Source organism: Zingiber officinale, chromosome 8B (genome assembly GCF_018446385.1).
Source record: "Zingiber officinale cultivar Zhangliang chromosome 8B, Zo_v1.1, whole genome shotgun sequence".
Lineage (NCBI taxonomy): Eukaryota > Viridiplantae > Streptophyta > Magnoliopsida > Zingiberales > Zingiberaceae > Zingiber > Zingiber officinale.
Genome location: NC_056001.1, coordinates 105,593,290 through 105,665,378, shown reverse-complemented (window position 1 = coordinate 105,665,378; position 72,089 = coordinate 105,593,290). Strand labels below are relative to the sequence as shown.

Genomic DNA, 72,089 nt, shown 5'->3' with positions numbered 1-72,089 from the left:
TCTCTTTTAAATCATGAACATGGTTAAAAAGGAAAGTTTTCTTAAAATTTAAAATCCTCCTTTAAACAACAAATAAGGAAAGATTTCAAATTTTAAACTCTCTTTTAAACATGTAGATGATTTACAAATAAGGAAAGTTTTTACCAAAAATTAAAACCATCCTTTTAAACTACAAATAAGGAAAGAGATTAATCTCTTCTCTTAATCTTGTAGAAAGTTATAAAAGGAAATTTTAATTTTTTAACTTTCTTTTAAAATCATGATATCCACATAAGAAATAATTTTAATAAAAATTCTTTTTAATATTCTAGTGGCCGGCCACCTAAGCTTGGGACCCAAGCTTTGGCCGGCCACCTACATGGCTCATCCACTTGGTCTTGGCCGGCCCTAGCTTGAGTTCCTAGCTAGCTTGGCCGGCCCCATTGGATGGGTAAGAAGGTGGGTATGCGGTGGGTATAAATCTCTATATACTAGAGGCTACGATAGGGACCGAGAGGAGGAATTGGTTTTGGTCTCCCGATGAAATTAAGCATCCCGTGTTCGCCCTGAACACACAACTTAATTTCATCAATAATAATTCATTCCACTAAAGAACTATTATTGAACTACCGCACCAATCCCAAATTACATTTTGGGCTCCTTCTTATTATGAGTGTGTTAGTCTCCTGTGTTTAAGATAACAATGTCCACTAATTAAGTAAGTTCTTGACAACTCACTTAATTAATATCTAGCTCCAAGAGTAGTACCACTCAACTTCATCGTCATGTCGGACTAAGTCCACCTGCAGGGTTTAACATGACAATCCTTATGAGCTCCTCTTGGGGACATTCTCAACCTAGATTACTAGGGCACAGTTTCCTTCTATAATCAACAACACACACTATAAGTGATATCATTTCCCAACTTATCGGGCTTATTGATTTATCGAACTAAATCTCACCCATTGATAAATTAAAGAAATAAATATCAAAAATATGTGCTTGTTATTATATTAGGATTAAGAGCACACACTTCCATAATAACTGAGGTCTTTGTTTCTTTATAAAGTCAGTATAAAAGAAACGACCTCTAATGGTCCTACTCAATACACTCTTAGTGTACTAGTGTAATTATATAGTTAAGATAAACTAACACCTAATTACACTACGACCTTCCAATGGTTTGTTCCTTTCCATCATGGTCGTGAGCTACTGTTTATAATTTATAAGGTACTGATAACATGATCCTCTGTGTGTGACACCACACTCCATGTTATCTACAATATAAATTAATTGAACAACTACATTTATCATAAATGTAGACATTTGACCAATGTGATTCTTATTTCTAGATAAATGTTTATACCAAAAGCTAGGCTTTTAGTATACACTCTAACAATCTCCCACTTATACTAAAAGACTAAGCTGCCATATCTGCTGCCATACATCTGATTCCCATGCCTTTCAAAAAGCTCTTGCCTTAAGGACCTTAGGTTATCATTTGATGCAATCTAGGCGGCAACAACTTCTCCTCGTTATACAATTTCTCGTATTGGATAGTACTTGCGCTCTATTGTGTTTACTTGCTTTATAGACTCATGGTTTCTTCGAGTTTGTTACTGCACAATTATTATTACAATAAATTGTAATAATCTTTGGACAAACTAGAAATCATTTCTAAGTCTATCTTGAGGTAATTAAGTCATTCAGCTTTTATGGCTACCTCAATGGCTTGTCATATACTCAGCTTCTATGGTGGAGTCCATAAAAACACCTATGCTTAAACGGTGTAAGCCTCGGTTGGCCTCTTTCGCTCGGTCGGTCTCCACCTACCGAGCATACTGTGTCTTGTCTGCTGCGGGGCTAAATGCTTCTTCTGCTCGACCGATTGTTCCTGCTCGGCCAGTTCCGGCCGGTCGAACCTAGATACTCGGTCGGTCTTCACCTACCGAGCATACTGTGCCTTGTCTACTGTGGGGATAAATGCTTCTTCTACTTGACCGACTGTTCCTGCTCGGCCTGTCTCGGCTTGCCGAACCTAAATGCTCGATCGGCCTCTTTCGCTCGGTCGGTCTCTACCCACCGCACTTATACAAACATTGCTGCTCGACTCGTTTTCCTTCCTCCTTTACTAGAAAATGGATCCATTCTTCATAGCCCGTATCACTAGCCCTCCCTCCAAGTCTAGTCGAAGGAGGTGTAGCCGACTGACTAGACCTAAGTCTATTTTTGTTTCTTTGCCTATCTTTGGTCATGGCTCTGCCATGGCCATTCCAGTAGTCTCGTGACCTTTTCTATAGTAGTACTCATGACTCCTAGTACAGCAATCCCGTGACCCCAGTATAGTGATCTCGTGACTCTTTTGGCCAGTTAAATAGGGTTGTGATCCTCCCTTCCTTCTTCACTTGCCTTAGTTCTTCTCCATCTTATTCCCCTTCCCCTACTGAGAGTATGGCTTTAGACCCCCCTCTCTGGGAGCAATTCCTGTTGGAAAAGACAATTTATAGATGAAGCCGCTCAAGCTTTAGATCTAGCTAACTCGCAGGCACGAGAGCTGGAGGTACTTTTGTCGGTCACCCAGTTTCAAGCACGGTCGGAAACGGCCTTGAGGAATAAAGTTTATCGAGATCTAGAACTTCAGGCCAAAGAGCTGACTGCTTTGAAGACTCAACAGGCTTCAAAGGTATCCACGTTAACCAGGGAGGTTCACGTAACTAGCCTGTTGGTGTCGCAACAACAGCAAGACCTAGGTCGTCTGCAGGCTAAGGTGGACTCTCTGGAAGCAGAGCTCAAAAGGTTCAAGCAGGAAGTTGATCGTTCCATCATATGTCTGAGGGGGCGTGAACAAGTTTGCACCCCTTTGTCCATGAGACCACTCTTCTTCCTACTTTCTCCTGGGCGTAAAAGAAAGCACTAGCTTTTCTAAATGGGGAGGGGGGCAGTTCAGTTAGATAACAAACTTTTCATCCTACTCTCATACCAGGAAAAATATTCCCACTTCTCCAACCTGGTCAGGTTTAACATTAGTGGGGATGAGGTTTTCTAAGAAGTCTGAGAGCTTATGTTTATAATTTATACTGACATTCCAAGGTTTAATGTTTTGAGAAGAAAATGTAACGCTATGTAATTAATCGTGTCCAAAATGTGAAACCGAGCGGTTTCTTGTATAAGACTGGATGATTTTCTTGGGTTTTTCTGGTTTATAAGAATAAACGGGTTTCCTTATTTATTCAAACACTCCACTTTCACTCATTCCTTCATTTATCATACATAGGAAATTGAATATCTTCTTCAATATTTTCCTTTTTTCTGACCGATTCCCCAATAAGGAGATAATATCAGTAGCGCGATATGTAATGATATCGATGTGAATATGACTTATTCGATTATATCCATTATAAATGCTCTTGTACGGGCTTGTGACACGTGTTCTTCAATCTTCTCTGCTGATGCACCCGGGTACATGCTCCGACGCCGTCGCCCTATTATTTCTCTCTTCTGACAAATCGACGCCTCCCCTTATGGGTGCACTCCATATCCTACAGTGCTGGTTATTAGTCAATATTCATAGAAACCCTAAACCCTTTATGCTATCGTCCCTTCGTCTTCTTCCTCAAGTTGTTTCGGTGGTGCCACGGTTTAACTCTTTTTCGTTCTTTGTCGGTCTCCTTCTTCCGGCCTTTCTTGTCGTCCTCTCCCCAAAAGACCTCAGTAAGTATTTTCCTTTTTACTCCTACATTTCTCCATGACTGAAGAATCATTTTCTGCTTGGTATGCATAAACTCACTCTACCATTCGTGAATCCGATCAGTCTGCTCTCTATTCTCGGTATAAGATTCCCTGGTCTTTTCGCATTATCGTCCCTAACTCTGAATCTCGTCCCCATCTCCCTCCTAAAAATTGTGTAACTTTCTTTAAAGATCAATTAGTAGCTGGTTTGCGCTTTCCCATCCCTCCCTTTTTGGTAGAGATAAGCCAACATTTCAGTATTCCCTTACAATAGTTTGCTCTCAATGCCTTTCGTTACCTTTGTGGTTTGTACATGCTCTTCTGCCTCCATGACATCCCTCCTATTCCTCATAATTTCTTCATGTTTTCCTACCCCAAGAAGTCAGATCCTGGGGTTTTCTTGTTTCAATCTAGACCCAAAATGACTTTTTTCGAAGAAATGCCTTCCTCCATCAAGGCGTGGAAATCGTGTTTCTTTTTCATAGAATTTCTCGAACCCATCCCCTGGTCTTATTCCTGGATATCTTCTTTTCCTAATTTGCCTGATGTGAAGGAGTTGCACAAGCTTCCCTCTTTTGCCACTTATTCCAAGAAGCTATTGGGTCATCGGTTATACATTCACAAATGGCTTCGCGATGACCTCTTATATCTTTTTGGATTGAGTCTTGTCAGGGTGGAGCTCCGTGGCTCCCTTAGTTAGTTGCTATTCACTTATCTAAGTCTCGTTTTTACTAACTAAGATGTTTTTTGTTGGGTGCAGTGGAGGCCTATTATAACTCCATGATTGAGCAACAGTTAAAGGTGCGAGACGAAGTAATCAAAGCAAAGGAGAAAGAACTTCTTGCTGCTCTGAACCAAACCCCCTCAACAGAGGTTCCTACTAGTGCGGGTCAATCTTCTTCCACAGAGGTTCCCACGGGTACAGAGGGTGCTTCTGGTTCTCAAGCTGCAGCCTCGGAGGAGACCCTCAACGATTCCCCTATGATTGTAGAAATCCTCTCTCTAGTGTCCTGGGAGAAATCTCCTGAGAAAGCCCCTATTCGAAAGAGGCGTAAATTGACTCTTGCCCTTTCTCCAAAGAGGGCATCTTCCTCCCTTCCTGAGGATTTCCCCCCTATGGACTGTCCCTACTTCTCCGGGTCTTCCCCTTTCGTCCCTCTATCCGGCTCTTGCCTCTTCATCTTCACTAACCCCTTCCACTACTGTCGGTAGCTCTACAACTACCTTTTTTGTGAATTTCCCTGTTCATACCACTTTAACTACTCAAGACTCGACCTGTCTTATTTTTTCCCCCTTCAGCTCAAACTCATTTATCCTCTACTTCCTTCCTTACTTCCACCCTTCCGATAATGCTGGGAGGGTCCCTTAGCACCCTTTGGGAGGAGGTGCACCAGGTATATGAGGGAACTTCTCGTTCAAAGGCGGCCACTCGGTTTTCTATTGAAGAAACAAGGGTAACAATACTTTTTTATCTGTATTTATCATGCTTTCAGTGATTTTCTAATGTATTTTAATTGTGCAGCGCTGGTTACATAATTTACATCTATCCCACTTGTTGGATTCTTCCCTCCGAGAGATAGAGATGTTAAGGGGGCAAACCCCAAGATTATCCTCAATTCAAGCTGCTGAACAGGTAAATAAATTGTCCGCCGAGCTTCAAGAGGTTCATTCATCACTTCAGGAGTGATGAATTGTCCTCCAAACTGGCAGAACAAGTAATCGAAATCTCTCTATTATCTTCTCAGCTACAGTCTTTGAAGGATAGTCATGCTAAAGAGCTAGTTGATCAGTTATTCCAGCTAAATTTGAAAGATGATGTTTTAAAGGCCGCCGAAAAAGAACTAGCAGATTACAAAGCTAATGAAGATGCTCGGTTCAAGATGCGCCAGAAGGCTTTCTTTAAGTCTCCCACCTTCCTGACCCCCATGTCTGATTTCGTCATCAATGACATTGATTTCATACTTAAGGAGGGGGTGGACCAACTAAAGGACTTGAAGCTAGTGGTCGTTGATCCTCTTCCCAGCTTCCCTGATCACAGAAAAATACTGAAGAATCGCCCTTCTAACTTCTATCCCCAATTTTTATAATTCTTGAAGTGCTATATCTCTTACAATGGTCCTATGGTGGTTTTAAAACTTGGTCGAGTGTATTTTGCTTCCTTTTGGTTGGTTTCATTCTCAAGGCAATGTTCCTTTCACTCGGCACTTCTCTTTGTGAACGTTGATTGAATAATTGTATGTGTGGATTAGGCATCCGCTCAATCCTTCTATCGAGGTGGGATGGATTTATTTGCCCGGCCCCCCTCCTCTTTTCGTTCGAAAAGGCAAGGCAGACCTATAAATTCCTTTCTTCTCGTCCGTTCTATATACCTGGACGGAGTTTTCCCATCCGCTCGAGTTGTCTCACACTCCTCCTGAAATCTCCTGAACTTCCATTTCCCTATCGTGCGGATGTCTATTCTTTCCATACTGATTGGATATCTTGATACACCTTTTTATTGCACTGATCGAATTAACCTTAAGTATTCGCTCGAGCTTACCTCCAGAAGCCTGTCAAAAGGCGGATCTCCATCCTCCTCGGGATCTAATACTTCCTTTGGATTATGGTTCTGGGAAATGGTGCCACATAAGCGCACCTCCTTTTGTATACCCCCTGTTCTACCTATACCTCTAATGGCCTCCCCCCGTCTTCGCACTTCCATCTTGTTGTATGAATCATCTTTCTAAGCTATTGTTTTAGAGGTTTTAGGTAAAAAGGACGGAGAGGAGATTAAGGGTTTTTCTCTTCATCTTCCTCCTCACGTCATTTCCACTATCCCTGTTCAATTAGCAACTCCAGCACCTTTCTCTGATCTTTTGCTTATGATGGCTTCTTCTTCCTTGGCCACTGAATGGTTCGTTAGATGCTCTTCCGACGCCAGTGAGGTAGAGGCTTGTGTGCTTGGCCTAGATTATAGCTTTCCTTCATATATAGCCCTTCCTACTCCCGAGGATCGCCCCCACCTTCCCCCTCCAGGTAGCATCGCCATCTTTTGGGAGCAGGTTTTGGCAGACTTTCGACTTCCTCTACACCCTTTCTTTGTGGATGTAGGCTCCTACTTCGATGTACCCTTGAACCAACTTATTCCTCAATCTTTTTCTATCCTATCGGGCTTCATTGCTATTTCCCATATACTAGGTTTTCCTCCTACTCCTCGATTGTTCAATCAGTTATTTGTTCTCCGTCAGGTAGAAGATAGTGTTTTTAAATTTCAAAGTCGCCCTAAGACCAGTTTATTCTGTCACATTCCCCCTCAAGCAGAATGGAGACAAAAGTTTTTCTTCTTACAACTTCCTTCTCCTTCTCCATATCCTATAGCCTAGCAACGAGTTCTTCCTCCTTCTCCCCCTCCGGAGACAAGGTCCATTGATTTGACATTTAACCCTTCTATGTCAAAGTTAAGAGGGGCCAAGTTTAGTTTGCCTCTGTTGATCGTTGAAGGCTTGATATTTATCTTTGGAATAAGCTCCGTGGACATAGAATTTGAGGCTTCTTTTGGTGAGTTCAATATTTCTACCCATGCTCATTAATCTCCTATTATCTTTACCTCTTCTTCTTAATTCCTATTTTTCTCAGTTGATGTCATTCTTCCCGCTTTCATGTACAAACATCCGGGGCTAACTAAATCAGTTATAGCCAAATTGGGCGAAGAACTATTACGGCGGTGTCGGCTTAATCCTCGTTCCTCTTCTCTTGGATTGCTTCCTCTTCACGAGGCTCCTACTAAGGCTGCTGAATCTTCTGAAGAAGAGAGTCCCTTTATTGTCCGACGCACGCAACATATCACCGCAAAAAACAATCGACCTCCGATTATAATATTTGAATTTACACAAGCCCCGATTACGACCTCCGAGATTTCCTACGAGAAAGGTAAGGGACCAGCGCCCCCTAGTCGCTTTTGTCCTAACTTGGCTCTTAACATGATGTGACCCGATTTACTGATTTCTACAGTTCTCCCAGTTGTCCCCGCTCTTGAGGTAACACCAACAACATTTGAATCTCCTCAGCTTCCCCTTACCTTCTCTTCCCTTCAATCGACGGTGAGGGCTAGAAGAACCCCCTGTAAAAGGTCTTCTCATCTTATTTCTCAAGCTACTACCTCCGAACCACCTTCTGGATTCCTTCCTCTAGCCTTACCTTCCAACGTTCCTAACCCAAGCAGTCCTGTGACTCAACGTTGAGCCCCCACCTTCTTCCTCTGAGTCCTTACCTCCTTCCTCTGCTGGTTCCTCCTCTTCTGCTCCTCCTAGACTTCTATTTCGGCAAGCCCAATGCATGCCCTCTGTGATGAGAAAAAATGTGTCCCCTTTTTCTTACGGAATCCTTCAGTTGCATGATTCGATAGCTTGGGCTTGGCTACACGGCCAAGACTTTCTAAAAGGCAAGAACATTTCCGAACAAGCTGACCTTCACCATCGTCAAGCTTCTACTGTAAGTATTTTGGGTATGTCTCCTTATTTTACAATTACAGTTCTGTAATTCTGTTACTGCCTTTACTTAGTTCATGGCCTCAAGTTTCCACATGGGCGTCCTGGCTGCTGAGTTCGACGGAGAGAATAAAATCTTAAGGGATCAAATAAGGGCTTTGGAAGCAGCCCCCCTTTTCTTTAGTGGAGAAATCACCGGATTGAAGGAAAAGATAGACTCCCGGGCTCAACAGACAACCCTTCTAGAGCAAGATTTGCAAAATCATCAGCGACTGCTAAAGACTAAAGATGAGGAGAAAAGGACTTTGGAGTTACAAATACAGAACCTCTCCTCTCAATTGAGTGTTGAGGTGGCTCTGAAAAATAAAGTCATTTCAGATACCACCCTTAGATCTACCATTTTGACTCGATTTGGAACTTCACGTCCTCGATCCCCTGATTCAGCTCAAGAATTAGTCTCTCAAAATTTTGGGTTGTTGAAACTACAAGAGCAGCTGAAAGCTCAAGTCTCAGAGGTGGATTTTTTATCTAAAGAGTTGGATCGTGTTAAGGCAAAAAGGGATAATTTTAAAGCCAAGTCAAAACATCTCACCTCAGAGCTACAAGACTATAAGACGAATGAGGAAAAATGTTGGGAGAGTCGGCGTCTGGCGTATCTTGCTTCCCCTGAATTTAGAGCTGAGTTTATCAGGCGCATCATCGGGACTATGACTAACTCAGTTGAAGGTATTCTCGAACAACTGCGGGAAGGAGATTTTTTACCCCAAGAACCTCCTCCCCACTTCATAGATTTGCGGCGCCTCAAAGAAGGGCTACCCAAAGACCTGATCAACCGTTTTAGATAAGGGTTGGATGTATATATTGATTATGGGACAAAACTACTGGTGTCCATCCCCTTTTCTCAAAGACTATGTTGATGTGTTTCAGCCCCATTTGTTTACCCATCACTTATCATCTCTCTAAGGTTGTAAAGCAGATTTCCTAAGATATTTTTGTAGCAAGCAAAGTATTGCACGTAAACATGTGAAACAATTGAATAATGTATTTTTTAAATCATGGATGAGCATTCAAACATTAGTGTTCACCTGTTTGATGATTCTCAATGCTTCTTTGTTTTGTGTCTTCAGAACCACCCTTGTCTGAATTCCTTCCCTTGTCCGAAGAGGATTTTTGAGTCAACTGAGATGAATAGAAAAACATGTTCCACCATAGGTGGCTTGAGCGTATATCTGTTTGAAGGATGTAAAACCTTTGTTTTTCTTCGTGGAGATCTAACCGACCACTTTACTGGGTCTTCAATTGGCCATAACAGAGTAGAGGATGCATGCTCGCTCTTTTCTTTGAAGATTTAAAGTTTTCGATTCCTCATAAGAAAACCCGATCGACTATGACAGAGCGAAGGAAGCACACTCGAACTGTTTAAAGGTTTAAAGTCTCCGGTTCCTCCTAAGGAAGCTCAACCGGTCACTCCTCAAGGTCCCCGATTGACTATGACAGAGCGGAGGATGCACGCTCGAACTGTTTAAAGGTTTAAAATCTCCGGTTCCCCCTAAGGAAGCCCGATCGGTCACTCCTCAAGGTCCCCGATCGACTATGACAGAGCGGAGGATGCACGCTCGAATTTTTTAAAGGTTTAAAGTCTCTGGTTCCCCCTAAGGAAGCCCAACCGATCACTCCTCAAGGTCCCCGATCGACTATGACGGTTTAAAGTCTCCGGTTTCCCCTAAGGAAGCCCGACCGGTCACTTCTCAAGGTCTTCGATCGACTATGACAGAGCGGAGGAAGCATGCTCTAACTGTTTAAAGGTTTAAAGTCTCCGGTTCCCCCTAAGGAAGCCCGACCGATCACTCCTCAAGGTCCTTGATCGACTATGACAGAGTGGAGGAAGCACGCTCGAACTGTTTAAAGGTTTAAAGTCTCTGGTTCCCCCTAAGGAAGCCCAACCGGTCATTCCTCAAGGTCCCCGATCGACTATAACAGAGCGGAGGAAGCATGCTCGAACTGTTTAAAGGTTTAAAGTCTCCGATTTCCCCTAAGGAAGCTCGACCGATCACTCCTCAAGGTCCCCGATCGACTATGACAGGGTGGAGGAAGCACGCTTGAACTGTTTAAAGGTTTAAAGTCTCTGGTTCCCCCTAAGGAAGCCCGACCGGTCACTCCTCAAGGTCCCCGATCGACTATGACAGAGTGGAGGATGCACACTCAAACTATTTAAAGGTTTAAAGTCTCCGGTTCCCCCTAAGGAAGCCCGACCAGTCACTCCTCAAGGTCCCCGATCGACTATGATAGAGCGGAGGAAGCACGCTCGATAGTGAGACTAATTTATCCCCATTAGTGTGGGTACAGCTTGCTTATAGAATTAATATCTGCACTTTTTCATTGCTTTTAAATCAGATGAAACGCATGTATGAATTACAAGTATACTTGTTAGGTTCTGTATGGTTGCAAGTGATTAGCGCTCCAAGGTCTATCTAAATTTCTACCTTCTGAATCTTGGAGATAATAAGAACCTGAGGCAAGCTTCTGTATAACCTTGTATGGTCCTCCCCACTGAGGAGCCAATTTACTGACATCTCCCACAGGTTTGATGTGTTTCCATACTAAATCCCCTACTTGAAAGAATCAGGGGATGACCCTTCGGTTATAATTCTGCCTCATGCGTTGTCTCTAGCCTCTTCTATCAAATCTAATTTCATAAGACGCCGACCAGCATTATCTTCTTCATCATATAGCCTTCTTCTGTCTGATTCTACTCCCACTTTAATGGGAACTATTGCTTCTCCACCATATACTAACTGAAAGGGAGTAATCCCTGTGGCTTCTCGAGGAGTAGTGTGGTACGCCCATAGAACACTAGGTAACTCGTCTACCCAACTATCACCAACATGATCTAACTTGGTTTTGAGGCCTCTGATGATCTCCCTGTTAGTTACCTCTGCTTGACCATTACTCTGTGGATACGCCACAGAGGTGAAGGTCTGTATAATGTCGTATCCTGCACACCATTCTTCAATCTTTTTCCCTTGAAACTGTCTACCATTATCAGAGACCAATTTATGAGGGATACCAAATCTGTAAATAATGTTTTGCCATAGAAACTTGATAACTGCGTTTTCAATAATTCTCGCTAGTGGTTTTGTCTCTACCCATTTGGAGAACTAATCCACGGCTACTAATAAAAGCTTTCTCTATGCAATTACCAGAGGGAAGGGTCCTACTATATCCATGCTCCACTGATCAAAAAGGTAAAAAACTATACAGGTTTTCAACAGTTGAGTAGGATGATGTGAAATATTTTAATGCTTCTGACAAGTCATACAAGTTCGCACAAGTCGAGCCGCATCTTCTTGTAAGGTGGGCCAAAAATACCCGGCTAGTAATATTCTACGAGCTAGAGATCTTCCCCCAGCATGACTACCACATGAGCCCTGATAAACTTCTTGTAGAATGTAGGGTATATCGTTTGTTCCAATACATTTAAGTAAGGGACTAGAAAAGGCCCGTTTATATAGATGGTCTCCTACCAGGGTATAACGAGTGACTTTCTTCTTAAAGACTCTGGCCTGCTCTATATCTGTAGGGAGGATACCTTGTTGCAAGAATAATATGATGGGTGCTTCATCTGAGGATTCCTTAAGCACAGGTTTCCGTCCACCTTGATCCATTGGAGCGTGGAAGAATGTTTGGAGATGACGAGTGGGTGAAACAGGAACTGGGGTTATATAAGCAATTTCTTCTTCCTCCATACTTTTGTTTCTCCGTCGATCTGTGGTGGAAATTGCTGGATTCATCGTTACTGGCAACGTACCCCCAGCATTCACTTGTTGCTGTTGTTGTTGCAATGCTCTTTGGACGCTGGAGTTGATGAGTAACTCCAAATCTTCCCGAGTCATAGTGATGGTGTTATATTTTCTAGCGTCCTCCATCATGAAGTCTCGGATTCAGGTGAGAGTTCTCACATACGGCGCCAAATTTGATCCTGTCTGAGATCGGCGAGACGGATAGATGGGGTGATGCCTGATGACGACCCTGGGGAAGATGAGCAGCGAGAGGTCCAACGCAGCAAAGTGCTCCTTTGGTGAATAGGACGTGACAACCTCAGTGGATGAATCTCCACAAATCTGAGAAAACCAAAGCATATTTGAAGAGGAGCCCGAGGAGGAGGATGATGAGGCATAAATCGCAGATCCAAAACTCCGGTGAATAGGACGTGACAACCTCAATGGATGAATCTCCACAGATCTGAGAAAACCAAAGCAGATCTGAAGGGGAGCCCGAGGAGGAGGATGATGAGGCATAAATCGTAGATCCAAAAGATCTAATACTCTGGTGAATAGGACGTGACAACCTCAGTGGATGAATCTCCACAGATCTGAGAAAACCAAAGCAGATCTGAAGAGGAGCCCAAGGAGGAGGATGATGAGGCATAAATCGCAGATCTAAAACTCCGGTGAATAGCTCTGCCTTCCTGCACACCGACCAACCAACAAAGCGTTAGCGACCTAAGACCGAGGTGGGAATCCCTGGTCAGGTCCTCCGACGCACAAGTTAGTTTTCCGAAGAGAATAGAGAGAGAAGACAATAAACAACCGGAAATTCCGTTAGGGTTTGAGTTGTGTAGGAATGATTGCATACCTGGCCAGTGGAGAGGATTCCCCTTTTTATACCACCTCACTTGACCTCCACAGTCATAAGGTGGACCCCGGTTTGTTGGAGTTGGTTATGAGATGACGTAAGCACCACTTGTGAAAATAGTTTAAGGAATCTTTATCGTACCCCAGATGTACCTTCTTTGTTGTTTAGCAAACCTGTATAAGCTTCTAGAAGACATTTCCTGCCAAATTATTTAATCCCTCGTATAATCACAAAGTATTTCCATATGATTTATGTTCCAGAGTTTATGAGAAGTTAAACGGTGTAAGACTCGGTCGACCTCTTTCACTCGGTCGGTCTCCACCTACCGAGCATACTGTGCCTTGTCTGCTGCGGGGCTAAATGCTTCTTCTGCTCGACCGGTTGTTCCTGCTCAGCCTGTCCCGGCCGGCCGAACCTAGATACTCGGTCGGTCTCTTTTGCTCGGTCGGTCTTCACCTGTCGAGCATACTGTGCCTTGTCTGCTGTGGGGCTAAATGCTTCTTCTACTCGACCAACTGTTCCTGCTCGGCCTGTCCCAGCCTACCGAACCTAAACGCTCGATCGACCTCTTTCGCTCGGTCGGTCTCTACCCGCCACACTTATATGAACATTGCTGCTTGACTCGTTTTCCTTCCTCCTTTACTAGAAAATGGATCCATTCTTCATAACCCGTATCAAGTTCCAATCACCCATCTGACCAAATTTTGTGTGATCCAACCCTAAGAGTTTGAACTTGATTATCATATAGAAATCTAAGTCAAATAACTCTAATTTCTAAAATTGAACCCAAGACTATAGAAGAAGTCTTACCTGACCCAGAATGGATAATTACAATGCAAGAGGAACTAGCTCAATTTGAAAGAAATCAAATCTGGAAACTTGTACCTAAACCCTCAAGTAAATCCATAATGGACACTAAGTAGGTATTTAGAAATAAACTAGATGATAATGTTTTCACTAGCTTCGGTCACTCCTCATCGACGAAACTGAGAACAATAGCTCTTACTGCTTCACCGGCAATTGCATGATCTCCCTTTGGTACAAGACTTCCATCCCTTCAACTGGTGTTGTTCCGTAGAAGAATCAGGTCCGAGTGAGGGTTGACCCCAATGCTACAAAATCATTAGTATTTAAAATGTCAAAGAATCCATCATCTTTATGAAATTATTTTGATTATATATTTTCCAAAATTTTTAGCAAAATATGTATGCTTAGTTAAACTTAGTTTTATAAAAGTTATGCGATTCAATTAATTTAAGCAGTATATATAAGTAGGTCATTGAACTTAGTTAAAAAATACATTATCTCACTACAATCATCAACTAGGAATAATGTTTACAAATGATTCTATCGGTACAACTAATTAGTAGGACTACTGGTTGTCATGTTTAATTTGTATTTAAGTTTGTTAATTATATCTAGAAGAATTGGCTAAAAATTATAATTTATTTTAACTTTTATGCCGTACTTTTTACCATTGATGAATTGTCTAAGAGAATGGTGTCGGTCTTCTAAATAGTTTAACTTAGTTTAATGAAAACAACATTATTTGATTGATTATTTACAAAACCCCAATGTTTTATTTGTATATGGCAGGAAATGCAAACCTCTACATCAATAGTTGCAAAAATGTCATATATCGAAAATTAACGGTTGATCTCAGAACTACTTTTTAATCCTTCAGCAGCTATACCCAATAAATAGTACATCTCTCAAATATAATACTAATATTTTTTTAAATTTAGAAAATATATTTATTGTACTGTCTTTTTGATAAAATTTAATTTCAATTTCTTATTTAAACAACTTGGATTATTTTTGTTCTTTTTGAAATGAAATTTTTAATATTTTCTTTAATTCAGTGTTGGTCGGTAATACTTCCTTGGTTGATAAGTTTTATAAATTAAATACCATAACTCCTACAGTTGATGATGTGATTATGTATCGTATAGGTACGAAATATAAATTGGCTAACGAGAATTCATCTATGTTGAGACATAGACGTTTAGGATATATATCCAGACAACACCTAGAAAGGTTAATGTCACATAGAATTCTCGACTCTCTTGACATGTTAGACTTTGATGTCGGCATAGAGTGTGTTAAAGGGAAGACAACTAATAAAAGTAATGAGAGAGCAAGTCATTGTAGTGATGTTTTGGATATGGTACAAATAGACATTATTGGACCATTCTCTAAGGCATCTTAGAATGAACATACATTTTATTAGTCTCATAGATGATTACTCTCGATTTGGCTATTTGGACCTTATTCAAGAGAAGTCACAATCATTAGACATGTTTAAAATTTTCAAAGCTGAAGTTGAAAATCAATTAGGTAAGAAAATTAAAGTTGTCCGATCCAACCATGGAGGTGAATATTACAGTCGATATAATGGATCAGGTGAACAACGTCCAGGACCTTTTGCAAATTACCTTGCCGAGTGTGGGATTGTGCCTTAATATACCATGTTTGGTACTCCCATTCAGAATAGTGTAGCTAAGCAACACAATCATACCCTAAAAGATATGGTGAGAAGTATGATGACCTACACTTTTCTACCAGAGTCTTTGTAAGGTAAGGCACACAAGACTACAATTTACCTACTCAATAGAGTACCTAATACGACAGTAACTAAAACCTCATTCGAGATGTGGACGGATAGATAACCTAACATTAGGCATTTACAACTTTAGGATTGTCCAGCTGAGGCAAGACCTTATAAGCCTAATGAAAAAAACTAAACTCAAGAACAGTTAGCTACAATTTTGTAGGCTAATGGGGTATAAATTTTATGATTCCTCTGAGAGATCCTTCTTCGAAATAGGAAATACAAAATTCTTTGAGGACAGTGGGAGTGACAATCATAGAAGTATTTTTTGAGAAAAGTGTTGGCTATCCTCCTGTGGTCTACTACTAGTGCGATCAGAAGTGGTATAGTTACCATATCATACATTATGGATATTTCATATCCAGTGAGCATAGTGCACTAAGATATTTTCATGACATCTCCAATATAATTGAAGGAGTCTACCACTGAAATTGATACATTATCTCATATTGATTTAAGACAATCCACAAGGGAACGAAGAACCACAACTTCTCATGATTATGTTTATCTTCAAGAGTATGATTTTGACATAGGGTTGAAAGTGATCCTGTATCTTTTTAAGAGGTCAAACAATGCTTTAACTCTAAAAGGTGGATTAACGTCATGCAAGAAGAGTTGAAATCTATGATAGACAATGACTTTAGTAAACTTGTCGAATTGCTTGAAGGTTCGAAACCCATTGGTTGTAAATGGATATTTAAAATCAAGCAGGATTTCAAGGGGTAATGTTGGAAAGTATAAAGCCCATCTTGTTGCCAAGGGATTCACTCAGAAGGAAGACATTGATTACAAGGAAACTTTCTCACCTGGATCAATGAAAGACTCCCTTAGGGTAATCATGAACTTATAACTCATTATGATTTAAAGTTACACCAAATGGACATAAAAACTGTATTCCTTAATGGAAATATTGAGGAGTGTATATATGTGGTGTAACCGGAGAACTTTGAGTTCTCAGACTTAAAACACCCCATATGTAGATTAAATAAGTTCATTTATGGTTTGAAACAGATGTCCCATCAATGGTGCTAAAAATTTGATCAAGTGATCAATTCATTTGGATTTAGAGAAAGCTCTATTGATTAGTGCATATATATCAAATTTAGTGGGAGCAAGTTTGTTATACTTGTTCTGTATATGAATGGCATATTGCTTGCGAGTAATAATATGGGTATGTTGTATGTCGGGGTGATCGCAGATCAGATTGGTTCAGTTATTGGGGTAAAAAATTATCCAACCCTACTAGATCAGATAATACAATATCAGGACCTTACATCCGGCCATATATCCAGTGGTTCTTATGTATCAGATATCCGACGGATTATCAGTTATTTGGATATTCAATCGTATATTCAATTAAATATAAGATATAAATATAAATATAAATATAATAAAAAAATAAAATATTTTAAAATGATAATAGGCATTACTCATTACATGTTGTAGCAGCTACTGCTACTACAACGTGTAGCAGCTTATCGACAGTAGCTGCTACAAGTAGGGGTGATCGCGAATTGAGTTGGTTCGGTTATTGGGGTAAAAAACTATCTAGTCCTACTAGATTAGATAATTCAATATCAGGACCATACATCCAGCCCTATATCCGGCGGGGTTTTTTCGATTCGGTTTGGGTCGGTATGAGCGGGTTGGTCGGTTTGACGGGTTGATTACTCACCCCTAGCTACATGAAATCAATGCATTTCTATCTGGTATTTTTTAAATGAAAGATCTTAGTGAAGCATCCTTTGTTTTAAATATACATATCTTTGGTGATTGTTCAAGAGGCATTCTTGGGCTTTCACAATAGGACTATATTGAAAAGGTATTTATAAGGTATGACATGTAAAACTGTGCACCTGATGATACACCTGTGTCTAAACGTGACAAATTCTGTTTACAATAGTGCCCACGTCTTGAACTTGAAATAAAGAAGATGAAATAATTCCCTTATGCGTTAGGTATGGGAAGTCTCATGTATGCATAGGTTTGTACATGACTAGATATATCATTTATAGTGGGGATATTTGATAGATATGTTAGTAACCCAGGATCTTCACATTGGAAAATAGTAAAAAGAGTGATGTCGTATTTGCAAAGAACTAAAGGACACATACTCACTTATCAGAGGTCAGATCACTTGGAGGTGATTGGATATTTAGACTTCGATTTTGCTAGATAGCAAGAGGTCCACTTCAAGCTATATTTTCATACTTGCTGGAGAGGCTATATTTCAGAAGAGTGTTAAGCAGATGCTAGTAGTCACTTCTAATATAGAGGTAGAGTTAGTAGCATACTATGAAACATTTAATCATGAATTTTAGTTGTGGAACTTCATCATAGCATTGCAAGTCATTGATGACATTGATAGACCATTGAGGATCAACTGTGATTATATAAAATCATAAAATTGTATGCCAAGAATAATCATAGTTTGTCAAAATCCAAACATATTAACATCAAGTTTCTAGTGATTAAAGAAAGAGTCTAGAGTCGTCCGATCATAATAGAGCACATTAGCGAAATAGTCGTCAAGTCATAGGGATGCTTCGGCAAATATGTGTTGAGCACACAACAAGCTAGCAAACAGAACAACTTCCTCTAGCGATCCTAGTATGCTTCACCAACCAAGGACCTTTCAGTTCTCACAGACATATCGTATGAATAGCTACTAGAATTGGAGAAGTCAAGGTAGAAATTTCTAAAACCATTATTTAGGCAAAAGACCTGGTTCAAAGAAAGGAATCAATGGGTGAATCCGAGGCTTTTGCCTAATGGTCTACAACTGCCCTTAGGGTAGTCAATGATGTTCTTGTAGTCTATTTTGAACACCCAAGTGGAGAGGAAAGCGCAAGCTCTGGCAAGTTTGATTTCTAATGAGTCTTCCTGATTAATTTTGATAGTGGGACATGAACTGGTGGCTTGTGGGAAGATGGTGAAGTGATAGGGATTTGGGGCATAATAAGTTAAAACCTTGATGGAACTGAAGTTGTTGTGCTCACGTACATCGTTCAAAATCTCTACCTCATCGTCAATCAAGCTAGTGTTCAAGTTGGAAACCATGGGAAAATTCAGGATCAGGACAGCGGAGAGAAGAAGGGATTTGCCTTTGGCATCGTTGTAGACACCACGGCTGACCATGCAAACTTTACCGGTGGATTCGGACTAGAAGCTATCGGTGAGGTTCTTAAAGGTGGCTTCTTCCACGACTACGTGGGGAAAGCGATGGAAACACCTCCTGTGCTGTCTCTGGTTGGGAAGCACTGAAGAGTTGAGAGCATCATGGCTGCCTGGATCGACTAAAGAGGATGGCTCCGCCGAGAAAGGTGGCACGAGTAGAAGACTAATCGACTAAGCAAGTGTTTACATGAAACTAGTCATTGGAGGAATTGGTTGAAACCCAGTCGGGCCTTCTACACGGGTTCCTCACTCGGTGTGAGAGCCTCTCTAGCCGGGTCATGCAGTAGAGGACCCGCGATTACTGCTTCTTATTGTTACATTAACTTCTCTCAGGTAGTTATAAATAGATCTAAATCTTCCTGTGATAAAGTAACCATGGTGAATCATCCAGTCTCATCCATCTCCTCGTTTCAGATTCAAGCGAAGTTCCCATAGACGATGCCAAATTTAATCTTGTCTTAAATTGGGGGAGATGGCGCGCTGGACAGATGGCTCTAACGTTGACTGGGAGAAGACTCTGAGCTGGAAGATAACGCTAAGTGATCCTCTCTACGCACACCAAAGAAAGAGCAAAGGGAGACGTTAGAATGAGAACCAAGGAGGGGGTCAAGTCAAAACAATATTCGAGCGAAAAGTGGAGAAGAAGATGACTAGTAGCGTAAATGAGTGTGTGTGTGTGTGTGTGTGTGTGTGTGTGTGTGTGTGTGTGTGTGTGTATAGTATAAAAGTTCATAAAGCATACCTTGCCAATACTTTTTTATATCGTCTCTCATAACCTCTGTAATAATGAACAGACAAAGAATGTCTGATGTCAGAATATGTCAGGTAATGAAAGATGTGCAAGCATCCTCCAAGGAAGCTTCTGTTACCTATATATGAAACATCTTTCATAACCTCCGCATTAATGAGGCGATTGAGAATATGTCAAGTAACGTCAAGAAACAGAAGATGTACGACCACCCTCAGAGGAAGGTTCTATTGCATACATATGTTATGGCAGCAGAATATTCCCTGACAAGTATCTATTATTCTTTGACATGTTATTGTGATTATCTAACAATGTTGTCTCCTGGAGGTAATCCGACCGACCCTATAGTCGATCGGCTGTAGGCTGGGAGACTTGCACATATGAAGTGGGGAGCTAGGCCCTGATAGTCCGACCAACTCTTGGGTCGACCAGCTGTATGCTGAGAGTTGTATTGTAGAAGTGGGAACTGAGCCCCATAAGTCCAACTAGCGCTAGGGTCGATCGACTATATGCTGGAAGTTGTATGGTAGAAGTAGGGAGCTGAGCCCCGTAAATCCGACCGGTGTTGGGGTCTACCAACTATATGCTGGGAGTTGTATTGTGAAAGTGGGGAGCTGGGTCCCGTAAGTCCTACCGACTCTTGAGCCAACCTATTGTATTTTGTGTATCTTGTCACTGAGGGACGGAGCGCTAAGTCCCTTAAGTCTGGCCGGCTCTGGGGGTGACCGGCCTTAGGCTGAGAGACTTGTGCTTGAAGAATGGAGAGTTAAGTCCCTTAAGTCCGACCGGCTCTAGGGTCGACCGATTATATGCTGAGAGACTTGTGCTTGAAGAATGTGGAGCTAAGTCCCAAAGATCTGACTGTAGGACCCTTGGCGGCCGGCTAGAGGGGGGTGAATAGCCCTGCAAAAAAAAATGAACCTTCCTTAAACTTTATTGCTTTATAAGAATCAACACTTGTATAAAATAAATAAGAGACTAAATAAAGAAAGAAAGAGACACGAAAGAGTTTACTTGGTTACAATTGGGAAGGTTGTTAATCCAAGGAAGTTGAAAGCGCACTAATGTCTCCTTCAAGCAGAGAAGCTTCTTACAATAGTTGAAGCACTTAGTTACAGAACAAGATTGAAAAGAAATGAATTACAAGTATTGTTCTGATCTTCTGGGACTAGGGTTGTATTTATAGCTCTGGCCGGGGTGCCTGGAAGGGTTTCAGGCGCCTCTAGGGATAAAACATTATCTCCGTCGCAACACAATGCGCCATGCCGCATTTGGCTAAATTTTCTCGTCCAGCGCCCGGAAGGATTTCAGGCTCCCCGAACAAGTCCAGGTGCCTCGGACTTGGTCGAGGCACCCCCAGACCGAAAAATTAACTTTTTGTTGATTTTTTATCTTGGTCTTTAGCTCTGTTTCCACTCGCATTGGTCCGGGTCTTCCACTCCGACTCCACTCGCTTGGGTGATCTTGGCCATCCGGAATAGGGCTCACCCGAACCCAACTTCCGGCCTTCGAACAATCTTCCGCTCCGGCTTCTCGTCTCTCGGAAATGTCGCGCGCCTCCTTCTCGTCCGTCCGCGTACTCTTCCACAGCACCTCGTCCCTCTGATGCACCGAGCCCGTTGGCTTTCTCTCTCCATGTCGTCCTTCTCATTAGGTGCATCTTTCACTCAACTTCTTATGCTCCTAATTTCCTACACACTTGACATAGGGGTTAAATACCAATAGGATCTAACCTGACTTGGTTGATCACATCAAAACTACCTTGGGGTACTTATAATCTCCTCCATTTTGATGTAAGCAATCCCAAGTTAAGTTAGGGTAATCCACAAAAAAATAACAGTTATAATTTTTACAAGTAAAAGAATTTGCAAGTAATGTGCAACAAAATTTGCAAGTACAAAACTTAAAAATTTGTACTACCCTCCCCCTACACTCAATCTTCACTACTCCCCCTTTTGATCACATTAAAAATGGAGTACTTTTAAAATGACTTTGGAAAAGTTAAAAGTCTAAGGGAAAACCAAAATTTGAAAAAAAAAAAAAAAAAAAACTCCTTAAAAAATTAACAAGGGTTGAACAGAAAAAAATTTATTTAATTTTAAGCAAAATTTTAAATATATATATATATATATATATTTTGATAATTAATTCATAGAAAGTTTTCTAATGAAAAAAAATTATTTAGATAAAGTTTCACAAAAACATGACTTTGCTAAGATAACTTAAAATGATCAGAAGATTTGACAAACAATTTAAAGTATATTTATAACTACTAAATGCTTAACAATTAGTCAATTAAATACTTATTTCAATAATTGGATTCCAAGCTATGGTGAGGCACTAGGCCTTTTTGGATATTAGAATAACAATCACTTTCTAGACAAAGCCTTTTAAAGAAATTGAATATTTAATTTTCTCTCTGAAAGCCCTAAGCCTAAAAACAATCAATCTAAATATGTTTTTGGAATCCAAAATAGATTCCTTCCTACAAGATTAATTAATAATTTCTTAGGAATATATTGTTGTGATATTTTCTTAATTTGACCCTTATGATATTTGATATACCAATTAAGTCCTGAATAATTTCTAAAATTAGAAGGAATAAAAGTTGATCATGCATGACTTTTCAAATTTTCTATTTCCTTTTTCAATTTTTCATTTTCTATTTTTACTTTGTTGAAATCTTCTAATCGACAAGAACCAACTAAGGTTGATTTTAAATCCTTATTCTTTTCTCTAATTTACAATATTTTTTTGATAATAGTTTTATAAACTGAAATAACTTGTCAAGAGGAAGATACCGTACATGACTTACCTTGTCGATTCCGTAATCTGAAGCTCCCCTGAAGTACTGCTTTCTTCTGATGTCGCTCCTCCTTCATCAATGCTCTCGATACTTATTTTCGATGAGCTTGCTTCGTCTTCATCTTTTTGGTGACTTGATACTAGCGCAAGTCCGACGAGGGCTTCTATCTCTGATTCGGATGACGTGTCATCCCACGTCGCCTTTAGATTATACTTGGGTCGGGCTAGCTTCTTATTATTTTCCTTGTCCTTGTCTTTACTCTTCAATTTTAGGCAGTTATTTTTGACATGTCCTTCTTCATTGCAGTGATAGCATCTTACTTTCCTTTTACTTTTTGTACCCTGCACTTGATTAAATTTATTATATTTAAATAATTTTTTAAATTTTCGTACCATTAACATCATTTCATCATCGTCAAGTGATGTCTCAGAATCTAGTTCATTCATTTTAGCTTTTAAGGTAATATTTGCCTTGATTCCTTCTTTAGACCTGCACATCTTGACTCATGAATTTCAAAAGTTGAAAAAAAATCTTTTAAAGTGCTTACCTCTAAATCCTTAGAGATGAAATATGCATCTACTAAGGTCAACCATTCCGGAGTCCTCGGAAATGTGTTAAGTGCGTATCTTAGCAAATCTCGGTTGGTTACCTTTTCTCCAAGATTCGTGAGTCCAGTGATGAGCTCCTTGATTCTTGAGTGGAGGTGTGAGACGGTTTCACCTTCTTCTAACCAAAGGTTGCTGATCTGGTTCCGAAGCAGGTCTCGTCTGTTGATGCGGGAAGCATCCGACGATCGAACCTAAGTTTTGATAATGGTAAAGGATTCAAAGTTAAGGTTATTTGTTATCTAACATATTTGAATGAATTTGCAGGAAAGTCCTAAGTGTACTTTGGCAAAAGTCCTAGCTGCGGTTAGGCAGGTGGAAAATCTTCGGGGGTGATAACCCTAGGTTCTAGGGGGTGATAATCCTAGGCGAAAAGTCTTGGTTAGTCAAGGGCTTCGGCCAAAAGTTCTAGAGTAGGAGACTCTAGGTGGAAAGTTCTTGTGTTGCGAACCAGGTGGAAGACTGGACGGGTCGTGGAACAGACGTTCAGCAGAAAATCCTGGAGCTTCGGGCGCTGAGCAAAAGTCCAGTCGATCTAGAGAACCGGTCTGGCAACAAGTAAACTCCCCTAAGTGGAGTAGGTGAGGATGTGTTCCCTGGTGAGGGAACAGTAGACGTCCGTTCGACCTAGGATTTTTGGTTGGAAATCTAAAGTCAGAACCGGACAATATAAAGACTACCAAATATTTTATTTATCATGTCTATATTGTGGTAACTTTGTTTTGCAAGGTATGGTTGGTTTTTTAGACTAACATATTTTACAGGAAGTGAATCAGACATGATTACCTCGGATGAACATTACCTGAGGCGCCCTCCATGGAGCTTGGGGGTGCCTCAGGCACCCTCGTCAACATCTCTGTAGCAAAGGCGCGAGGGCACCACCATAGAGCTGAGGGTGCCCTAGACGCTAAGCAGAGGGAGCCCTCCATGGAGCTGAGGGCGCCCTAGACGCTAAGCAGAGGGAGCCCTCCATGGAGCTGAGGGCGCCCTGGACGCTGGTGGAGGGTGCCCTCCATGCAGTTGGAGGTGTCCTCAGGCAGATAAGCAGTGAAGGAGTCAAAGGTTATCATCGCTGTGGATTCGGCGGGGATGAGGGTGTCCTCCATGGTGTTGGAGGCACCCTCGACGGGCTACTTAAGCCCACTTCTAGCAACAACAAGGACACAACAAGAACTCACAACCATTCTTCAGTGTGCTGCTCAAAGGACGATCCGATAAAGTTGTAACAAGACACCGACGACCCGAAGCTTTAAAATTATGTGTTTTCTGTTGTTGGTATAATTTCGTTACTACTTTACTTGTATTTCAAATTGTAAATTTCCGAGCTTATAGTGATTGCCCAAAGCAAACGTCCAACGAGCGTGGGCCTTGAAGTAAAAGTCACCACATGCCCCGAACCAAGTAAAACCAATGTGTCATTTCTTTTATTGCTTTTATTCCGCTGCGTATTACTCGATTGCTTTAAACGAACGAAATAACCACAAGCGCTATTTACCCCTTCCCCTCTAGCACTTTCGATCCAACAATTGGTATCAGAGCAGGGTTGCTTCAAAATGGTGAAACCACCATTCAAGCAGTTTTTCATAGTATTTTTTTTACTTTTCAGAGTCGATCGGAATCGGTATAATTGTCGTCTTTCGATCTGTTTTAATCGCAATCGAAATCTTTGCTCGAAGCTGGTGCAACACCACTAGAGTTCGCGTATTTTTTTTATGTCACACAACTAATCCAAGACTAAGTCTTGGAACAAAGTTTCTTGTCTTTTTGTGTGCAAGGTTTTCTCTAAAATGGCTCATCAAGAAGGCTATAGCACAACCCGACTGCCGCTCTTCTCTGGTGAAGATTTCGGCTACTGGAAGGGTCGAATGGAGTCTTACCTTCAAACCCAGTTCGAGATATGGATGATCATCAAAATCGGCATCACACTCCCACTCGATGACACAGGAAAACCAGTTTCATGTGAGAACTGGGATGCAAGTATAATAAAGAAGATCGAAGCCAACGCCAAAGCAACGTGCACTCTTCAATGTGGACTGACAAATGTGGAGCTGAACTAAGTTGACCCGTTCTCAAGCGTGAAAGAGCTGTGGGAAAAATTGATCGAGCTGCACGAGGGCACTTCCGACATGAAGGTAAGCAAGTGTGATTTACTTTTTAATAAACTGTGTAACATCAAAATGCAGGAAGGTGAGATGGCTAGCCAACTTCACACGCGCATTCAAGATCTTCTCAACGGCCTCCATGCAATCGGACAGAAGGTGGAGAATCGGGATGTAATAAGGTACGCATTCAGCGCTTTTCCAAGGAATACGTTGTGGGCATCAATGGTAGGCGCCTACAAGGTATCTAAGGATTTGTCTTTAATTAAACTAGATGAGTTGTTTTCCGAATTTGAATTGCATGAATAGACTAATGCACGCCTGGCCAAGAAAGGTATTGCGTTGATTGCAGGTACAAGCAAGGCAAAGGAGGCTAGAAAGAAGCATCATATTGAACCCGAGTCCGAAGAAGAACCGGACTCAGACGATGATGACGATGAAATAGCAGTCGAACTCATCAACTTAGTGCGCAAACTCTACAAAAAGAAAGGATTCATAAAGAAGGACATCAAAAAGATGATTCAATCCAAGAAAGCACAAACAAATCCAAAGGTGAAGTTCGAAGTAATCTGCTATGGCTACAATCAAAAGGGACACGTCAAAGCCAACTGTCCAAATCAAAAAGAAGCAAAGAAGCAGAGGAAGAAGAAAGCACTACAAGCAACATGGGATGAGTCCTCGTCAAAAGATTCTGATGAAGAGCTCAAGTAGACAAGCTTCCTTGCGCTGACAGCCCGGGAACAAATCGACGAATCAAAGACCGAGAGCGAATCGGAAATAGAGTCCGAGAGAAGTTAAGGATCCGTATCCATTTCCGAAGGGCCTAAACCCAATGTAAGTATTTCTCAAGTAAATAAACTTTACAATTTAGTCAATTACCTTATGCGCAAATTAGCTAAATCCAATATCTGGGTCAAATCACTTCAAAAGGAGGTAACAGCCCTTAAAGAAATGACTAACCCTAGCTCCTTGACTGACCTCATTCAGACTGGAATCTCAACTCAAGTCCAAAAGCTTGAGGAAGAGAATTCTAGCCTAAAAAATTAAGTCAAGGAACTAAAGAATATGTTGGAACGGTTCATCTTGGGTTCCAAGAATCTTGATCTGATTCTTGGAAAATAGTTAGCGGTTTACAACCGATCTGAACTTGGATTTAAGGCTAAACGAAAATACAAATCTTATTTATCCCTTATTAAAAGAACTAATAGAAAATTAGTTCAAGCATGGGTCCCCAAGTCAGATTTGGACATTATTGGGTCCCCAAGGATCAAATTCATTACCTTGATAGACCTTATCAAGGCTATGATCTAGGAGGAGCCAATAGAAAGACTAGTTTTATTAATAAATAGAATTGTTTGATGCTTGTTTTTTCTTGCCTTTTGTATACATGCTTAGATTAGGCTAGATAAGAACCTAGGCGCAATTTACACTTGACCAGTTAGACCTAGGGGTTTCAAAAGGAAAATTAAATATCCAATTTCTTTGAAAGGCTTTGTCTAGAAGTGGTGGATGATCTCATACCCAAGAATGTCTAGTACCTCGCCACAGCCTGGAAGTCAATCCTTGAAATAAATATTTAATTGATTAATTGTAAAACCTAAGTCTAACTCAAATGTAAATTAATCTTTAGATGATAACCTAAATCAAAGATAAAATTAAACCATCTCACAAAAATCTATAAGGTTCCCTGATTGATACTTAGAAAAGGGGTGAGATGGACTTAGGTAATCAATTAGAATAATTTAATTTAATCAATTAATTTAATTTAATTAATTAATTTAATTTAATTAATTAATTTAATTTAATTAATTAATTTAATTTAATTTAATCAATTAATCTAATTAAACTTAATCTAATTAATAAAATTGATTAAATTAATCTCATTTAATTTAACCTAATTAATTATTTTTAAAATTTATTTTAATCAATTAATTAAATCTTACTTAATTAATATTACCTAATCTAAATCAATCCAACCAATTCATAACTTAAACCTAAATCTGATTAACTCAATTAAACACAAAACTATCTCACAATCACCCATAGGAATACCATGTTTTGATAATCCAGACTGGGTGAGATGGAATATTAAAGGGTTAATTTCAATCAAACTATCTTTTGATCCGTCAAATTGAACCAAGTCAAATAATTTATGTGTAGGAGCATAAAGATTTGGATCAATGGATGTTAAATAGTGGATGCTCCAGACACATGACTAGAGACTGATTGAAATTTACTAAGCTGAAATTCAAAAACCTAGGGTCATTTGCATTCTGCAATGACGGAACACTTAAAGTAATCGGAACAGGTAATATCCAACTAAGTTACGATTTCTATATTCAAAAAGTCTTATTGGTTGATCAATTGAATTTTAACTTACTTAGTATTAGTCAATTATGTGACTCAGGGTACTCAGTCACATTTTCAAAAACTTATTGCTTAATTAAAAATGTTAAAAACCTTGAAATTACACTTAAGGGAATTAGGAAAAAGAACATCTATACAATTGATCTACCAACCTCCTCACTAAAGTGTCTATTGACACAACAAGAGGAAACTACATTGTGGCACAGAAGACTGGATCACACTCATACCAGACTCATTTCAAAAATCAGTCAAAATGACTTAGTTAGAGGTTTACTCAAATTAAAATTTATTGAAATATAATTTGTAAAGCTTACCAACAGGGTAAACAAACCAAATCAATCCATAAATTAACCAACTTAAATAGAACTAACTCAATACTTGAGCTCCTACACTTAGACCTGTTTGATTTACATGGAGCCAAGTCACTAAGCAAGAACCGGTATTGCTTAGTTATAATTGATGATTACTCAAGATTCACTTGGGTAAAATTTCTAAAAACTAAAGATGAAACTTAAGAAATCTTTAAAACCTTTTGCAACTTAGTAGAAAATGAAAAAGATACTAAAATTAAAAGGATTAGAAGTGATAATGGAGGAGAGTTTGAAAACTATAAATTTACTAAATTTTATGAAATAAATGGATACAAACACAAGTACTCATGCCCTAGAACCCCCCAACAAAATGGTCTAATAGAACGTAAAAATAGAACCCTATAAGAAGCCTCTAGAACCATGTTAAGTGAATATAACTTAAATAGTTAATTCTGAGCTGAGGCAATTAATACAACCTATTATATTCACAATAGAATTTTAATTAATAAATTTCATAATAAAACTCCTTACACAATTTATTATAATAAAATACCCAACCTAAATTATATAAAAGTGTTTGGATTTAAAGTCCACATTCTAAATACTAAAGACTACCTAAGAAAATTCACATCAAAATCAACCCCTAGGGTTATTTTAGGGTATTCCACAACCAGTAGGGCTTATAGAGTTTATAACAAAGAAATCCTAAAAGTTGAAGAAATCACCAATGAAATTTTTGATGAAGATAATAACTCAATAAATGAAAATGTTAATCAAAACATAGAAAATATTAATTCAAGAAACATACAAGATGATGAAGATGTTTAAATTAAACCTAGTGAATCACAATAACCAATTATTGACCCTAATATAAGACCATCAAGAATAAGTATCAATCACCCATCTGACCAAATTTTAGGTGATCCGACTCTAGGAATTCAAACTACATCATCTTATAGAAACCTAAGTCTGATAGCCCTTATCTCTAAAATTGAACCCAAAACTATAGAAGAAGCTCTACCAACCTCAGACTGGATATTAGCAATGCAAGAAGAGTTAGCCCAATTTGAAAGAAAACGAGTCTGGGAATACCTAAACCTATAAACAAAATCATAGTTGACACTAAATGAGTATTTAGAAATAAATTGGACGATAAGGGTGAAATAGTAAGAAACAAAGCTAGATTGGTAGCAAAAGGGTTCGGCCAAATAGAAGGGTTAGACTATGATGAGGCATATGCTCTCGTGGCAAGACTTGATTCCATAAGGATACTGCTAGCCTATGCAGCACATAAAAGATTCAAGTTATACTAAATGGATGTAAAATTTACATTTTTAAATGGTTTCATCAAAGAAGAAGTGTATGTAAGTCAACCCCTAGGATTTGAGGACTTGGACCACCCAAACCATGTCTTTAGGTTAAAGAAAGCCCTATATGGACTAAAACAAGCATCTAGGGCTTGGTATGAACGCTTATCAACTTATCTAATATCTAAGGGGTTTAAACAAGGTCAAGTAGATCAAACCCTATTTGTAAAAATCTTAGAAAAGGACATATTTATAGCCCAAATTTACATAGATGATATGATTTTTAGTTCCACTAATACTAAATTTTTAAAAGAATTTACTAATTTAATGGAAAGTGAATTTGAAATGAGCTTAGTTGGAGAACTCAACTTCTTTTTAGGCTTACAAATCAAACAAACTAAAGACAAAATTTACATTTTTCAAACAAAATATGCTAAGGAATTAATTAAAAAATTTGGCATGGAAAATTCTAAAAATATAAATACTCCAATGGCTACCAATGTTAAAATTAATTCTGATCTAAAAGGAAAACCAGTAAACTTAAAATACTATCGAAGTGCAATAGAGAGTCTACTTTATCTAACTACAAGTTGACCTAATATTTTGTTTGTAGTAGCTATGTGTGCAAGATACCAATCTTGTACTAAGGAGTCACACCTAACAAATGTTAAAAGAATACTTAGATATATTAAGGGAACCCTAAATATAGGACTCTGGTACCCTAGGTCCTGCACCTTTGACCTAATTGGCTATTCTGACTCAGACTATGCCGGGTGCAAAATAGATAGAAAAAGCACAAGTGGTATCTTCAATTTCTAGGTCAGTGCCTAGTAAGTTGGTCAAGCAGAAAGTAACACTGTGTTACTTTATCCACTACTAAAGCTGAGTACATAACCCTAGGAGAATGTGCATCTCAACTATTATGGATGATACACACCTTAAAGGACTATCAACTAGAATATAAAAACATAAAAATTTCAATTGATAATATAAGTTCAATTAACTTAACCAAGAATCCAATTCACCACTCAAGGACTAAACACATAGAAGTGAAACATCACTTTATAAGGGATCATGTAGCTAAGGGTGACATTGTACTCAACTATGTTAAGTCCAAATCAAACCTGGCTGACATTTTCACAAAACTCTTACCTGAACTTGAGTTCAGTGCACTTAGAAGACAAATAGGGATGTGTTTAGCAGAATAGAAATTCTTTTTCTCTACTTACTATTTCAAAGTTTTGGTTTTAAAATTCTAGGAAAAATATTTTCAAATTTCAAGTTTGTTAGTATTTCAAAATTTGGACTTAGCCTAGGTATTTATCCCCTAGAAAGCATGTACCCCTAGATCTCAGCCAGAGCATCTCACAAGCACACTAGGATTACCTTGCTTGTGTATGAAACAACTTAGAATGGTGTGAGATGCATAGGGTACTGCCTGAACTTCAGAATGCTTATGTCTATGCATCGACATAAGTCTGGGCAATAAATACTAACTTAATATTAATCAAATTAAGTCATCCATGCTTAGTCAAACTAACTGGAATACTTACTTAATTTGACTAACCAAGTGAAAGCTACTACCTCTTGGTAAATAGGTAGTAACTAAATGTTAGACAATTGTTTGAAAGTAAATGTTTTGTTTACTCATGCTTGGACTCTAGGACATTTTTCATAACAAAAAAATTGTTTGGCATTAATCAAGGAGGAGTGAACAAGGGATTTTTTTTCAAACCAAGTTAATATTTTCTTTTGACTTAGTGTTGAAAATTTTTTAGTTTTTGAAATAAATTTTTTTTTTGACTTAGTATTGAAAAAAAAAATTGAAATAAAATTTTTTACTTAGTGTTGAAATAAATTTTTGGTTTTTGAAATAAATATTTTTGACTCAGTTTAAAAAAATATATTTTTTTTGGTTAAACAAAAATTATTTTTTAAACTTGATGTTTATCAAAAATATTTTCATCAAAAAGTTTTTAATACATTTTACTAAGAGTTTTATGAGATTTTTATTTTCAAGCTAAAGTGCTAAATTGTAAAATTCTTTAAGCTCATTTTTGCTAAAACCAAAATTTTTTCTAAATTTTCTCTTTCTCTTGCCAAACTAATATTTTTTTAAGTAAAGGCTATCTTTTAGGGGAGCTTTCCTATTATTTCCATTCTTTTCTCAATTTTTTTAAGTAATATTTTTTTATATATGTCAAAGGAGGAGAAAGAAAGTGAAAGTTAAGTAATAAAAGGGAAAGTAAAAGTTAAGTAATTAGAAGTGAATTTAAAAGTGAATAAGTGATTAAGGGAGAGATAGAAGATCCTAACATTGTATTTATGTTTGTACGCATTTATGATGTTATTATTATACTTAACTTTGAATTTTATTGCCATAATCAAAAAGGGAGAGATTGTTGGTGTGGGAAGCATACGACGATCGAACCTAAGTTTTGATAATAGAAAAGGGTTCAAAGTTAAGGTTATTTATTATCTAACATATTTAAATGAGTTTGTAGGAAAGTCCTAAGTGTACTTAGGCAAAAGTCCTAGCTGCGGTTAGGCAGGTAGAAACCCCTAGAGGTGGTAACCCTAGGTCCTAGGGGTGGTAACCATAGAAGGAAAGTCTTGGCGGGTCGAGGGCTTCGGGAAAAAGTCCTAGAGTCGGGGACTCTAGGTGGAAAGTCCTGGTGTTGCGAACCAGGTTGAAGAATGGATGGGTCATAGAGCGGACGTCTAACAGAAAGTCCTGGAGCCTCGGGCGCTGAGCAAAAGTCCAGTCGATCTGGAGGGTAGGTCAAGAAACAAGTAAACTCTCCTGAGTAGAGTAGGTGAGGACGCATTCCTCGGTGAGGGAACTGTAGGCGTCGGTTCGACCTAGGGTTTTTGATTGAAAATTCGAAGTCAAAACCGGATAGTCTGAAGACTATCAAATATTTTATTTATCATGTCTATATTGTGCTAACTTTATTTTGCAGGGTATGGTTGATTTTTTGGACTAACATATTTTGCAGGAAGTGAATCAGACATGATTACCTCGGATGAACAGTACCCAAGGCACCCTCCATGGAGCTTGGGGGCACCTCAGGCATCCTCATCAACATCTCCGCAGCAAAGGCGCGAGGGCGCCTCCATGGAGCTGAGGGCGCCCTGGACGCGAGCAGAGGGAGCCCTCCATGGAGTTGAGGGCACCCTGGACGTTGAGGGTGCCCACCATGCGGTTGGAGGCGCCCTCAGACAGATAAGCAGTGAAGGAGTCAAGGCTTATCATCGCTGCGGATTCGGCGGGGATAAGGGTGCCCTACACGGGCTACTTAAGCCCAGTTCGAGCAGCAGCAAGGACACAACAAGAACTCGCAACCATTCTTCCGTGTGCTGCTCAAAGGACGATCCGATAAAGCTGTAACAAGACATCGACGACCTGAAGCTTTAAAATTCTGTGTTTTTTGTTGTCGGTATAATTTCATTACTGCTTTACTTGTATTTCAAATTGTAAATTTTCGAGCTTATAGTGATTGCCCAAAGTAAACGCTCAACGAGTGTGGGCCTTGGAGTAGGAGTCGCCAAAGGCTCCGAATCAAGTAAAACCAACGTGTCATTTCTTTTATTGCTTTTATTCCACTGCATGTTACTCAATTGCTTTAAACGAACGAAATAGCCACGAGTGCTATTCATCCCCCCCCCCCTCTCTAGTGCTTTCGATCCAACATCGTCTATTGGTGCGGGAAGCATCAGACGATCGAACCTAGGTTTTGATTATGTCAAAGGGTCCAAAGTTAAGTTGTCTTGTGATCTAACAAGATTGAATGAGCTTGCAGGAAAGTCCTAAGTGTTCTTAGGTAAAAGTCCTAGCTACGGTTAGGCAGGTGGAAAACCCTAGGGGGTGGTAACCCTAGGTCTTGGGGGGTGGTAACCCTAGGCAAAAAGTCTTGGCGAGTCGAGCGCTTTAGGCAAAATCCTAGAGTCGGAGACTCTAGGTGATAGTCCTGGTGGTCGCGGACTAGGTGGAAAACTGAACGAGTTGTGGAGCGGGCATTCAGCAGAAAGTCCTGAAGCATCGAGCGCTGAGCAAAAATCCAGTCGGTCTGGAGGACTGGTCTGGCAACAGGTAACTTCTCCTGAGAGGAGTAGGTGAGGACGCGTTCCCCGTTGAGAGAACAGTAGGTGTCGGTTCAACGTAGGGTTTTCGGAGGAAATTCGAAGTCAAAACCGGACAGTTCGAAGGTTTTCAAGTTATTTACAGATAAATTGATATTTGTCTAACTCTATTTTGTAGGAAACTAGCAAGCTTTGTAGGGTCGGACTTACCCTTAATCAGTCGACCGAATGGCCAGATCGGTCGACTGAACCCCAGTACAATAGGATTAGATTTCCATATAGCAAACTGAGTTTGATCAAGGGATCGGTCAACCGAACCTGGGGATCGGTCGACCGAACCGAGAATAAGCGGTGGCATGATCGAAGCTGAGGTGATTGAATCAGATGAGGAGGAGATCATCTGATCGGTCAACCGAACATGGGGATCAGTCAACCGATCTGGTTCAAGTGAAACCTGATCCCAAGATCAGTGGGTCTCGATCAGGTCTGAAGAAGCTATAAAAAGGAGCCTCGACCAGCACTTCAAAACAACAATTCTACACAAGCGATCTTCCAAGCTGCACGCTACGCTGAAACGACTCAACCACGCTCAGCTGCTATTCTGACAAATCGACGAACCAATTCCTAATCATTTATTGTCAGTATAATCTATTTTTAAGTTCAGTACTTATACTTATATATTTATAAGAATTTCATATCTATAGTGATTGCTCAATGTAAGCGATCAACGATCGCAGGCCTTGGAGTCGGAGTCGTCACAAGCTCCGAACCAAGTAAAAGAAACTTGTTAACTATTGTGTTTGTTTCTTTTCTTTATTCCACTGTGTATTTTATTTGTTTTACAAAACGAGTGAAAAAATCACAAGTGCTATTCACCCCCCCCCCCTCTAGCACATCTTCGATCCTACACCGTCTAGCTAGTTTTGCCTCTGAGGTCCCTTCGTGTAGTTCTAGAAATTTCTCCCATAGCTCCTTGGTTGACTCGTAGGCTCTGATCCAGTTAACTTCTTACAGCGGTAAGACGCTTAGCAAATGGAACTCTGCTTTGTTGTTTGTCATGAAGTCGGCTTGCTCCTTCTTCGTCTATTGATATTCTTCTTTGTCTTTTGAAACTACAAAACCATATATCATAATTATTAATAATTCAAAATTTATTTTAAAAAATACTTCTATCTTTTTCTTCCAGCTCACGAATTCCCCCTCAAACTTTGGTGGGTAGATACTCGGTTCAGCCATCTCGTTTGCTTCATTCGGTGGTTAGTCCTCCTAAAGCTGTTGGATTCTGATACTAATTATAGGACCCTTGGCGGTTGGCTAGAGGGGGGTAAATAGCCCTGCAAAGAAAAACAAACCTTTCTCGAACTTTATACCTTTATAAGAATCAACACTTGCATAAAATAAATAAGAGACTAAATAAAGAAAGGAAGAGACATGAAAGAGTTTACTTGGTTACAACCAAGAAGGTTGTTAATCCAAGAAAATTGAAAGCGCACTAATGTCTCTTTCAGGCAAAGAAACCTCTTACAGCAGTTGAAGCACTCAGTTACAAAACAAGATTGAAAAGAAATGAATTACAAGTGTTGTTCTGACCTTCTGGGACCAGAGCTGTATTTATAGCCCTGATCGAGGGGGAGCTGGAAGGGTTTCAGGCGCCTCTAGGGGGAAAAAACTCTATCCCCATCGCAACGCAATGCGCCATGTCACGTTTGGCTAAATTTTTTGGTCTGGACGCCTGGAAGGGTTCCGGGCACTCTAGACCAAAAAAATAACTTTTTGTTGATCTTCGGTCCCGGTCTTCCGCTCGCATTGGTCCGGGTCTTCCGCTCCGACTACGCTCGCTTGGGTGATCTCGGCCATCCGGAATAGGGCTCACCCGAACCCAACTTTTGGCCTTCAAGCAATCTTCCGCTCTGGCTTCTCGTCCCTCAGAAATGCCACACGCCTCCTTCTCGTCCGCCCGCGTACTCTTTCGCAACACCTTATCCCTCAGATGCACCGAGCCAGTCGGCTCTCTCTCCGTGTCGTCCTTCTCACTAGTTGCGTCTTTCACTCAACTTCCTATACTCCTAAGTTCCTACATACTTAGACACAGAGGTTAAATACCAACAGGATGTAACCTAACTTAGTTGATCATATCAAAACTACCTTGGGGTACTTACACTGACTAGGTGGGGGTATCTTGACTTTGACTGTCATATTACCATGACTTTATCTTGATTATTGACCTCATACTATCTTTGGAGTGACTCGCAACACACTGTATCATAGTCGAAGTTATGTTCACTCTCCTTCATAAAGAGTGATTCAAACTCAAACCTTTGAATTTGAAGTCACATTTTTCATCTCGTCCTCTCCCATAATAGAGTTGCAAAGTGTCACTTACACTTTTTTTTTTTTTTTTGATGTTATCTCATTAGTTATTTTTTTAAACATGTCTTCATAAAAATCTTAAGAATGATGGTAAAAATATATTGATCTCTTTTTCTTTCTTTCTCCAAAGTATCCTTTAAATTTTGAAATAAAGGTGTAAGGACTCTTTAAAATCCTTTTCAACAATATCCCACATTCCTTGGGATCCCAGAATAATTTTCATTTTAAGTGATTCTCATAGTTAAGTTTGATAAATGAAGATAATGGAAAGCAAAGAATTTTGATGTCAGTGACTATGGTACTATGATGGTGGGCTCTTAAATAGCTTTTTAAGGAAAAAAAGAGGTGTTGTAGTATAAAGACTTGTATTATATAATGACTTATATTACAACTTTACACTGTATGACTATTTAAACTGACATCTCTAGATCATACATTATTAATTAGATAAAACAACTTTTACACCACACAAAAAGGTAAAATCACTAGCACACTTCTAGATAGCAGCACCAATAACTTCCTCATGCTGATAGACCTGCATTCTAAGTCTCTTGGGAACCAAACATTCACTGCCAAAGCGTTGTTGCAGGTATACGATCGAAGCCAACAGCAATCCTTCGCAAGGAATGATAATGTCCCACGCCGTGGAGTAAAAGTCCCATTCTTCACTTCCGTAAATGTTGGTCGAATGTATAGCAACGTAGCTTCGAGATCGGTATACATCATACAAGTGAGGCAGTGCTCGAGTCACCACGATCCCCACGTAGAAGAATGGCGTAAGGACTTTCCCTTTGGACTGCTGAGCCATGTTGAAGACGATTTGAGGAAGCAAGAATCCATCGAGCACAAAACCAGAGTAAGATATCAAAACCGCCCACTCGGACGACATAAGCCACGCGAGCAGCGCCCCTGCAGCGTACAGAGGCAAGCACCACTTGAGCGCATGCCTTTCTTGAACCCACGACTCCCTGTTGTCTTCTGCTGATGATCTCGATGACCATGCCAACTGAGCCAAGCGCAAGGACAAGAACAAAGCTATTATCGATATCATCCTCACGATCACTTTATGAGCAGAAATCCACTTGGTCTGATGCATGAACAACGCTTCAAAGTTCAGCACTAGAGGAATTGCGTAGCCCAGGACAAGCACAAGCAGCATTGTGATGGACACGGAGGGAAGAATGTGCGGCTGCTTCTTGACATGGAAGATCTGCAGCGCGATACAAATGCAAGAGAATGTCAGAGTTATAATAACCATGATAAGTTCCACATCCATTCTCCAAACAGATCGATCTATTTCGCGCCCTCCCATATTGTTACTGGATGAAATTCTTATGGTATCGAAATAGAGAGGCTGAGACTGAATCCTCGTGCTTCTGATCGTTCCATCGAGGTGGACCTCATCATCTTCATTGTTCCGGATATGAATGTGGCATGGGAGGAATTAATGGGAGGTCAAAGGGCATTTGGGTAATTGGGGATGTTGAAGGCTTTAAGGATTGTAGTGCTTATAAGCACTGTTCACAGAGAAGTCAAAGGAGGAGCCGGTTCGTGAAAAAGGGGAAAGGGCGCCGCCAGGCCAGAGGAGGGGTGGGGGGCTTGTTCGTGTTTTTGGGGATTCCGCCGCCGCACATGGGAAGAACCTCTCTCCCTCTCCTCCCGCCGGCAGGAGCCTCCCTACAAGGCTCTCTTTTCTACTCCGGTCGAAGCCATCATCGGGCGAACTAGGATCTGTCGCCACGAAGTGATCAGCGACGTCGCCGATCGCACACGTCGCCGGCGATGGTCGCACACCTCCATCGTCGCCGCGTGCAGCGACTCTGCATCCAGCGGCCCTCGTCGCCGCGTCCAGCGGCCCTCGTCGCCGCGTCCAGCCGCCTCTGCATGCGGCAGCCACTTCCTTGCGCCGGCAGCCACCGCTGCCCTCTCCCGCGGCCACAGCCACCGCCGGCAGCCACCGCTGCCTTTTCCCACCGTCGGCAGCCACTGCCGACAGCCGCCACCTCCCGCGTCTACTACCACTGTAGTGGATATCGTCATCTTCCAGATAGCCGCAGCTCGGTACTATTTGGGTTATTCCGGCCATCGCGCCGAGATTGGGTTCGGCCATCGAGCCGAGGTTGTTCCGGCCATTGAGTCGTTGGGTTTTACTCTGTGCATCTCTCTTATGATTACGAGCTATCTGTGTTATCCGGCCTGCGTGCCGCGTATCGGCTTGCGAGCCGTTATGTCACAGCCTACATGCTGCATTCCGGATCCAGGTTGCATCGGATTCCGTGCCGCCACCATTAGATTTGACTTCTTAGCGGGTTCACACCCATCTACTTGTCACGACCGCGATGACTTGATCAGCACCACGACCAGCTCACTCATCCATCCGAGGGCGCCCCCCTCGGCCAGGGTACGTTCTCGTACTCGGTATCTGTTTATTTTACTACTATTTTGTTATTATCTGGTTACTCATACATTTGTGGGATTCGCCTCGAGCACCAAGGTACCAGAGACCGGGGGAACCCGGTCGCTGGATACAGGTATAGTTGACCGGAGGAGGACTTCAGACGACTTGGTCAACGCAGCGGACAGATCATCAACCGGGTCATGGGGATGCGGTCAACCTTCCAGACACGTCACACCGGCAGGTTCATTTTCTCAGCTTCCAGACAGGATCAAATTGGCGTCGTCTGTGGGAACGCGCCTGATCTGGAACGTGAAGATGGACGACGCCGGAGAGTTCTGCTATCCTCATGACCTAGGTCAGTCTTTCCGTTATCTGTTCTCGGTTAGTTATGTGATTTGTAGTAGTTCTTCAACCGAAGGCCCCCGAGCCGATCGACCGGGAGGTTTATATCCGAGCCACAGGCTCGAGACCGAAGGCCCCCGAGCCGATCGGCCGGGAGGTTTATATCCGAGCCACAGGCTCGAAACCGAAGGCCCCCGAGCCGATCGGCCGGGAGGTTTATATCCGAGCCACAGGCTCGAAGACGAAGGCCCTCGAGCCGTTCGGCCGGGAGGTTTATATCCGAGCCACGTGCTCGAAAAAGGCCCCGAGCCGATCGCGGTAGAGGTTTATATCCGAGCCACGTGCCGTCGGCCGCCGATCGGCTAGGAGGTTTATATCCGAGCCACGTGCTCAAGACGGCGGCCCTCGAGCCGCTCGCCGGAGGTTTATATCCAGCCACGGGCTCAAGAGCGCCCCGAGCCGATCGGCCGAGGTTTATATCCGAGCCACGTGCCGGTCGGGGCCTAGATCCGAGGTTTATATCCGAGCCACGTGCCGTTCGGCCCCGAGCGGCGGGGAGGTTTATATCCGAGCCACTGCTCGAACTGAGACGCCGGGCTGCGTATGGGATACGAGCGATGCTTGAAATAGAAGATCCCGAGCCGTTCGGTCGGGAAGGATATCCCGAAGACCCCAGGCCGCTCGGCCGGGCTGCGTATAGAATGTAAGCAGCGTTCGAAATCGAAGACCCCGAACCACTAGGCAGGGCTGCGTAGGTGATACGAGCTAGACGCTTGAAATCTGAGACCTCAACCATTCGGTTAGGTCGAGATTATCGTAAATATCCCTGAGTCGTTCGGCCGGGAAGGATATCACGAAGACCCCGAGCTGTTCGGCCGGGCTGCATACTATTATGGCAGGATGGGAAACCAAAACCCTGCGCTGTTCAGGATGATAGAGGAAGGTTATTGCCTTGTATTCTGAAGAGTGTCTTATGTTCTCCTAACTCCACGGGTGTTCGGGAGTGGGGAGCTAATGCAGATCTCCGTTGGTCGCTAGGGAGCGAAGGCCTGAGCCGCTCGGCCAGGTACATTTTAGCTGAGTACTACCTCAGGGAGCGAAGGCCTGAGCCGCTCAGCCGAGTATATGGGACCTGAGCCGCTCGGCCAGGTACATTTTAGCTGAGTACTACCTCAGGGAGCGAAGGCCTGAGCCACTCGGCCAGGTACATTATAGCTGAGTACTACCTCAGGGAGCGAAGGCCTGAGCCGCTCGGCCAGGTACATTTTAGCTGAGTACTACCTCAGGGAGCGAAGGCCTGAGCCGCTCGGCCAGGTACATTTTAGCTGAGTACTACCTCAGGGAGCGAAGGCCTGAGCCGCTCGGCCAGGTACATTTTAGCTGAGTACTACCTCAGGGAGCGAAGGCCTGAGCCGCTCGGCCAGGTACATTTTAGCCGAGACTACCTCGGGGAGGATTATATACGAGCCAAGCGCTCGATGTGAAGGCCCGAGCCGGTCGGCCGGGTATATGGTTTTCCGAGCCAAGCGCTCGACGACGAAGGCCCGAGCCGTTCGGCCGGGTGTGTAGTCTCACTTGGAGACCGACGAGCACCGTCGTTAAAAATCGAGAGTCGGGCCGGTGATTATAAACCTCCCGGGCTGAAGACCTCTGCACGGACCAATATATCATACATCTATCTCCCCCGTTTGGATCGAGTAGCCGTCGCGAGCATCTTTCTCCCCCGTTGGGGGTCGAGCAGTCCTCGCGGCCCGGCATCTATCTGACCGATCGACGTCACCACGATCGCACGCGCGGTATCGTCCGCCCGGCATCTATCTGACCGATCGACGTCACCACGGTCGCACGCGCGGCATCGTCCGCCCGGCATCTATCTGACCGATCGACATCATTCCGGTCGCACGCGCGGCATCGTCCGCCCGGCATCTATCTGACCGATCGACATCATTCCGGTCGCACGCGCGGTATCGTCCGCCCGGCATCTATCTGACCGATCGACGTCACCCCGGTCGCACGCGCGGTATCGTCCGCCTGGCATCTATCTGACCGATCGACGTCACCACGGTCGCACGCGCGGCATCGTCCGCCCGGCATCTATCTGACCGATCGACATCATTCCGGTCGCACGCGCGGCATCGTCCGCCCGGCATCTATCTGACCGATCGACATCATTCCGGTCGCACGCGCGGCATCGTCCGCCCGGCATCTATCCGATCGATCGACATCATTCCGGTCGTACGCGCGGCATCGCCCGCCCGGCATCTATTCGATCGATCGACATCATTCAGATCGCCTGTTCAGCATCTTCGTTGTCTTGTGCCCAGCATCGTCATCGCTCGTAGAGATGTTTTTGTTCGGCACCTCCATGGTCACACACAACATCGCTGGTCCACTCGGTTTACTCAGTATCCCACGTGTCATTCGGTTGGCTGTCAGTTTACATGTCGAGCACTCAGCGTGTTGTCGTGCGCTCAGCATCTTCCGCTCAGCGTCTATCCACCCGATCGGCATCACTTCGATCGTCCGGTCGGTATCTTCGTGGCTGCGTACTAGGCATTGGTCCGGTTACAGATTTGATCCGCTCGGCACGAGTACTATCTCATGCGACACCATTATTATAGCGACCGGTCGCTGGAGACAGTATACTTTGGGTTCAGCGATTTGATTTTGATATCGTGAGCGGTTCAGCCCTTTGCGATAGACTTGTCCAGTCAGTCGGACTCACGCCTCCTTCGACTAGACTTGAAGGGGAAACTTGTTCTCCGGATATGAATGTGGCATGGGAGGAATTAATGGGAGGTCAAAGGGCATTTGGGTAATTGGGGATGTTGAAGGCTTTAGGGATTGTAGTGCTTATAAGCACTGTTCACAGAGAAGTCAAAGGAGGAGCCGGTTCGTGAAAAAGGGGAAAGGGCGCCGCCAGGCCAGAGGAGGGGTGGGGGGCTTGTTCGCGTTTTTGGGGATTCCGCCGCCGCACATGGGAAGAACCTCTCTCCCTCTCCTCCCGCCGGCAGGAGCCTCCCTACAAGGCTCTCTTTTATACTCCGATCGAAGCCATCATCGGGCGAACTAGGATCTGTCGCCACGAAGTGATCAGCGACGTCGCCGATCGCACACGTCGCCGGCGATGGTCACACACCTCCATCGTCGCCGCGTGCAGCGACTCTGCATCCAGCGGCCCTCGTCGCCGCGTCCAGCGGCCCTCGTCGCCGCGTCCAGCCGCCTCTGCATGCGGCAGCCACTTCCTTGCGCCGGCAGCCACCGCTGCCCTCTCCCGCAGCCACAGCCACCGCCGGCAGCCACCGCTGCCTTTTCCCACCGTCGGCAGCCACTGCCGACAGCCGCAGCCGCCACCTCCCGCGTCTACTACCACTGTAGTGGATATCGTCACCTTCCAGATAGCCGCAGCTCGGTACTATTTGGGTTATTCCGGCCATCGCGCCGAGATTGGGTTCGGCCATCGAGCCGAGGTTGTTCCAGCCATTGAGTCGTTGGGTTTTACTCTGTGCATCTCTCTTATGATTACGAGCTATCTGTGTTATCCGGCCTGCGTGCCGCGTATCGGCCTGCGAGCCGTTATGTCACAGCCTACATGCTGCATTCCGGATCCAGGCTGCATCGGATTCCGTGCCGCCACCATTAGATTTGACTTCTCAGCGGGTTCACACCCATCTACTTGTCACGACCGCGATGACTTGATCAGCACCACGACCAGCTCACTCATCCATCCGAGGGCGCCCCCCTGGGCCAGGGTACGTTCTCGTACTCGGTATCTGTTTATTTTACTACTATTCTGTTATTATCTGGTTACTCATACATTTGTGGGATTCGCCTCGTGCACCGAGGTACCAGAGACCGGGGGAACCCGGTCGCTGGATACAGGTATAGTTGACCGGAGGAGGACTTCAGACGACTTGGTCAACGCAGCAGACAGATCATCAACCGGGTCATGGGGATGCGGTCAACCTTCCAGACACGTCACACCGGCAGGTTCATTTTCTCAGCTTCCAGACAGGATCATTCATCAAGCAGGTCAGCCAACTGGATGCTGACCAATATTTCACAGTCGATGGACTCATAATCCAGGGTTCCATACTGGCCTGGCTGCTTCGGGTATCGACATCCTTTCATGCAGAATCTTCCAGTTGCAGAGTTGTACACGCCTTCCGCTGCAAGCTCGTTTATTTCGAAGTCGTCATCAAAAGGATTCGATCTCTTGGTTATTTCAAAGCCCACGTTCCAGATACTTGTGTTAGCAGCACCCGAGCTTCTGATGCCTGACTTCCTTCTGTAATGATATTCAAAAACAGAGTCTCCTACTGACAAGAAATTGGCTTCCCTCCACGTTCGTTTTCCTTTAGCATCATTCATGTTTATGCCTAATCTCACGCCACCCAATGATTTTGGACCTGGATACACTTGATGACCGGACTCAGAGGAGGTTGTTATCCTATTACTACAAGAATTTCCAACCGAATCCGCTTCGGTGTAATTGTACTTCAGACCATGGATCCTGTTCCAGCCATCGTTGAGACTATGGATAGAGGCCATGTCAAAGTACTCCGCATCTATCTTGTCCTTGTTGCTCCAGATGCGACCCACGACGTCGCTTCTTTCTTTCAGTGTCATGACCGTCGGGAACCACAGAGTGAGTCCGACGTCGCAGGCACCCACATGGGGATGCTCCGGCGAATCTGCGTTGATCACACGACAAGTTAGCAAACAGAACTGCTTCCTCTGGCGATCCCAGTATGCTTCACCAACCAAGGACCTTTCAGGTCTCATAGGCATATCGTATGGATAGCTACTGGAATTGGAGAAGTCAAGGTAGAAATTTATGGAACCATTCTCTAGGCAAAAGATCTGGTTCAGAGAAAGGAATCGAGGGGTGAACCACAGGCTTTTGCCTAACGGTCTACAACTGCCCTCGGCGCAGTCAGCGCTGTTTTTATAGTCTATTCTGAACACCTGATTGAAGAGGAATGGGCAAGCTCTGGCAGGTTCAATTTCTGATGAGTCTTCCTCAATTTTGACAGCGGAACATGAACTGGTGGCTTGAGGGAAGATGGTGAAGTGATAGGGATTTGGGGCGTAATAAGCTAAAACCGTGATGGAATTGGAACCGAAGTTGTTGGGCTGACCGACGCGGTTCAAAATCTCTACCTCGCCGTCAATCAAGGTGGTGTTCAAGTTGGAAACCGTGGGAAGATTCAGGATCAAGACAGCGGAGAGAAGGAAGGATTTGCCTTGGCCATCGCTGTAGACACCACGGCCGACCATGCATACTTTGCCGGTGGATTCGGACCAGAAGCCGGCGAGGTCCTCGAAGGTGGCTTCTTCCACGACTGCGTGGGGAGAGAAACGCCTCCAGTGCTGCCTCTGGTTCTGGGAGGCGCCGAAGAGCGTCATGGCTGCCTGGATCCGCAAGGTGCCGTTCTTCTCGGTCTTGTGCAGGGACTTGGTCTGGAAGTTGACGGAGGGCGGGGCGAACACCGCGGAGGTGTCCACCTGGCTAAAGAGGCCAGCGCCGCCAGAGAAATACCCATTTCGGAAGGAGATGTGGTCGAAGTGCTTGACGACGAGGGCGGTGGCTTCCGATTCCGGGACGGTGTCCCCGCAGTGCTCAGCGTAGGAGATCTCGCCATGACTAGCCGCTGAAGCAGAGGAAATGGTCCAGAAAGCAAGGATGAGGAAGAGAATCCCCAAGTGATGCATGACAGTGAGACAATCAGACAAACAACACCAACAAAGTATGCTTTGATTGTTTACAGCGACTATTAACATACTTGCGGATGAAGATTTAAGGGCTATAACAAAATTTGTGAATCAGGTGGCAAAAGACGATTATGTTATAGGATTAGGACTGGGTAGTAGTTCAGTGATCTTTGCGGAATGTATTATAGTCCAAGTCCACTGAGGAAGGAGAGTTCAAGTCAAGAGGAAAAAATATATAACAAACACAGTTATTGATTAAAAAAGGAAATAGGTTCTGCTCGAGCGAATGGAAGGCTTAGAAAATTATGAAGTTCCACGGGAGGAGGTGTCATTGAGTTGCTTGGATAAAATTATGGTGTTATGTATATATGACGTTTAGAGGGTGTAATTTTCACTCAATAGAAGATATCTCATTTGATGATAATATAATAAAAGGAAACTACGTATATCATATGAATAAGATAATTAAAAAAATAACAAATTTTATATATTTTTTTAGGGTTTACGAAAGATCAAATGAATAGAAAAAAAAATACAGCAAAATAAAAACTAAATCAAAAGTCAACTACAAAATTGGTAATAAAAAATAAATTATAAATATAAATAGCTGAATTCATGTTAAAAAATTTACATAAAATTAATCATTAATTTGAATTCAATTCAACTTGTGGTGGCGTTATTCATAAATTTTAGTCCTCTCGGAACGGACTAATGATTAATGTATGAGATATTGTCATCATGAGATCTAAGGTTCAAACCTCAACTGATCTTGTCCAAAAGTCGAAGAGATGGAAAGCAGGGGATGTGGCGATCCCGTTGACCGTCTGTAGACTTCACTCGGACCTGCAACACAAACTACTTCAGTGCCGAGTCAGGGAAGGGGTCCCCGGCGTTGGCCCTCCGACGCTCAAGTCAGTCACCGGCGATGAAGTATAAGACGGAGCAACAAGAACACTGTAGTACAAACAGTGAATATCGCCTACCTCTGCCGATGCTTGGACCCCCCCCCCCCCTTTATATAGAGCTCATGTAGCGTGCGTGCACGTTTCCCAAGGCGAGCACACTTCTCCAAGTTTTCTCTGAAAAGACTTATCAGTAAATTATCCCTGACACAGTACCTTAATGACCCGAGTATATCTTTGAAGTGACAGTAGAAGCTTCCGACGTACGATCTTCTGGTTGTCCATGCCCGGTGTTAGTGGCACCAACTCCCAAAAGGATGTTGTTGGATATTAGAGGGAGTGTACTGCAAGGCCGAGTGAGTTGGTCGCTTGACTGGGATATCACCACTTTGGTGCCCCCACCGGTCGACTAGGACCTCGCTACTTCTCCGCTTGTGTCCGCTCGACTGATGCTACCCTTTGTCACTATCGAGCCCTGTTGTTGGGCCGAGCGGAGTAGCCGCTCGACCGAAGTTGAACTATGCGCATATAAAGTTCTGCTGTCTGGCCGAGCGAGGGAGCCGCTCGGCTCGGCTTCTGCACATCGTCTCCCTTGAGCGTCGGTCGTTTGACTTCTCTTGGTAGCGAAGGCGAGGGTGGGTCGAAGCCTTTTCCCCGGTCAAGTATGCTTCGCCCGATCGGCGTGTCGTGGCCTCCCCAATCGAGGCATGCTTCGCTCGACCGGCCGATGCCATCTACGCGTTGATCGCCTTGACTTTGACCTCCACCGTGGCAGCGGGGTGGGACCCCTCATTATCACCGCATCACATGCCTCCCCCTCAAGTCTAGTCGAAGAATGCTGCAAGTCCGATTGACTGGACAATTGTCTGAGCAGCTTTTCGCCTGATCGGCCTTCGGCATTACTTGGTTTTTGATCGGGATGCGACCACTCCCTGGCAGTCACCCTGTTTAAGCTTGTCGTTCGGTTGTAGGTATGCTTCCTCAATTCGATCGGCGAAACGAAGGTTTATAATTGTGAAATCTTTTCTTGGGTCGTCTTGGACAAGCGCGAGCTAAGCTTACGTCATCCAGATTTCTGGAAATTCATACAAATCTCTCCACATTAAGGCTGAGCGTGCCTCCATGCCCTCATTAAATGTCGACCCGTGGTGATGCGCCACGTGTCCTACCCACTGCCGCATGCTTGATGTGACGACAGATATCCGCTGGTGATGTGACGTCTGGCGATTCAAATTCAACGGTTGGATCTTGGCCTGAGTTTCTGCGACTTAGATCGGACGGCTCCGGTTGGCCGACCCCGAAGCTTATAAGCTCATGTGCGTCGCCGCCTTTGCGCACATCTCTTCGACTTCTTCGGCGACGCTCTCTGTGCTCCGGTGACGTTTTTCTTTCTCGATCTTCCGGCGACCTTTCCAATAAGCTTTCTCCCCATCACCCCTTTTTCTCGTCTTCCACCTTCTATACTTCTCCATCTTCCGAGCTTTTCGATGTCTCAGTGTTGCGGCGATAGCCCAATAGTCTTCTTTCTTTTCGACATCTTTTCACTTTTGTTTTGCGATGGAAAGTTTCTCACAGCCTCCCGCCGACATCCTTGGGATCTGGTACACCTCTACACAGTCCAGGTTTGATGCCGGCGATGCTGAGAGTCTGAAAGCCGCTTTTGAGCTTCCTCCCGAATACGAAGTTGTTCTTCCTTCCCCTTCCGATCGGCCAAATTCTTCGTCGCCCGATTGTATTTGCTTCTTTATGGATCATTTTATCGTCAGTCTGTGGTTTTCTCTCCACCCCTTTTTTTCCTCCGTGTGTAAGTATTTCTGAGTCCCCCTTCATCAACTAGTGTCGAACTCCTTTCGGTTGCTGTGCGGGGTGGTAGTTCTTTTTTGCTTGGACGGCATTCCCCTTACTCCCATGCTCTTTCATTACTTTTATTATCCCAAATCTTCCGAGTCGGAGACTTTTCTTTTCCAAGCCCGAGTGGGCTTAGTTTTCTTTGATAAAATGTCGACCTCCAACAAACACTGAAAGGAGTACTTCTTTTTTGTGCACTTTCCCGAGCGGTCGGACTTGCCAACCTCCTGGCAGCTCAACGTGGCGACTCAGCCTCCATTAAAGAAGTACAAGAGTCGATCGGACTACCTCAACGTAGCTTTGATGTTGGCATGTCAAAAATACGACATCCACAAGCTGTTGTTGGAGGGTGTCCTCTACATCTTTGGCCTGAGTCCGATCCGCACCCGGCTGCCGACCAACCTAGGTATGAAACTTATTTCAATCCTTCTTTTGATTCTAACTAATTTTTCTTCCTCTTTTGCAGCCGAAGTCTTGCTACGCGCCTGTCTAGACGGTAAGGCGAAGCTTGCGGATGCAGCAATCAATGCGGCTGCTGTGGAAGAATTGAAGAGTCGCGGTCTGCAGTCGGTAGGCTCACAAGAAGAGCCGCAGGATGAGAGCGAAGCGGATCCCGCCTTGGCAAGTGGTGGAGCGACTGGCGGCTCACCACTTCCTTCCGAATGGCTCCCAGTCATCCAACTTGAGGGGGCATCAGGCTCAACCTCCTCAGTCGAGCCACTGATCAGGCGCAAGAGGTGTCGGGCGGAGCCTTCATCGCGCTCCGCCACTTCGAGGGTGTGGTCTGCCGAACGGGTCAAGACGTTGACCCCCGCTCTTGTCCAAGAGTCCACCGTGTTGGAGTTGCAAGGTTGCAAACATAGTCCCATATTGAAAACACATGGAAAAGATCATGGGTTTATAAGAGAAAGATATCTCCATTGGCATGAGGCCTTTTGGGTAGAGCCCAAAAGAAAAACCATGAGGGCTTAGGCTCAAAGTGGACAATATCATGCAATTGTGGAGATATCTAAATTCTTTTCGATCCTACAATTGGTATCAGAGCCCGGACTGCCAGAAGGTTTAACCGCCGACTGTGCACAAGAGCTATGGTCTGATTGAACCATGTGAGTACAATATTGACCTCTAACAAAGAAAGTGGGGGCTCCTATGTTCAGATCAAGAGGACCAGACACCAGGCAGGAAGTCCTAGTAGGTCGAGTGGACCGAGGGGCAGGAAGTCCTAGTTGCGGCTAGGCAAGGAAGTCCTAGTAGGTCAGGTAGATTGAGGGGCAGAAAGACCTGGTGGGTCGAGGATCGGACGTGGGAAGTCCATGGTCCTTTGTTTGAGGGGGGATTGTTGGAGTTGCAAGGTTACAAACATAGTCCCATATTGAAAACACATGGAAAAAATCATGGGTTTATAAGAGAAAGATATCTCCATTGGCATGAGGCCTTTTGGGTAGAGCCCAAGAGCAAAACCATGAGGGCTTAGGCTCGAAGTGGACAATATCATGCAATTGTGGAGATATCTAAATTCTTTCCGATCCTACACACCGCTCCTGAGTCATCAAATCGGACCCCTCCCTGTCCGATCTACCTCAGGGAACAGTCTGTGCGCCGCCAGTGACCTTCCTGCCACCAAAATCGAAGGCCAGAAGTCAGGTATCTGTCCAACATCTTCATCCCAACCGTCCGGATGAGCTACTTCTGCGCAATCAGGCCCGAGCGACCAATACCGCATTATGGCAATTCTTCACCTACCGTCCGAAGAGTGGCGCGAATCGGCAGGCGCTTCATCCTGAGCCCCCAAGCACCAAATCATCATCCAAGGGTTGCTCGCCCAAATATGGGCAGACGCTCGATCCCATGCGACGATGATGCCTCTGGGGGCGCTTGCGGACAGCCACACCCAGATATCTACTGGGATAAGTGTTAATACACTTTTAATCTATTTCTGCTCGACGCTTACAATCTCTTTGTTGCTTGCAGTACTGGGTGGAGAATCTAGTCATATGCCAAAGGCTCATATTTTTGGAGGAGGAAATGAAGTCAATGAAGGTGTCGAGCGGTCAATCCTCCGCCGCTCAAGAGCAGTCGAACGCCGATGTGGCCAAACTGCGCGTCGATCTGGCGAAGTGCACCAAACTGCTTGAGACCGAATGGGAAAAGAGTTCAGGGCAGGCCACCTTACTGCCTCAGCTGAATAAACAGGTTGTCACCTTGGACAATAAAATCGAGTCAGCTAATGCGAGGAAGAACCGGGCCATCGAAGACCTCGAGCTGAAGAATAAAGAGGCCCAGGCCCTCACCCAAAACTTAAGGAAGCTGAAGATTTCTTGGTCATCGAGCGAAATAGTCGGTCGTCCGAAGAGGCTGCACTTCGCGGACAATTCGCCGCCAAAGATACCGCCCTGGCCACCGTAAAAGACGAGTTAGATGCCTCCCAAGCGGCTTTGAAGACTTATCAAGATGTAGAGGTCGGTCGGTTCGAGGCGATAAAGAAGAATTATATCCACTTAGATGGGTTCAACGACAAAGTTGTCGACCGGCACTCCGCCTGTTCGACCTAGCGATCGACGGGATGATCGACCAGCTTAGAGAAGGTGGATACCTGTCGGCAGCTCTGACCAGTAACATCATCAACAGGGATAAACTTACTGTGTCGTTTCCTAACGACGCCTTAGACTACCTTGAGTGAGGCCGAGAGTCCCTGTAAAATTTTTATAAAATCTTTGAAGTCTTAATGGATGGTTGTCCGTTCGGACAAGCTTTATCTCCTTGCATGTTTTTTCGACTAATCTTTTTTTATCATTGCACAAACTCGTGGCCGCATGCCTCCGATCGTCCATGATTAGTCTATTCAGCTGGCTGATCCCTTTCATATTCAGAGTTCCATCACGATTCTATGAACTTCCGATCAGTCCTGGAGTATTTCGAAGAATAGTGTCGAACGGTCACTATATTTTAAAGACTTCGAGCTTTGAGTAGCCCGGGTTCACGGTCGACTATTTATCAACGCTTGCCTGCTCACTGAGTCATGGGTTTAAAGTTGTCGCTCGACCGTTGAGGAAGATTAGGTAAACACTAGAGTTTAAGGTCGCCGCTCAACCGTTGCTGTAGATCCGGGTTTAAGGTCGTCGCTCGACCGTTGATGCAGCCCCGAGTTTAAGGTCGCCTCTCGACCGTTGATGTAGCCCCGGGTTTAAGGTCGCCGCTCGACCATTGATGTTGACCCGCATTTAAGGTCGCCACTCGACCATTGATAGAGACAAGAGTTTAAGGTCACCGCTCGACCATTGATGGAGACAAGAGTTTAAGGTCGCCGCTCGGTCGTTGATGGAGACAAGCATTTAAGGCCACCGCTCGACCGTTGATAGAGACAAACATTTAAGGTCACCGCTCGACCGTTGGTGGAGATAAGGTTTAAGGTCGTCGCTCGACCGTTGATGTAGACCTGGGTTTAAGGTCACCGCTCGATCGTTGATGGAGACAAGAGTTTAAGGTCGCCACTCGACCGTTGATGGAGATAAGCATTTATGGTCGCCGCTCGACCTTTGATGGAGACAAGCGTTTAAGGTTGTCTCTCGACCATTGATGGAGACAAGCGTTTAAGGTCGCTACTCGACTGTTGATGTAGACCTAGGTTTAAGATCGCCGCTCAATCGTTGATGGAGACAAGAGTTTAAGGTTGCCGCTTGACCGTTGATGGAGACAAGAGTTTAAGGTCACCGCTCGACCGTTGATGGAGGCACATTTCAAGATGCCTTCGCTTTTTATTCATTTTTGCCCTGCGTTCAGGAAACATACAAAAATACATGGTATCTACTCGCACACCTCTCATTCAGCCCTGTAGGGTTGGAGATGATTCACGCTCTACGGCTGTTCTGCCTTCTTCTTACATTCCCGATTGGTCGTGATTAATATGGTGGCCTCCGTCCGACTCAGGTGAATTTGGACTTCTCCTTTTCTTCGTAGACCAACCCATGAATCTTTTTGGTGACGGCGTTCACCTCCAAGCACGGATTCTTCCGAGCGCTTCTCGCTTCGGTCTTGACATCTCGACGTAGCATCGCCGAGCGGCCAGCTGATCGCCTTTGACCTCACCCACCCGGTCGTCCACCGAGAACTTAATCTTTTAGCAATAGGTAGGCACTACCGCCCGGAACTCGTTGAGGGTCGATCGGCCCAAAATGACATTGTAGGCTGACGGCGCGTCCATCATGATAAAGTTGGTGATCCTGATTCTCCTCAATGGCTCCTCACCGAGTGAGATGGCCAGTCAGGCTTGTCCGAGCGGCAGTATTTCATTGCCCGTGAAGCCGTAGAGAGGGGTTGTCATGGGCAGCAACTCATTTCGATCAATTTGTAATTGATCGAACACTTTCTTGAAGATGATGTTCACCAAACTCCTTGTATCAACAAAAGTTCAGTGAATTGTGTAGTTAGCGATTACCGTCCGAATGATCAGCGCGTCATCATGAGGAATCTCCACTCCCTCCAAGTCGCTAGGGCCGAAGTTGATCTGGGGCCCTTCGGCCTTCTCCTTGCTATATCTCACTGCGTGGATCTCCAGCCATTGAGCGTACGACTTCCTGGCTTGGTTGTAGTCGTCGCCGGTCGACCCTCCGGCGATCATGCCTATCTCTCCTCGGGATGCGTTGCTTTTGTTTTCTTCTTCCCGAGCAAAGGGTCTATTTCGCTCGACTGGAACTCGAGAGGGATCAGTGTCATCTCGTTGGTGTTGATGGTGCCGCTCGGGCGTCCTTCTTTCTGTTGGTTGCTACTCAGAAAGTCTAGAGGTTCCACTGTACAAAAATTTTGTACAAAGGTCTGAACCTTTTCCTAGCTACCATGTGTTCTTTTAAATTAAATTTTGGATCGCCTGCGGAACTTAACACGTTTGATCCAAAACTTAATCTATTTGTTCTTTTAGGTTTTGACTTGGATCTCCTGCGGAACTTAACACGTTCGACCCAAATCACCTTAAGTTATTAATTCCATTAAATATTAATTTCCATAATTGGTTCCCAGTACTGACGTGGCGAGGCACATGGCCTTCTTGGATATGGGAGCAACCACCACTGACTAGACAAAACCTTTAATAGAAATCTAATATTTAATTTCCTAAAATAACTTTAGGTTAACCGAAAAGAACAATCAAATCACAAGGAAAAATAAAACAAAAGAACACAACTTCGAAAAACATATTCGAAATACTAGAATCGTAAGCCTCTTGTATTTGGTATTATTTCCATAAATAACTAGCATGATGCGGAAAGAAAAATTACTAGTTATACCTTCTAGAAAGACCTCTTGATCTTCTACCGTATTCCTCTTCTAACCTCGGACGTTGTGTGGGCAACGATCTTCCGAGATGAGAAACCACCAAGCACCTTCTTCTCCTCCTAGCTAGGTTCGGCCAACACAAAAAAGCTTCACCAAGGACGAAGAACAAAACACCAACCAAGCTCCAATGGATACAAGCTTTCTCTCCTTCTTCTTCTTCTTCTCCAAGTAGTATCCGGCCACCACAAGAGCTCCAAGCCAATAGAGAAGGTTCGGCCACCACCAAGAGGAAGAGAGGAAGAGAGGTTGGCCGGCCACAACACCAAGGAAAAGAGAAAGAAAAATAGAATAGAGTCGTTAGCCTTGAATCCTCCTCTACCCCTTCTTTTATAATCCTTGATCTTGGCAAATAAGGAAATCTTAATAAAAACTTCCTTAATTCTTTTGCCATTGAAAAGGAAAATTTATTTAATTAAAAATAAAATTCTTTCTCAATTTTATTTGGCCGGCCACAACAATAAACTTCCAAGCAAATAAAATTTTAAACACCAATTAAAACTTCCTTATTTGCTTCCGAAAATTTATAAAATTTCTCCAATAATTTTTATCCCTTCATGATTGGTTTATAAAAAGGAAATTTAATAAATTAAAATCTTTCTTTTAAACATGTGGATAAAAAGAAAGTTATCTCTATAAATTAAAATCTCTTTTAATCTACAAATAAGGAAAGATATCAAATCTTTTCTTAATCTTTTGTAGAAACTTATAAAAGAGAATATTTAATTTTAAACTCTCTTTTAAATCATGAACATGATTAAAAAGGAAAGTTTTCTTAAAATTTAAAATCCTCCTTTAATCAACAAATAAGGAAATATATCAAATTTTAAACTCTCTTTTAAACATGTAGATGATTTACAAATAAGGAAAGTTTTTACCAAAAATTAAAATCATCCTTTTAAACTACAAATAAGGAAAGAGATTAATCTCTTCTCTTAATCTTTTGTAGAAAGCTATAAAAGGAAATTTTTAATTTTTAAACTCTCTTTTAAAAACATGATATCCACATAAGAAATAATTTTAATAAAAATCCTTTTTAATATTCTAGTGGCCGGCCACCTAAGCTTGGGACCCAAGCTTTGGCCGGCCACCTACATGACTCATCCACTTGATCTTGGCCGGCCCTAGCTTGGGTTCCAAGCTAGATTGGCCGGCCCCATTGGATGGGTAAGAAGGTGGGTATGCGGTGGGTATAAATCTCTATATACTAGAGGCTACGATAGGGACCGAGAGGAGGAATTGGTTTTGGTCTCCCGATGAAATTAAGCATCCCGTGTTCGCCCCGAACATACAACTTAATTTCATCAATAATAATTCATTCCACTAAAGAACTATTATTGAACTACCGCACCAATCCCAAATTACATTTTGGGCTCCTACTTATTATGAGCGTGTTAGTCTCCCTGTGTTTAAGATATCGAATGTCCACTAATTAAGTGAGTTACTGACAACTCATTTAATTAATATCTAAGTCCAAGAGTAGTACCACTCAACCTTATTATCATGTCGGACTAAGTCCACCTGCAGGGTTTAACATGACAATCCTTATGAGCTCCTCTTGAGGACATTATCAACCTAGTATCTCTAGGACACAGTTTCCTTCTATAATCAACAACACACACTATAAGTGATACCATTTCTCAACTTATCGGGCTTATTGATTTATCGAACTAAATCTCACTCATTGATAAATTAAAGAAATAAATATCAAATATATGTGCTTGTTATTATATTAGGATTAAGAGCACACACTTCCATAATAACTGAGGTATTTATTCTTTTATAAAGTTAGTATAAAAGGAACGACCTCAAATGGTCCTACTCAATACACTCTAAGTGTACTAGTGTAATTATATAGTTAAGATAAACTAATACCTAATTACACTACGACCTTCCAATGGTTTGTTCCTTTCCATCTTGGTCGTGAGCTACTGTTTATAATTTATAAGGAACCGATAACATGATCTTCTGTATGTGACACCACACACCATGTTATCTACAATATAAATTAATCGAGCAACTACATTTATCATAAATGTAGACATTTGACCAATGTGATTCTTATTTCTAGATTAATGTTTATACCAAAAGCTAGGCTTTTAGTATACACTCTAACACTTTCATCCTCCCTACACATAGTAGATCGGTGTCTTTGTCGCCGATCGAGAGAAGGAGATCGGCGACGATATCCTCTTGGGGTCGGTCGACTGACGATTTGTGTCAGGCCGTGACAATCGCATGTGTTGTGGGTTGCCGACTGATAGATTGAATAGAACATCGGTGTCCACCCCTTGCCTTTTGCCGCCTTCTGCCGACCGAAAGTTACATGCTGCACGGATGTGTCCTTGTCCCCTGGTGCGGTCGCGCTCCTTCGGGCCTCGGCCCTTTGGGTGGCTGATGGTTGCTTGATGGTCGGCGCTCGGTCGGCGCCGAGGGTTCGATCGGCGCCTCTTTTCTTCTAGCCGCCTGGGCTTCTTCCACATTTATATACTCATTGGCCTTCTTGAGCATGTGGTCGAAGTCCTTGGACGGCTTCCTGATGAGCGACCGAAAGAAATCTCCCTCGACGAGCCCCTGAGTGAAGGTGTTCATCATTATCTCGGATGAGACCGAGGGGATGTCCATGGCCACTTGATTGAAACGATGTATGTAGGCCCGGAGCGTTTCTTTTGATCCTTGCTTCAGGGAGAAGAGGTTGATGCTCATCTTTTGATAGTGTCGGCTGCTGGCGAAGTGATGTAGGAAGGCAGCTCGAAAATCCTTGAAGCTGCATATGAATCAGTCCGACAATCTTCTGAACCAACGCTGCCGCCGACCCGGAGAGGGTGGTGAGAAACACTGTAGCTTCATTATCAAACATATCCAGGTGATCATCTGGATCGGTTAATCCGTTGTATGTCCCGATCGCTGGCGGGATATAGTGTCTGGGTAGAGGGTTTTGTAAGATCCCCTCTGAGAACTGTCGGTTGATCCGTTCGGGTGACGCGTTGCTTCGAGACACCTTACCTTTTCGTGCATCCTGAACGGGAGCATCATCCAAAGATTATCTCTGCTCTTGATTCGCTTGGGCTATCTCCGAGGGGGTTTGGAACAAGGCATGATGGAAGGGGATTGGCGCGGGCAACGCTTCCCCCTATGTGTCGATTGACCTTCTGTTCTGCCCCCATACGGAGATTTGCTCCACTCGGTCTTCCTGCCCCACTTGTCTATCGGTTGCTGATGTTGCAGGTTGCGGCGCTTGCTGATCGGCTAACGTCTGTTGTTGCTGCTACTCGATCATCTTTGTCGCTTGGGCTTGAACGAGCATCTCGAGCTCTTCCTGGGTGAGCGTCACAGTGGTGAGTAGTCCAGTGTCCTCCATCTTCTCAGCTTGGATGCAGGTGACGTTCACACAGACGGCGCCAAATATGATCCTGTCAAAAAGTCGGAGAGATGAAAAGTCGGGGATGTGACACTCCCGCTAACCGCCTGTAGACTCTACTCGGACCTGCAACACAAACTACGTCAGTGCCGAGACAGGGAAGGGATCCCCGGCGTTGGCCCTCCAACGCTTAAGTCAGTCACCGTGGATGAAGTATAAGGCGGTGCAACAAAAAGACTGTAGCACAAATAGTGAATATCGCATATCTCCGTCGATGCTTGTATCCCCCCTTTATATAGAGCTCACGCTTCTCAAGGCAAGCACACTTCTCCAAGTTTTTTCTGAAAAGACCTGTCAGTAAAGTGTCCCTGACACAGTACCTTAACAGGCTGAGCGTATCTCTGAAGTGACAGTGTAAGCTTCTGCCGTACGATTTTCTGGTTGTCCATGCCTGGTGTCGGCAACACCAACTTCCAAAAGGATATCACTGGATATCAGAGGGAGTGTACGAGAAGGCAGAATGGATTGGCCGCTCGGCCGAGATATCGCCGCTCTGGTGCCCCCATCGGTCGGCCAAGACCTCGCTACTTCTGCGCCCGTGTCCGCTCGACCGAAGCTACCCTTTGTCACTGTCAAGCCCTGCTGTTGAGCCAAGCGGAGTAGTCGCTCGGCCGAAGTTGAACTCTGCCCATATGAAGCTCTGCTGTCTAGGCGAGCGGGGGAGTCGCTCGGCTCGGCTTCTGCACATCGTCTCCCTTGAGTGTCGGTCGTTTGACTTCTCTTTGTAGCGAAGGTGACGGCGGGTCAGAGCCTTTCCCTGGTCGGGTATGCTTCACCCGACCAGCGGGTCGTGGCCTCTTCTCTGATCGGGGCATGCTTCGCCCGACCGGCCGATGTCATATACGCGTTGACCACCTTGATTTTGACCCTCTTTGACCTTCACCGTGGCAGCGGAATTGGACCCCTCATTATCATCGCATCATCGGCAAAGCCGAGGTAAATGTCTCCCTTAAGTGCTAGTCATTATTCCAAAGCCTATTAGTCGCCCGTTATTTACTTCCTTCGTGTTAGTCCTGGGATAAATTATTAAAAACACTGGGAGCGAGCATATTCACTATTTACCACCATGATTCATAAATTTTGATTTATCTATATTTATATAAAGATTTACTTTAAATCTTGGGTTAATTCTCAGAAAATATCTCTCTCAACTCTCAAGCAAAGAAATTATAGGTAAAATATCTTTCATCATTTATTTATCTATATTTGTACCGTGAAAGAAATTTTTACTGATTCACAAATTTTGATGCCCACTATCCAGGTTGAACAATTCGATTCGCTTTATTTTTCCAATTCAACAAGAATTTAAAAAAAAATCAAATTCGATATTTTATCAATTTAAAATCAGTATTTAACAAAATTTATACCTCTTTTCTATGTTTTTTGAAATATGGAACGGTACGCAATAATAATCGACGTTCAAATTTAGAATTATTTATTAATTTATAACACTAATGGTAGAAAATAATTGATTAAATAAAAAGAAACTAAATCAAGAGAATAATTTTAAGTCTGATTAGGTTACAATGACACGCAACAAAAGGGTTTAGCAAACAAAAGCTATCGAAATCCATCGAGTTTTCCTGCTCATGGACTGAGTTGATCGTCCCTTTTTTTTTCTTCTTTTATTTTTTAGTTGGGGTTTCAGCAGATCTCGATCTCCGCCGAGATGGATCAGCAGCGGACTCCCAGCACGGATCCGTCGGCGGCGGAGACGGCGACGCGGCATCCGGCGGTGGCCTGGACGTGGTGCGTGAAGAAGCGCAGCACGCGGACTCGGCCCTTCACCCGCATCCTGGAGTCGACCTCGATCGCGGTGACGGCCCCGGGAGGGGGAGGCGGCGGCGGCGTGGCGGAGGGCAGCGGGAGGGCGTCGACGGCGAAAGAGGCGGCGACGTGCTGCGTGCGGCCGCCGGCGATCTGCCCCGCGGGAATGAACGCGAACCCCACCTGCATGCCGGCGTAGGCGAGCTGGAGAGTGCTGTCGTAGTGGGAGAAGGCGGCGCGGTTGGGGTTGCGGACGGAGGCGTACTGGTTGAACGTGAAGCGTAGGGTGCCGTTGGCGACGGCGAAGCCGGGGAATTGGATGGCGGAGACCTGGATCTCGGGTTCGCGGGGGCGGAAGAGGACGAAGAGGGCCACGGCGGCGGCGGCGGAGACTAGGAAGAGGAACGCCGTCGCCAGGAGGCAGGAGGCGAGGTTGGTCCCGCCGCCGCCTCCGCCGCCGCCGTCGCGAAGCTGGCGGTGGTGAGGCGGGGGCGAAGTGGCCATGGCGGAAGCCGAATTGGGGTTTTGCCTTGGATTTCCCCTAACTGATTCTCCCAAATTGTGGTAGGGTTTTGTCCTTTGTGTTGTCTCTCATTTAAAAGCTAATGAATCAAAATTAAATTGATTTGTGTAGAGGAAGAGAGTGGGGAAGAGACAACTTTTTTATGACTACTGCTTTCACCTAATGCTGTACTATCAGTTCTATTCAACTCAAACTTTAGTATTTTTTCACATATTTTTTCTTAATCCTTGATCAATTTTTTTAATGAAGACAAAAGCAAGGCTTATAATTAGCACATGGATTAGGTTAGGTTCCATGACAATGGATTCCAAGTAAAACTAAGTATTCTGTTAAAATTTAATTTAATTTGAATAAATCAAAAAATTTTGATATCCTATACGATAGTCATGGCTTCCTATCTTCTCTATAGTCGCAGCTCATTGAGAGCTAGATCAAGACAAACATGTACATCTTTTCAGTGAGAGCTAGATCAGCAAACATGTGCGAAAACAATGTTGTGTGACACAAAGGAATGAGGTTGCTAGTCTGCTTTGATACTTACAATCCTAGCCACGGTCAGGGCATCTCCTTTTGCTAGCTGGTTTGACACGACCAGGTTGAACACCTTTTGTCCTAAAAGAACACTGCAACTTGCAACTGCAGCTCTTTTGCTTTCTTCTTTAGAAGACACGCAACTACCATCTTGGAGCACCTGTAGGGTCGTCTCAAGAGCTAGTGGGTGCAAAGCCAGACAGCACTTGAACTCGGCACTGGATGAAGGCATCAATGTGACAAGTTAGATATGTTTTTCATAATCTGATATTCAATTATGCATCCGCTAAAAAAACGAAGATTTTTTTAAAATAGGTTTGAGTTTGACCATTCACACCTCAGAGAACAACAAATACAATCGCAACATGATTTCCTCAAACAGACATCACTCTTGCAAGTTGCAAAACATTAACATGCTCTGTATGCAAAACATGAGTGGTATTTTTCACAACTAAGAACCCTAACAAATAGAACCCTTGGAAACAAAACTGCATGTCATCCTCTTGAACGTCCAACCCACACACCACTGTTTCAAGTTCCATAATATAAAATGACCTTCGAGACAATGCAACATGCTTTAAAACAGGTACCAAAACCCAATTGTGCAGCTTAATCCGTCACAACTATGTAATCCTGGAAGTTGAAAGAAGTGCATTTGTACAATGTATCCTCTGAGAATAACTATGGCACGTCACCTCCAGTTCGTCCAGTTTCTGTGAAGAAATATAAGAGAGCATTCAGCAAATGAGACCAACTAGACATGGCAAGATGAGCATTTTTGTGCGCTAAAAATTGTCATGTGATCAACATTGTACGCTAGTCAAATAAATAAACCTCTGCCAACATAATGAATAGAGCAAATGAGTTAATTTGAAGCACTTAATTTAGCAAATGAGTTTTCCCCAGTAAAGGAACAAAGTAACACCAATTCTCTAAATATAAGATTCTCATTGGCTATTCAGGAAGAATTTTTTAGCCCCCGATCACAGAAAAGGAAGCAAATAAGTAAGAAAACATGCTCAAAAAAATTACATAAATTAGATATCCAAACTGAGGTATAAAATAGATGACATGAAGAGCAAATGGTAGTGATTTATCAATAAGAATGACTTTCGACTCATGAAGTTTGATAAAAGAGATTTTCCTTGATCGAATACCAAGAAATACATAGAGCAGACTTCAGAAAGTGCAGATCATTATGGATTCTTTTTTTGCTGTCTATAAGAACAGGCATAATTGATTCTGGCAGGACAGTTATTAAAGTCTGTAATTGGCTATGAATGAATCAAGAATATCAGTTCTGACAGAAGTGATATCCCTCTAAATCCTATAGCTATTCCATTTATCAATCCCAAAAATCACTTATTATGTCAGGATATTTATAAAACTATTTCAACTTGGTTTCGATTTTAGTTCTACTTCCATCCACATAGGGGATTGACCTGTTAGAATAATGGGTTACATCCAGGTATCTAATGACTTGAGATAGCAAGTCAGTGGCAACTTATAAAATGAAACTTTGAGAAATGAGAAAATAACCCAAGAATGAAGATTTTTTAGTATTTATTTATATGAATGGAAATACTATACAATGCTGTTTAAATTATATAGGAATCAAGTCAATGAATCAAACGGTGAAACTTTAGGAAAGGAGTTACTACAAGGAGAATAATAAAGGAGACCAACATTTCTGAAAATAAATATGGTCTTGGAGAAATCAATCAAAAAAGCTATTTATTTATAAAGACAGCTAATTAAAAAAAATAAAGAAAAGAAGGATTTACAAATGTTTTTTTTAAAAAAACATAGAAAATTTATGATAATGTCCATAGATAATTCTTGTGGTGCTTTTAGAGGGACAGATTGGTGTGATTAAAAATATATAATGAATGTGAAAAATGATTTATAGCCTTTAGTCTTACATTAAGAAACAAAATAAAGATAGAATTTTGAAAAATTGCATAATTTTTATGAGTGTGGCACAACCAACGATACATTATAGATCAAAATGATAGACAATTAGGAAGCAATATAAAATGTAACAAAGATGAGAATGTGAAGATGGATATTTAGTATTATTAGAAATAATCAAATGAAAATACTACAATGTGGAGAACACTTAAGTGTAGCTTCAAGAGATGATTCAATGAGAAAAAGAAAGATATGTTGAGATGGTATGGACCTATTCAAGAGGATTAGTGATTGTGTTATTAGAATTGTTGAATCAATTAGAGTGAAAGGTGTAATGGTGGCATCAATGTAATTAAAAAGGTTGTAATTGATCTAAATATTGCTAGTAAGATAACCTTATATAGAGTACAATGAGGAATAGGATTTATATAGCTGGCTCCAAATATTTGGGACAAACAAAAATTGAACTACTAAGATTACCTCAATTAACTAACTAGGATATAGATGAGCAGATTAAACTCCTGATCTGGCACCAAGGAAGATTCATTTTTCTATAACTTAAATCAATCCAAAAATTTAAAACGTTTCAAGAGAGAATATAGTGTCCACGATATAAAGAAACAACACTTGCGGAAACCTATATACAAATAAATTAAAAACCACAACAAAACTTCTTACCTAAGCAATTATACAATTGTAGGTGGCACAAAGCTGGAGTAATGCAGTTTGATTAGCTGTATCAACATACGTCTGAATCACTGGCCCATACCTACCAGGAGAACTGGACGACAGTCTTGATACTGATGTCACAAAAAACTCCTTTGGATCCCTTATTTCCTTAAGAGGGTCTGATTCTTTCTTTCCACCATAATGAAGACGAGCAAAGGTTGCTGAGTAACCCACAGTTTCAGGAAGATCTGGCTCACCATTTTCTAGTTCCACGTATTGGTCTGGCTGAGCCAGCAAAGAGATGATACTATTGAGCATTCTGCCCCATAATTCACTGTATTTATCATCTGAAAGGATTGAAGACTCGCAGATCAGCCTTGTTGCAGCCACCAAAGCCAGCTTCCTTTCAGTGGCTCCTGAAATGAGCTTGAGATTAGGAATCCAAAACGTCTGAAGAATATTCAGGAATAACCCATTTTGAAGAGTATCTATGGACTCCACAAGCACACTGGGACCATGCTTAACCAAAAACAATGACATAAATACCACAAAAGAATTCACAAACTTAGCTACACGCCTGCTCTGTAGGCGGATGAAAATCGGCCTCCATATATCTGTAAGGTAAGGCGCTATAATTTCACAAGGAAGATTTTCCACCACAGCGTTGAGGACATAAAATCCCAATTCTTCAGTCTTAGAAGCTGAAAGCAACCCAGTAGACTTCGCTATGACCTGTTCCAATCTCCCTTCAGTCTTGAGCACATTGGGAATCTTCTGCAGATATGCCTGGAGTAGTTGAACTAATGCAGGGACATTTTCTGATCTCTTCCATGAATCATCAGAGAGAAGCATCTTGAATATCAGCATATAAGCTTCGGAAAGAGGTGGCTTACTCACATCAACAAGTTGGGAAAATATTTGGAAAGTATATGGCCAGAACTCAGCCACATCTTCAGCTAAAATTTTCTGGAGGATTGGGAACAAATGTATCTCAAATACTTGGATAAGTAACTCGTCATTCTCACAGGATCTTCCAATCAGGGCAGCAATAGACTCAAATAGGTAGTGGTTGAAGGTTGGGCTCCTTGGATTATTGCATACCACTGTCAGCACATAAGCCAAGCGATCAACACAATGTTCAGCAACCTTACTACTTATATTGCAAAGGCCAATTACTCTCATGATGCACTTCATGATATATGAATTTTCCTGTGACTCGGGCAACTGCAAAGCACTGAAGAGATTGGTCATCAACTGGAGCAGGAAAGGATTGACATCTGAAGCACTATATCGAGGAGTCAAACTGACTACATTTGAACCAGATAATGTTACTTTGTCCTTCACCATTAACAGCTTCTCAATGCAATTTGCTGCGTATGAATGGACTACATTTGATTCGGCCACAAGGAACCTCGCCAAATGGGGGAAAAGAGCGAGGACTGCTGGCTTAGGTATCTGCACACGGAAAACCGTGAAGAACTTCAAAGCACCAGCTTTCAGCATTGGAGAACCATTTATATCTTGTTCTTGTAGCTCAGGAACAATGACTGATGTGAAGAAGCTCTCTACATCCACAAGGTACCCAGCACTGCTGCCCACCTTTGGAGCAAGTGCAACCACGAGGTAGATTGCATTGTCCTTCTCCTTCCAGTTTTCCATCGGGTTGGCTGCATATAGTTTCAGCATCTCCTGTATCTGCATTGACACTAATGTTGTAACTTGTTCTCTGTAATTCAAGGCTATACCCTTCAGAAGCTCACAAGCGATCCGCCTCCTAGTATCAATATCACTGCCTTCAATATCCCTCCTAATATATTCAATGTAATTCATATCAAACAGCTCTTCGTCCTCATCTCGAAGCCGGATGTTAGGGAAGACGATGCTTGAGCATATACCTTGGAGAAAATTAGGGCTACTAAAGAGTGAATGGTGAACGCTAGTGCTGACCGTCGTCAGGAACTTGATGGCTGTGACAGTAAGCTGATCGCGGGTAGGGGAAGAACCTGGAGTCATCAATAGCTGACACACGGTTAAAGCAAATTTTTCAAGGTAGATCTTGAACTCCTCCTCATTTTTCTCCATGTAAAGCTGAAGGTTCTCACAAATAGAAGCTCTGAGGGCATCTAATGCTCCCTCAGCCTCAACGGCTGGTGAGTAAGAAGTACCGAGGTAAGCGAGGAACTCGCTCATCCACTCGTTCATGTGCTCCTCGAAGAACTCAGGTAGCTCAACAGAATTGAGGGAGTGGAAGATTTCGGAGCAAAGGCGTTGTGACTCAAAAAGTGGGCGGAGGGTCTCAGGAGGGCCCGTGACATTTGAGGAAATGAGCCGGGAGGTCTTGAGGAAGATCTCTAGCAGAGGAGCAGCAAATCCGTCGAGGCAGTACTTGAGGTCGAGCCGAAGGGCGTTGTCATCGAATGAGCTGCGGAATTTGGAAAAGAGGGAAGTGGCGGCTCCGAGTAGGCCGTTGACAGAGTGATAGTCATCGGCAACCGCGGCTTTGCGGAGGGAATCGACGAGCTCTGGAAGCAAGGAAGGCCAGGACTTGGGGAAGTCGTGGGAACTGACGGCGGCGAGGGCTTCGGAGAGCTGTGGCTGGACGCGAGGCGGGGCGTTGAGCATCAAGGCGACGATATGCGCCTTGATCTGCTCCTTCTCGGGGGCGGATATTGCGTAAGCCGCATCGTCGGCTGAGGGGGCCCAGTGGGAGCGAAGGTGGTTCTTGAAATGAACGGCGGCGGCGAGGCGAATTTGATCCTCGACGGCGGGAGCGGCGACGAGCTGAAGAAGGGCGGTGGCGAATCCTGGCCGCTTCGCGGAGTCGGAGAGGGAAGCCTCGGCGGCACGGCGAGGCTGGGGTTCCGGCGAAAGCGATTGCAGGAACCACGTCGCTAGGGTTTCGGGGCGGATGTCCATGGGAGAAAGAGAGAGTGCCAAAAAAAGGGAATAAAATATTTAATAATCGCGATGCGAATTTGAAACGGGGACAAGGATTGATGAGAGCCTTTTATAGGGAACGGGGAGGAGGGTCTACAGACGCTCTTCGACGCGCAGAAGGTTCGAAACCTAGATCGGACGACTCCTATCTCCCTTGAGCTAGAAACATACCAAATAGGTTAACCCAGCCCAATCCAACCCAACCTGCCCTCAGCTCCATGGCTAAGAGATCTCATACGGGTGGGACCACTTATCGTCTAGCCCGACATGGCATACATTGGGATGTGAATGTTGTTATCGAATTGTGAATGAAAATTTTGATACAGAGATTATGTTAAGCATGGCATGTGATCTAGTCAAGAGGTTCCTAGATGAAGCACATCCAACGATGCCTAACTCATGGTTTCAAACTTGATTGTGCTAATCATATTTGAGATTGTTGACAATGTTTTCTTCTCGTGACGTAGTCGACTATGCAAGAATAACACATATCAGATGACTCACAGGGACTTACCTCCGCGAGATATCTCCTCCGATACTTAAGTCGTCATGGGTGCTCTAAAAATATATATATATAAAAAGTGTAGATTATGAAAAAAAAATTAGAATTTATATGAACATACCTCCTATTAAATTAAGATCTTTCTTTCATAGTTATGATGCGTCATTTTAAGACATTAATATCCTCCTTTTATAATGGTCATCAACCACTATTATTATCTTCCTTCTAACAAAGGTCACCCAAAACTTCCACCCGTTATTTCCTTTCCTTTAAACCTATGGATTCTGAATCTGATTTCAGAGCACCCTCTAACTTTGGACCCACATGATCATGTTAAGTTCCCGGAACTTGGTTCTTTCTTAAATCCCATGTATTGAGCGCAATAGGTGAAACCGTGAAAGGGGCTCTAGGGAAGGGTTTAACCGTTTAAGTGTCGTTCATGCATTTTGAGAAAAAGAATGCTCACCAACCAAAATTAAAGTGAATTAGTGTGTTTAACTTTGAATGAATCCAATAAATATGATAAAATAAGACTAAATCAATAGGTTAATAAGTTAATTGAGGCGTTTGACAAATTAAAATCCAATAATCTACTTTTTGACTTGTTTTTTTTTCACTGCAGACATTTTTATTTTGATTTATATTTTTTAAACCCTGAAACCAGATTTTATTCAAAATTTTATTTTTTATAACCTGCTTTTTTTTTACATTTTAATTTAATATCATCCATAATATAACTTGTCAACCCATAAATATAATGATCGATGATAATGAGGGGTCCCATCTTACTGTCACGGTGGAAGTCAAAGGAGGTCAAAATCAAGATGGTGAATGCGTATAGGGCATTGTCGGTCGAGTGAAGCATGATCCGACCGAGGAGAAGGATCTGATCCATCGTCACTTTCGACATAGGGAGCAATCAAACAACCGACGCTCAAGGGAAACAAAGTGCAAAGGTCGAGTCGAGCGGCTACCCCGCTCAGCCAGACAATAGAAATATGCAAAGTTCAACTTTGGCCGAGTGGTTATTCCGCTCGCCCTGGCAACAGGCTTCGGCCGAGCGGCTACCCCGCTCGGCCCGACGATAGTCTTCGGCAATAACACAGTGAACCTTCGGTCGAGCAGACATGCACGGAGGAATAGCGAGGTTCTAGCCAACCAGATGGGCACCAGGGCGGCAGAGTTCTGGAGAAGCGGTCAACAAGCTCGGCCTAGCAGTACACTTTTGATGATATCAAGTAATATCCTTTTGGGAGTTGGTGCCGCTGACACTAGGCATGAGCGGCCAGAAGATCGTACGGTGGAAGCTTCCACTGTTACTTCAGAGATATGCTTGGCCTGTTAAGATACTGTGTCAGAGACACTTTACTAACAAGTCTTTTCAGGGAAAGCTTTGAGAAGTGTGCTCGCCTTGGGAAGCGTGCACGCACGCTACCGGAGCTCTATATAAAGGGGGGTCCAAGCATCGGCGGAGGTACACGATACATGCGATATTCACTGTTTATACTACAGTTCTCTTGTTGCACCGCTTCATTCCTCATCGCTGGTAACTGGCTTGAGCGTCGGAGGGTCAACGTCGGGGACCCCTTCCCTGACTCGGCACTGACGTAGTCTGTGTTACAGGTCCGCACTGAGTCCACCAGAGGTTAGCGTGACCGACACATCTCCGGCTTTCCGTCTCTTCGACTTTCGGACAGGATCATATTGGCGTCGTCTGTGGGAACGTCACCTGCATTCGAGCCGAGAAGATGGAGGGCGTTGGACGACTCACCACCGTGACGCTCACTTAGGAGGAGTTTGAGATGCTCGTTTAAGCCCGAGCAGTAAAAATGAAATAGCAACAACAACAACAACAACAACAGACGATAGTCGATCGGCCAGCGTCGCAGCCTACAACATCGGCAGTCGATAAACGAGCGGGGTCGGAAGACCGAGCGGAGCAAATCTCCATATGGGGACAAAACTGAAGGCCGACTAGCACACAGGGGGAAGCATCGCCGCATCGATCCCCTTCCATCAAACCTTGTTCCAAACCCTCTCAGAGATAGCCCAAGCGCATCAGGAGCGGGGATCATCTTCAGATGATGCTCCCGTTCGAGATACATGAAAAGACAAAGCGCCCCGAAGCAACACGTCTTCCGAACAGATCAACCGACAGTTCTAAGAGGAGATCTTACAAGACCCTCTGCCCTGACACTACACCCCGTTGGCGATCGAGACGTACAACAGGTCAACCGACCAATATACAGACGGAGTGAAGTGCAGAGTCTTCCTCACGACCCTCTCCGGATCAACGCAGCACTGGTTCAGAAGACTGCCAGACGGCTATATACGAAGCTTCAAGGATTTTTGAGCTGCGTTCTAGCATCATTTCGCCAGCAACCGGCGCTATCAGAAGACGAGTGTCAGCCTCTTTGCCCTAAAGCAATGGCCCAAGGAAGCGCTCCAAGCGTACATCCAGCGCTTCAACCAAGTCGCCATGGGCATCCCCTCAGTCTCGTCCGAGACAATGATGAACGCCTTCACCTAGGGGCTCGCCGAGGGAGATTTTTTTCCTGTCACTCATTAAGAAGCTGCCCAGGGACTTCGACCACATGCTCAAGAAGGACAATGAATACATCAATATGGTAGAAGCTTAGGCGGCCAGAAGAAAGGAGGCGCCGACCGAACATTCGACGCTGACCGAGCACCGACCGTCAAGCAACCATCAACCACCCAAGGGGTCGAGGGCTAAAGGAGCACAGCCGTACCAGGAGATTAGGACGCATGTCATACAGCATGTGGCTTCCGGTCAGCTAAAGGCATCGAAGGGCAAGGTATGGACGCCGATGTTTTATTCGTTCCACCAGTCGGTGACCCACAACACACGGGATTGTCGCAAACTATCACCAATCGTCAGCTAACCGACCCCAAGAGAATACCACTGCGATCACCTTCTCTCGATCGGCGACAGAGACACAGATCCGCTGAGCGGCGGGAGGACGACAGAAGGGCACTCGAACGCCATCACCAACATCAGTGGAGGAATGAAACTGATCTCGCCCGAGCCCCGACCGAGCGAAATAGACTATTCGCTCGAGAAGAAGAAAATAAGAATAATGCTTCCCGAGGAGAGATAGGCATGATAGTCGGAGGACCGACCGACGGCGACTCCAACCGAGCCAGGAAGTCATACACTCGGTGATTGAAGATCCACGCCGTGGGATGCAGTAAGGAAAAGGCCAAAGGGCCTCAGATCAGCTTCGACCCCAACGACTTGGAGGGGGTGAAGATCCCCGACGATGACGCGCGCGCTGATTATCTGTGCAGTAATCACTAACTACACAATTCACTGAACTTTTGTTGTTATAGGGAGTTCGGTGAACATTATTTTCAAGAAAGCGTTCGATCAGCTGCAAATTAATTGAAGTGAGAAGCTACCTATGATGACCCCGTTGTACGACTTCACGGGGAACGACGTACTGCCGCTCAGGCAGGCCCGCCTGGCCATCTCACTTAGAGAGGAGCCACTGAGGAGAACTCGGACCACCAACTTCATCGTGGTGGACGTGCCATCGGCCCACAATGTCATATTGGGCCAACCGACTCTCAACGAGTTTCGAGCGGTAGTATCTACTTACTAACAGAAAATCAAGTTTTCAGTGGACAACCGGGTGGGAGAAGTCAGGGGTGATCAGCTGGTCGCTCGCGCGATGTTACGTCGAAATGGTCAAGTCCGAGGCTAGGAACTCTCGGAAGGCTCCGCGACTAGAGATAAACGTGATCACTGAAAAACCTCCTACCTTGGAATATGAAGAAAAGGAGGAGGTCCAGATCCACCCCAGTCGAGCAGAGGCAACAACCTTCATCGCCGCCAACCTAGAGGAAGAAAAGAAGGCAGAGCTGGTCACCTGCCTTAAACAAAATCACGACGTTTTCGCTTAGTCGACCCATGAGCTTCCCGGCATCTCCCCAAGCGTGGCTCAGTATGAGCTTCATGTTCGACCGGACGCTCAGCCGGTGAAGTAAAAAAAAAAGGATTTCAGCGCGGAGTATAATGTGATCATCCAGTCAGAGATAGAAAAGTTACTGGAGGTCAGCCATATTAGGGAAGTCCAATTCCCGAGCTGGCTAGCCAATATTGTGTTAGTCTCCAAGCCGGGCAATAAATGGTGGGTCTGCATCGACTTCCCCGATCTGAACAAAGCGTGCCCGAAGGACTTCTATCCGCTACCCCAGATAGACCAGATGGTGGACTCGATGACAAGCTGTGAGCTAATCTGCATGCTCAACGCGTACCAAGGATACCACCAAGTGTCGCTCGCCCGGGAAGACCAAGAGAAGGTCTAGCTTCATTACAGCCGACAGAACATATTGCTACAATGTCATGTCGTTCGGACTCAAAAACGTCGGGGCCACCTACTAGAGGCTAATGAACAAGATATTCCGACGGCAGATCGGCAATAATATGGAGGTATACGTCGACAACATGTTAATTAAATCCCTCCGAGCTGCTGACCTATGCGCAGATATCAACGAGATCGGGCACTAAGATCGGGCATTGGAAGAATTGAAGCAATATCTGAACTCCTTGCCTGTATTGGCTAAGGCGGTTGTAGGTGAGCCACTGTGGATTTATCTGTCATCCAACGAACATGTCGTTGGATCGGCTCTGGTTAGGCAGAACTGCCAAGATCAGCGGCTTGTATATTTTTTGAGTCATATATTGAAGGATGTTGAATCTCGCTACACTGGCCTTGAAAAAATAGCATATCCTTTTATTATCGCCGCTCGGAGGCTTCGTCCGTACTTCATAATGCACACAATCATCGTGCTAACTAATAGTGCCCTGGGATGAGTCCTCCTCAACACGGAAGCATCAGGAAGGCTAATCAAATGGACGACCGAGCTGAGCGAGTTCGACATTCAATATCAACCCCGAGCAGCAATCAAGACTCAAGCCTTAGCGGATTTCATCATAGAAGTTCAGAGCGAAGAGTCGGCAGCGACATGAAAGATATATATGGATGGCTCATCCACTCGGCAAGAGAGTAGAATCGGCATACTGCTTATCTCACCACAGGAAGACCGGATGCAGCTCTCCGTTCGGTTGGACTATCGAGCCACTACTAACGAAGCAGAATATGAAGTGTTGATAGTCGACCTGCAAGCTGCTCGGCATGTGGGAGCAGTTAAAGTTCTCATCCACTCGGACTCCCAGCTTGCCGCCCAACAGCTATCCGGGGCATTCGAGATAAGCAACGCTCGGCTAAGGCTCTATGCAGAGGCTTTCGAGAAGCTAAAGGTCAACTTCCAAGAGGTCATTATACAAAAGATCCCCTGATCAGAGAACCAGACGATGGATGAGTTAGTGAAACTAGCTAGTTCGTTGACTCTGATCATCACAGGTCAGCCGATCAAACAAGTCTAGCTTGTGGCGCATATCGATCAAATGGAAGAAATAACATTCCCGAACAACTAGAGGGCAACTCTAACGGAGTTTCTGCGTTCGGGAGCTACACTTGCCGATCCGAAAAAAGCCCACTTATTGAAAAAGAGGGTCGGACGGTTCACCTTGATCGGCGACCAGTTTTACAAGAGAACCTTTTTCAGGCCCCTTTTTAAGTGCGTCGGATCGAAGGATGTCAAGTACATTCTACGAGAGGTGAACCAAGGCTCTTGCAGAGGTCATCCGGGCGGCCATCTATTAGCCCAAAAGATACTCCTAGCAGGATATTTTTAGCCGACCCTCCAAGAGGATGTCTCTCGGACGGTGGCCACCTGCTTGTTCTGTCAGAAGTATCACAACACGCCACACCGACCGACCGAGAAAATGAAAGCGTCCACGCTATTATACTCGTTCGAATAATGGGGCATGGATATCATTGGACCTTTCTCCATGGCGATCGGCAACAAAAATTTCTTCTCGTCGCGGTCGACTACTTCTTTAAGTGGGTGGAAGTCGAGCTGCTTGCCAGAATCATCGAGCAAATGGTCATTAAGTTTGTTTGGTAGAACATCATTTGTCGGTTTGTCATCCCACACTGACTCGTATCCGACAATGGAAGGCAGTTCGCCGACTAGAGGCTCAGAGAATTGTGTGAGGGCTATGAAATCCAACATGCCTTCACCTCTGTGGCCTACCCCCAGGGCAACGGGCAAACCAAGGTTGCTAATTGAGAGATCCTCAGAGTCTTACGCGCTCGGCTCGACCACGTTGGAGGCAGCTGGGTCAAAGAACTCCCCAGCGTGTTATGGGCCCTCCGCATGACCCCGAAGGAGGCAACCGGTGTGACCTCCTTCCATTTGGTGTACGACGGCGAAGCAGTCGTCCCCGTGGAAGTCGGAGTAGAGTCTGATCGAGTGTAGCACTATGGCGAAGGAAACACCGAACGAAGGCTCATGGAGCTCGACTTGGTGGATGAAACGCGGGCGAAAGCAATGGTTTGGCTAATGGCGTACCAACAACGAATGAAATAGAACTACAACCAACGGGTGATTCCGAGATCCTTCTAGGTCGGCGATCTCGTCTAGAAGAAAGTGAAGTTGGTCGGCGACGTCACCAAGCTCGAGGCCCCATGGGCAGGGCCTTTCAAGGTCGTGCAGAAACTCCGTTCAGGCGCTTACTATCTGGAGAATGAAGAGGGAAGACAGCTCGAGAGGCCATGGAGCACGAATCATCTTCAACCCTACAAGGCTGGATGAGAGGTGCGCGAGTAAATTAAATACTATACTTTTTTGTATTTTTTGTATGCCTTCCGAATGCAGGGCAACATATAAATAAAAAGCGAAGACCTCTTTGAAGTGCATCTCTCTCAACGGTCGAGTGATGACCTTAAACCTGAGTATGCGTCAACGGTCGAGCGGCGACCTTAAACGCGAGTATGCGCCAACGGTCGAGCGACAACCTTAAACGCGTGTCTCCATCAACGATCGAACGATGACCTTAAACACGTGTCTCCATCAACGGTCGAGCGACGACCTTAAACGCTTGTCTCCATCAACGGTCGAGCGGTGACCTTAAATGCTTGTCTCCATCAACGATCGAGCAGCGACTTTAAACGCTTGTCTCCATCAACGGTCGAGCGGTGATCTTAAACGCTTGTCTCCATCAATGATCGAGCGGCAACCTTAAACGCGTGTCTCCATCAACGGTTGAGCGGCGACCTTAAACCCTTGTCTCCACTAGCGGTCGAGCGGCGACCTTAAATGCGAGTCGTCATCAGCGGTCGAGCGGCGACCTTATACGCTTGTCTCCAAAAATGGTCGAGCGACGACCTTAAACTCGAGTCTACGTATATTCTTCAACAACGGTTGAGCGACGACCTTAAACCCTTGTCTCTATCAACGGTCAGGTGGCAACCTTAAATCTAGGATCACATAAATGGACAAGCAGCGACCTTAAACCCCAGTATTCACACAATCCTCCTCAATGGCCGACCGACGACCTTGAACCAATGGCTCAGTGAGGAGACAAGAGTTAGCTACTCAAAAGCCCAAGTCTTCAAAATATAGTGACCGTTCGATACTATTCTTCAAAACATCCCTGGGACTGATCGGAGGTCCATGGAGTCAGTATGTCACTGAATTTAAAAAGGATCAGTCGGCTGTATGGACTAATTATGGACGATTAGAGTCACAAGGCCACGAGTTCGTGCAATACTCAAAGAAAAAGAAGTCAAAAAAACATGTAAGGAGATAAAACTCGTCCGAACGGACGAGCATTCATTAAGACTTCAAAATTTTGACATTTTACAGAACCCTCAGCTCACTCAAGATAGTTCAGGACGTCGTCCGACAATGCGACAATGAGTTTGTCCCGGCTGATGACGCTGCTTGTCAGAGCTGCCGACAGATGACCACCCTCCCTGAGCTGGTCGATCATCCCATCGATGGCCAGATTAAAAAGGCGCAGAACCCGATCGGTGACCTACTCGTTAAAAGCATCCGAGTGGAGGTAATTCTTCTTCAGGATCTCAAAACGGCTCTGCTCGGAATCTTGATAGGTCTTCAGGGTTGCTCGAGA

At 43.8% G+C, this 72,089-nt stretch overlaps 3 protein-coding genes across 3 annotated transcripts; all 3 read right to left on the bottom strand.

Moving 5' to 3' along the window:
- Positions 1-42,050: 42,050 nt before the first annotated feature.
- LOC122014134 lies at positions 42,051-43,748 on the bottom strand. The gene has a single exon (XM_042570316.1). It carries the CDS (start codon positions 43,746-43,748, stop codon positions 42,051-42,053), a length of 1,698 nt encoding a protein of 565 aa, XP_042426250.1.
- Positions 43,749-56,699: 12,951 nt separating this feature from the next.
- Positions 56,700-57,703, bottom strand: LOC122016156. Its single transcript, XM_042573379.1, has one exon. The coding sequence runs from the start codon at positions 57,513-57,515 to the stop codon at positions 56,919-56,921; it is 597 nt and encodes a 198-aa protein (XP_042429313.1). The 5' UTR covers positions 57,516-57,703; the 3' UTR covers positions 56,700-56,918.
- A 692-nt stretch (positions 57,704-58,395) lies between these two features.
- Positions 58,396-63,621, bottom strand: LOC122016400 (exportin-2-like). Its single transcript, XM_042573683.1, has 2 exons — positions 60,655-63,621; positions 58,396-58,778 (listed from the first exon to the last, which is right to left on the bottom strand). Exon 1 carries the CDS (start codon positions 63,559-63,561, stop codon positions 60,655-60,657), a length of 2,907 nt encoding a protein of 968 aa, XP_042429617.1. The 5' UTR covers positions 63,562-63,621; the 3' UTR covers positions 58,396-58,778.
- Between the last annotated feature and the right edge of the window lie 8,468 nt (positions 63,622-72,089).

Bases quoted from the DNA above. Each gene is read 5' to 3' on its own strand.
- LOC122016400 (XM_042573683.1), bottom strand. From the start codon at position 63,561: ATGGACATCCGCCCCGAAACCCTAGCGACGTGGTTCCTGCAATCGCTT.
- LOC122014134 (XM_042570316.1), bottom strand. From the start codon at position 43,748: ATGCATCACTTGGGGATTCTCTTCCTCATCCTTGCTTTCTGGACCATT.
- LOC122016156 (XM_042573379.1), bottom strand. From the start codon at position 57,515: ATGGCCACTTCGCCCCCGCCTCACCACCGCCAGCTTCGCGACGGCGGC.